Source organism: Eretmochelys imbricata, chromosome 20, assembly GCF_965152235.1.
Source record: "Eretmochelys imbricata isolate rEreImb1 chromosome 20, rEreImb1.hap1, whole genome shotgun sequence".
In the NCBI taxonomy this organism is placed as follows: domain Eukaryota; kingdom Metazoa; phylum Chordata; order Testudines; family Cheloniidae; genus Eretmochelys; species Eretmochelys imbricata.
In genome coordinates this window covers 4,837,200-4,908,973 of record NC_135591.1, presented here as the reverse complement: position 1 = coordinate 4,908,973, position 71,774 = coordinate 4,837,200, and the positions used below count along the sequence as shown (strand labels likewise).

The following is a 71,774-nucleotide window of genomic DNA, read 5'->3' as shown; positions in this document are numbered from 1 at the left end:
GTGTGACCTGCATGCCCAGGTCATAACCCACTTTGGAAGATTCAAAGCCAATCAGATCTCTGAATGGGAGAGCTTAGGGGTCAGACAGGGTCTGCATCAGATCTCTTGATTGGCTATACGTTCCAGTGGTTCTGCTTTAAAAGGCATGCTTCTGCAAACTGCAATCATAACAGACAGCTCCACTGGGGAGAAGCCCCTTCCATTCATTTTGAAATGTAAGGAGGATTTTTTTAATGGAAAATTGTCACTGACAACTTATGAATACATAAGCACTACATAATTCAAGTAATTCAAGTAATTAATCACATGAATTAACATAATTAATCACTCTCCTTACAGTGAGTATGATAACACCCATTTTTTCATGTTCTGTGTGTATATAAATCTCCTCACTCTATTTTCCACTGAATGCATCCGAAGAAGTGAGCTGTAGCTCATGAAAGCTTACGCTCAAATAAATTGGTTAGTCTCTAAGGTGCCACAAGTACTCCTTTTCTTTTTATAATTAATCAAGTAATTCAAATAATTAAAGGAGTCGGAGGCCAAGACAAGCGGTTCAGTTGGCCTCCTAGTACTTTAATGGAAACTAAAATGCCTTCTGTGTTGGCCCTTAATAGGGAAATGGACTTTGTTGGATGCAAGTATTAATCAATGGAAAAAAGGGGTCTGAATATTCCTCCTGGGGCAATTCTGCACTACTGCACACGTGCATAATTAATGAGCCCTGCATATTTTTATTTTTTTGCACAGTAAAAAGCTTCTGCTGAAATGCTGCTGCCGTTCCATCTCTTGCCCACCAAAGGGTGTTGTGGCAATAGAACAAAGCAGCAATGCCCTATCAGCGAAGGAAGAGAGAGAGCCTGTCTTCTTCACAGCAGGCCAGGTCAGGAGACAGGGGCTATGGGGAGACAGACAGTGTGGGATGCTGGGGTGGGGTCAGTCAGGGGCTCATAAGGGCTAGTGGGGGAGGACAGACTGGGGCAGGGGCTGAATGGGAGTGGAGGCACAGAGTTAGAGGAGGAGGGAGGTTCAGGGCCCCATAGTGATGGGGGAGGAGGTGCAGAGCTACATAAGGACAGGGGGTGGTTGGCTGGGGGCACAGAGACACATGGTGACAGGGGGAGGGGGTACAGGGACACATTGTTAGGATATAGATGTTCAGGCCTGTCTGTAAAGGCCTATCAGCTAAGAATTTAGGTGTATTCTTATCACTTGGCTAGTTCTCGAGGTATAAAAGAAAGAATGAAAATCACTGTCTGCCAGTGTAAGGTCCTTCTCTTACTGTGACAGTCTGAGGCCCTGTTCTTAGGCTAAGGCCTTTGGCTAAGCAGTAGAGCCAGCCATAAGCTGGGAAGCGACCAGTCACCTCTTCACATTCCCAACTAGTCACATTGAAATAAGGTGCTATTGGGCTGTTAGGAACACAGTCCTGTCCTGATAATGCCTATTGCCTCCAGAGAAAGGGAAGGGCCTAGAAGATGTAAAAGGAAACTTAGTTTGATTGCATCCTGTCTGGCAAGAACTCACTTATCACTAGCTGGGATGTGAAATCCTCATTTCTGGGTTTGTTCTATCACTGTAGTCCCCATTTCCCCATTGTTTGTCTGTATAATCTCTGTCTGGTTCTGTGATTGTTTCTCTCTGCTGTATAATTAATTTTGCTGGCTGTAAACTAATTAAGGTGGTGGGATATAATTGGTTACATAATCATGTTACAATATGCTAGGATTGGTTAGTTAAATTTCAGGAAAAGGATGGGTTAAGGTACAGCTAAGCAGAAGTCAAGTTTTACTATATAGTCTGCAGTCAATCAGGAAGTGAGGGGGTGGGTGTGTGGGTGGGGGAAATGGGAACAGGGAATGGGGGTGGGGAAATTGGAATCATGTTTGGCTAAGGGCAGGAATGGGAACAGGGACACAGCTGTAAGGCTCTGTGGTGTCAGAGCTGGGAAGGGGGACACTAAGGAAGGAAACTGAAATCATGCTTGCTGGAAGTTCACCCAATAAACATGGAATTGTTTGCACCTTTGGACTTCGGCTATTGTTGCTCTCTGTTCATGCGAGAAGGACCAGGGAAGTGAGTGTGTGAAGGAATAAGCCCCCTAACACACATGGGGATGGGGGGAGTGGGTTTCTGAGTGGGAGTGGAGGGACACATGTGGACGGGGGTGCAAGGACCCATGGGTGTGCAGGAACACATGGAGACAGGGGCAGATGTGCCTTACTGAATGGGAGAGGTTAGGGGTCAGACAGGGTCTGCATGGGGGGAGCTGCCTAACAATTCCTCCCTGCCCCTCCCAAAAAAACTCTTCCATACTTTTCCCACCCATACCCAGCAACGCTCCAAGTTCACACCCAGGCTCCTTCCCAGCAATTTACTTCCCTCCATTACCCCTGACTCTACCAAGCCTTTGCACTGCGCCTAAGGGGTGCAAGAAATATGGTTCTGTCTTGAGTTTAAATGAATTATTACTCAGAGTTCTGTATTAACATGCAGAGTAAGGAATTGGTTTGTCAAAAAACATTTCCTGAATCCTTTTTGTTGTCTGTATTCATACAGACATACTTGCTGACAGGTATTTTGAAATAAATAACCAAAAATCATTTTACCGGGTGTAATTATATTGTATTATTTTGACAAACAAAATATGCAGAATTTTGCAGAACTTCTAAAATATTGTACGCATCATTTTTATTTTTTTCTTGCAGAATTCCCCCAGTAGAAAATATATATAGATAAGGGTCCCTTCAGTGCTATAATCTCAATAATATGTCATCATAACAAAGGAGTGTTGGCTAGGATTTAGAGCAGGGAGTCAGTTCACTTGGGTTTTATTCACATTCTTTGACTAACTTGCTAAGTGGTGTTGAGCAAGTTACTTAATTCCCTGTGACACAAGTCATCCGTAAATGGGGATAATGCTTCCCATTCTCACAAGGGTGCTGTGAGTCTTAATTCATTCGTATTAGGGAAGTGCTTTGAGATTTTTGGACGAAGATGCTAAAGAAGGGCAAGTATTATTAGAAGAGATTACTGCTAGTCCGATGGTGTACTTTTACTGTCTACAGCCCATGTACTCCACTGTGTGTAAAAGGGCAATGCTCTCTTTATAGAGCATTATATCATGCTGACCTGTAAGAACAGCATTTTGCATCATGAGTTTACGCCTGAGGACAGAAGGGCGAATACGGATTCTCCTGATGGTGTGCCAGGCCAAGTTCTACACTGAATTACCCCCGTGCAGTCCCCTGTACCCCCATGAAGTCAGGCAGAATTTGGTGTGGACACCTGGAAAGCGGATGTAATTTCATGAAACTGCCCTACCTCATTCTTTTGCAGTTTCTCGAGCAGAACTGTCAGAACAATAGCCAACTTGGTCTCGGCTATAAAGGCAATCCTGAGGGCAATTTTGCCCTTATCTTGGTCATCTATATGTGCCAGGAGGGAAACAACCTCATTATAAACACCTGAAATTAAATAAAAGGATTCGGCTGGTTACCACTGATAGCAGAAATTGGTGCTGGCCTCTTTAATTCACTATCCAGTCAAGATTCTGCAGGAGCCCAAACACTGTGAGAAGTAGACCTGGGAATCCTGGAAATCCTCTTCCTTCCTCCTCATGACCAGGTTTGTTTGCTGAACTCCCCAGTGTGCTTGGGGGGAAATCATAACGAAGCAAATTTGCTCCTTTCAAGTAGGTCCCCACGTAAAATAATCTTCCTTTCCCTCTTTACTGTCAATTGATGAGTTTTGATAGCATACAGAATCATAATTTAACTCTAAGCCAAGAAACAGAGCTAAAGTTAAGCACATGCTGAAGAGTTTTGCTTAGTCAGGGCCTCATTTTCAAAAATCCTGAGCACCCAGATGTACCTATTAGCTATGCTGGGAACTTTTGGGGCTCGGTATCTCTTGAAAATCAGGCCACTGTTGGAGACCTCAGTATGAATTTAGAAGCTTAACTTTAGGCCCCTTGTTTTGAAGAAAGCCTTTCATCTTCTTTTATGGTCGTTTAAATACTTGCAGAGAAGACTCATGGAACGGAGTTCATCCAGTTCATAGAATATCAGGGTTGGAAGGGACCTCAGGAGGTCATCTAGTGCGACCCCCTGCTCAAAGCAGGACCAATCCCCAACTTTTGCCCCAGATCCCTAAATGGCCCCCTCAAGGATTGAACTCACAACCCTGGGTTTAGCAGGCCAATGCTCAAACCACTGAGCTATCCCTCCCCCCTGTACAGTTGCCTGTAGAGGTCATAAAGCAATTCCCCCGCCCCCCCCACCCCCACCCCCATGCACAATTGGCGAGGTGTATGCTGTGAGTGGGGTGGGGTGGGGTGGGGTAGGTCCCTCCAACCTTCATCTGAAGCATCAGGGATTGACCAGAGCAGGAGATGGGACACCTGGTAGGGTGGACCAGTGCTCTAAAATGGTTCAGAGAATCTGTTTCCTTAGCTGTCTTGCTCACATGCTCAGGGTCCAACTCATCTCCAGAGTTGTGGGTGGGAAGGAATTTCCCCCTGGTCGGATTGGCAGGGACCTTTGAGTGGCAGGATGGGGCACTGATCACCTGCTAGGATAATCTGAGTATATCTGACCTAATCAATTCTCGACCATTGCAAGGGCCTCAGGCATTGGTGGAACCTCAGTCTCTCCTGTCCTCTGCCGATGGCACACAACAGTTTTGTCTCCTACAGACTGAAATGTTTTTGTCCAAGACAAGTTTTGGGGTTCAGTACTGTAGGGTTGCTAGGTGAAATTTAGTGGCCTGTGAAATACAGGAAGTCAGACTAGATGATCTAATGGTCCCTTCTGGCCTTAAACTCTAGGAAACAATGAAATAGCTGATGTATGAAAAAAATCAGGATTTGATCTCCCATGTATCTCTTCGCTCTGGGCAGAAATTCTCCAGGAGATTTAATATTTCACAAGAAATCTGAAATGCCGTATTTATCTGTCTCCATTGTAACAACATTCCAAGCATGAAGGAGGAACTAACAAGATTTCCCCTTCCCAGGAAAGACTGCTTGAGGTTAGGTGATTGCCCATCCGTTATGCAAATTGCATCCTTCAGTTGTAACACCCAGATGCAAACGGAATCATAACTGTAACCTACTCTGCCCATCTGTGTGGGATGAGGAGCACTAGTGTTGCTAAGAAATGTGACCCCATGCTTTGTTCTCTTGCATTTAAGATAGTAGCAGAGTTTCATTTAGACAGCTAGAGGAGAAGTCCTTCTGCCTTTTTTGTTCTAATTTCCCCTATCGCTGATGGAGTTGGCTCCATGGATGCAGAAGACACAAAATGAGGACCCATAACAAACATAAAACAACTGGGAGAAAAGAAGGAAGACCTCCCCCATAACATTCCCTAGAAACTCAGATTCTCAGGAAAGTTTCCAGGTCCAGAGGCTGTAGGCCAACTCCTCAACTGGTGTAAATCAACACAGCTACAAGGAAGTCAACAGAGGGACACTGGTTTACAGCAGCTGAGGTTCTGCTCATACAAATGGAGAACATTACAGCTCATCTGTATGCCCATGCTTTCTAAATGTGTGTGTGAATACAGAATGGATATAGAGAATACAATGCTGACCCTTACCTCTGTCGGTTACCTCCTGCTCACTCACAAATTTATTCATGTTTTAATCTTTCCTCAACACTTCCTCCAGTCCTTTCTCCAAAGAGCTCCAGTACTGATAAGCAGCTGGCCTCTCAGGCTGTCCTGTCCAGGATAGCCAGTTAAGATTATGCAAGCACTATTATGACATCACTGTGACTGTGACATAGCACATAAACTGCTGCTGACCAGGTAGGTGCTGTGATGACATGGACAAGAGCCTCAAAGGTATTTAGGCTCCTAACTTGCACTGAAATCAATAGATGTGAGGAACCTAAATACATTTCAGTATCTGGGCCCATCCATGTACGCAGTCCAATAGGTGGCTAAATTTGCTCCAGTGTAGAATTTCTCATTCGCTCTAAATCATTTTGAATTTTGGTTCCGTCCCTCTCTCAGTTTGCCACACTTTCCAATATTGGTTTGATTGGAAAATCTGCTCCTGGTTGAATGGATAGAAAATAAAAGCACCGAAGAAAGAAAGAGAAGAAACTGCCTTGGAGAATGTACAGTGACACTTGAGTGTGGTTGGTTGGTTGGAATGCACAGTGACACTTGAGTGTGGGTGGTTGGTTTCTTTTGCTTTTTAATTCGGTTGATTAAAAAGCTTGATGAAATCTTATTGGACTGTATTACAAATATTGATTTTTATATTGTTTTACAATGAATTGAAATTTATTCTTCATTTCCATGTCCTGCCAAACAAATCAACTAAATTATTTTTTGTTGTGTTTAATACAGTGTGGTGTCATCTGTATGGCCATATGTAGAGCCCACACTTGATTTTGGAGATGATGTTGCCTTTAAAGCATTCAGAGTGATGACACTCTTTGCAGTAAACCATATGGAAAAAGAATTCCAATGACATGTGTCCTTTGCTATGTATAACTGATTTGGTGCCTTACCCTTTCTGATTTTGCCCTTACACGGACACACTATTCTTTTGTACTCCTCCTTAGTAATTCGTCCATGTTTCCCCATTTTGTAGGATTTCTTTTTGATTTTCAGGTCATTACAAAACTTCTGATGGAGCCATTGGCCTCTTACTATTCTTCCTCTCTTTCCTTTGCATTGGCAGTTGTGCCTTTAACATTGTCCCCTGGAGAAACTGCCAGCTTTCCTGAACTCCTTTATGCCTTAGACGTTTTCCCCATGGGTCGCTACCTACCAATTCTCTGAGGATGTTCAAGTCTGCTTTTGGCAGTCCTTCTCCTGTCATTCTCATTCCTTCCTTTCCTTAGAATCATGAAATCTATCCTTCATGATCCCTTTCACCCAAATCACCTTCCACCTTCACATTCACCACTAGCTCCCCCCTGCTGGTCAGAATCAAGTTTAAAATGGCTGTCCCCCCCACCCGGTTACTTCCTCCATTTTCTGAAACTGTCATTAATTAATTAACACATCTTAACAGCACAACAAACAGACAAGAGGATAATAAAGCAAGCAAAAAAGCCCCCTTTGACCAGGTACCAGCAGATAACTAATATAGAGCTACCTATTTCGGGAACTTTCTTCCTGATTCAGGGTCTGATGTGACTCAGCCCCTGTTCCATGCCATTGTGTAAACTGGGGACTCGTACATTTGCACAAGATGGAAAGTATCCAGTGGCACACCGTTGAGGCCTACTCCATTTTTAGTACATAAACAGCAGGCCGCTCTGCAAGAAGCTAAGGGCATGGTCAGCACAGAGAGTTTGCCTGTCTCTGTGCTGGTGTTCTGCACCCCTCACTGTCTACACCTGGCTCCATAAAGTCGGGCTTTTCAAAAATGCAACATCAGGTAGGAGCACAGGTGATTGTAAGAATGCTTGCTCATTGCAGCTGTTACCATCCGGGCAAGGCATCCACATATAAGTCCACTACGGGTGGACCAGTGATGGGAAGAGTGTTCATGCATGTGACAAGTAACACCATGAACTCTGTAATGCCACAGAATAAATTAAGATCAAGAACAGAACAAGAGTATGTGTGGCAAAGCCATGACAAACACTGTGCAGGCATCAAGGAGCTCATAAATTAGCACCTCATCACCCCAACACTGCCTCAGCTTGACTTAGAGCTTGGGCAACAGTAGACCCTCAAAAAGAGGAGGCCACAGCTTTACACCCGTGGTCACTATGATGTTAACTGGCTGCATTTGACAAGAGCTGGATCAGAGGTTGACTTTGAGTGTATTTACAGGGGGCAAGGTTTTCACAACACAAGCCTTGTGCACACACACAAATAGTGTTCTGCAGCAGTGCAAGTTGAGCTGCAGCAATGAGCAGCGGGATCCTGCTTGGGCTCGTAATTCATACACTTCTCTCACTAATGAGGATCAACAGATCAACCCATACTGAATGCAGCTTGACAATATACCATCACTTAAAACAGATTACAGTCAGAGAGGATGATAAATATTCCATTTATACACATTATGTACAAGGCCCAAAATGACTGAGGGTGTAAGAAAACAAAGCTGGTAAATACAGAAAATGCATTTGTCATAAATATAAAGGGAAGGGTAAACCCCTTTAAAATCCCTCCTGGCCAGAGGAAAAATCCTCTCACTCGTAAAGGGTTAAGAAGCTAAAGGTAACCTTGTTGGCACCTGAGCAAAATGACCAATGAGGAGACAAGATCCTTTCAAAAGCTGGGAGGAGGGAGAAAAAACAAAGGGTCTCTGCCTGCCTGCTGCTTGTGCTGGGGACAGAACAGAACAGGACTGGAGTCTTAGAACTTTTAGTAAGTAATCTAGCTAGGTATGTGTTAGATTATGATTTCTTTAAATGGCTGAGAAGAGTTGTGCTGAATAGAATGACTATTCTTGTCTGTGTGTCTTTTTTGTAACTTAAGGTTTTGCCTAGAGGGATTCTCTATGTTTTGAATCTAATTACCCTGTAAGGTATCTACCATCCTGATTTTACAGAGGTATTCCTTTCCTTCTATTAAAAGTCTTCTTGTAAGAAAACTGAATGCTTTTTCATTGTTCTAAGATCCAAGGGTATGGGTCTGTGGTCAGCTATGCAAATTGGTGAGGATTTTTACCAAACCTTCCCCAGGAAGTGGGGTGCAAGAGTTGGGAGGATTTGGGGGGGAAAGACGTGTCCAAACTACGTTTCCCAGTAAACCCAGTTAAAGTTTGGTGGTGGCAGTGGAAATTCCAAGGGCAAAGGGTCAAATTAATTTGTACCTTGGGGAAGTTTTAACCTAAGCTGGTAAAAGTAAGCTTAGGAGGTTTTCATGCAGGTCCCCACATCTATACCCTAGAGTTCAGAGTGGGGAAGGAACCTTGACAGCATTACTGAAAAAACAGCTGCAGATTGACTCCTGCTAGCAAGAAGCTTCTGTACAATGTACAGTAAGATATTGGGCTTAACCCAACGCAGGGCTAGGCTGAATTAAAGTCAGTCAAAGTTTTGTCTGAGTAGGGTATGAGGCCCAGCTCCTCAAAGGTCTTTAGACTCCTAACTTCCACTGAAATCAGTGGAAGCTAGAAGCCTAAATACCTACTGTAGAATTTGACCCAATAACAACAATAATAATAATAATAATTTGCATTTCTAGAGAGATTTTCTTCTTCAAAGCATTTTACACACATGTTTTCTCACTCTCTGCTTCAAATAAAAGCCATTATTGACAGACAATTATATTTTTCCGTCACAGCACAGACAAATAGGAGAGTGAAGAGAACACAGTTCATTAATGGGATTTTAAGCAGGTTCTCGTATGGAAAAAAAATTAAAGATCCAGCACTAAGAAGATGACTCTGCTTAGCTGTGTGCCTTGTGGCTTAAAGCAGAATTCCAAGAACATTACTTCGCTTTTTGAAATGGTTTCTCAGTTAATGACAACTCAAAATATCTGCTTCCACCTAGTGGTGTGGGTTTGCATAACATGTGTTGTTTGTATTCCCTGTTTTCGATATCTTTGCCTAAAAGATAAAATACATCCGAATCTACTGAGACAATTCACACTTCTGCACAAAGCCACAACAGCACTAAGAATGTATATCTTTGTTAGCAAATAGGATCATTAGGGAGAAGGAAAAGGATAATCTCAGAAAGAGGCTCTCTCTTTCTCCTTCACTTTATTCTATCTAGGTTTTTCTACTGTTCTCATCAATGAAGTATCTGAGCAGCTTCCTCTAGTACATTAATAATATGACTCACATCTGTCATGGTAATATCTTTTATTGGACTAACTTCTGTTGGTGAAAGGACTGCACAGAGTTCTCCTTCAGGTCCTTGAAAGGTTATTTCTTTCACCAACAGAAGTTGGTCCAACAGAAGATATTACCTCAGCTAGGGTGACCAGATGTCCTAAGTGTATAGGGACAGTCCAGATATTCGGGGTTTAGGCGCCTATCAATCCCACCCCACCCCCATCACAATTTTTCATACTTACTATCTGGTCACCCTATCCATCACCCACCTTGTCTCTCTAATAGCCTCGGAATGACATGGGAGTTTGTTCTCCTGTCACAGACTGTCCCCTGAGAAAGCTCTATCTACTGCACAGACAAGCCTCATCCTTAGAGTAGAAAACTTCATGGTGCCTGAGAAATAGGCCCTGTCAGCCACACCCCTAATCCCAGGGATTTACCTGATATTTTAGATATACTGGGCCCTGGCCACTGAGCCCCTGGAAGAGAAGGACTGCGACCTGGAACCTGACTTAATGTGTTCATGTTGCAGAAGTATGTACACAGCATCTGAAGGCAAGCAACAAACAACACTTCAATGGTCACTGAATGAGGGGCCTGTGGAAAAAAATAGTACAATTGTGCAATTAAAGACTGTGTCAAAATGCACGTGCACAGTACTCAGACTCCCTGAATCCTGGCATTTCCAAACTTTCCATTGCTCAGTTTTGCAAACTTACTAATTGTTATTTTAATGCAGATTTTTGTATATTTGTTGGGCGTCTAAAGATATAAAAATACAGACATGGATTCATATCATTGTCGTGCAAACATCCCCATTTCATTGTTTGTTTTTAAAGAAAAAAGTACAGGACTAGGTTCTGGCAATTTCTGTATTGAGCTGTAAAGAAAGGTATTTTTAAGGGTTTTGAACTGTCGAAACAGAGGCACAGAGATTGTCTCACACAGGGAGGAGTGGGTGATGCAGTGCACACTTTCCCAAGCCAGCAGAGTTGCTGGACCCCAAGAGATTCCCCCTCTATTCCTGAGCCAACCTTGGCCAGAAGCAAGCAGACAGAAGGACAAAAGTAGCTCTCCATTTTAATAAAGGCTCTTGTAACTTCCTGGGTAAACTGGTCCCTTCCATTCTTTAGCTGACTATTACTCAGGCTCTTTTCTTACTGGCGAACTTGAATTTTGATTTTTCTATGTCATGGCCAGTCTTTATCGTTTCTCTTGTAAACTTGAATATGCCAATCCCTGAGAGGACGTACTTTCTTGTTTTTTCCTGATTCGGCAATCATAGCTCTGAGGATTGAACTCCCAATTAAGGTACTTTTAATGATGACCCCCAGTCCTTTATTTCATCTATCAGGATGTTCAAAGAGAGCAGCTACCCTTCACTGAATGCCACTGCTCTGACTTTGGATTCCCTTGTAGAATGTGTGGGGCTGGGGTAGTTGTCTCAGCTGGATTCTTAATCCAGAGGAAAGACGCTCTCCCCTGTTCAATCAAGATCAGGAATGGCACATAGATTTGGGAGAAAAAGTACATTTTACTTTTACTCTGCTTTCTTATTTCTCAAAAGGAACAGTACAACAAAGATAAAAACTCCATTGTGAAGAATCAATATAGGTATTGATGTATCTTGTCTGAAATGGGACAGCTGCTCTTCTACTCTCGGGATGGATGCTATATCAATAGATAAGATAAAAAGACAGGCCTAACTGAGAGACTGAACCCATAGGAGGGCCAAATTCTGCTCCTCGGTTACATGAGTACGTTGCTCCCTGACTAGGGCCCAAATCTGTGTAAAGAAGAGTAAATCTGGTCCCGAGGGAGTATCGAACAACTTCCAAACTGTATAAGGAGGGTGGTTGAGTCTACACTATAAAGACAGTTCCAAATATGGACCGCAGTTCAGGAAAGCAGCCTTATTCATCCAAGCATATGAATGATGTAAGAAAATTCTGAAAATGTGGATCTTAGATCATGGTCATAATTTAAAAAGATTAATGGACACAGCGGACACCATTCACATTTGAAAGATAAAGTAGCTTAAAACTGTCCTAGCTTGAAGTGGTTTGAAACTGCTTCAGGAAATGTGGTCCTCTTACAAGTGTAGATGTGAGGTTGCACATATGGTAAAGCCATGTAGACAGAATACATGCTGATTTTAATCCTACAAATTTCCTAAACACTATACAGAATATCTAATTGCTTATTTTTTAATCCTAATCAGAGAAAAATTAAAATGATTTGTGCAAATAATTGAATTCTAAGGATTGTGTAACAACAAACACTCTTATTTTCTAGATCTACTGAGAGCTAGCTCTGAGAGAACAAAACAGTATTTTCAGTGTTTATGGTTCTTTACTGAAGCAGGTCTATTCTTTATCTAAGAACAGGAAAACAAAAGAATTCACAATATTGTTATCCCTTTTGACCTGAGCAATTAGTGAATATTTTGGGTCTTGTGAGTTGTTTCCATTAGGGGGAGAAATGGATGATGGAGTCAGGTATTTTTTTGACACAATCCTGCTTATTTACAAAGAACGTACACGAAGTTCTATTTCCCTAACGACAGCAGGAATAGTTTCTTGGCTCACAATTCCAAGCCTCTTTCTATCCAGCAGTCTACCATAAAGCGCGCACGCTCTCTCGCTCTCTCTCTCTCTCTCTCTCTCAACTTTTTCTGAGATCACACTACAAATATTTCCCTGGGGCTCCTTTGTGCTTCTGCGGTGTCACACTCCCTCTCTTCCTCCCCCCCCCAGCCCCGAACCCCGTCCCCCTGCATTTGCATTCAGACCCCAGTGAAAGCCCCTTCCACTGTATGGCTCAACTCCTATTCCAGCTTTACTTGATGGTGACTTCTATTAAGTCAGCCATCTATTCCACAAAAGAGCTTGATTGTTTTTACATTGATCCTGAATAAAGGACAACTGGTATGCCCAACAGCTTCAATAAGGCTTCCCCTTTCCCTGTTTTCCTGTTGTTTTTATAAATCTGTATCTTGTACATGTCCGCAAAACCCACAGCATTCTTTTATTTTTACTAACCTGAAACAGGATATTGAATGCATAATTTCAGTTACACCAATGTAAATCTGTGGTAATTCATTAGAATTATTCCATATTTATCCTGGTGACAAAATATGTTAGCACGTCACTAGAGAAAACATGACACTTTTTGATAATTGTTATTGTTGCCGGCACCCAGTGCCGAGAGGCTAAACAACAGCTGAGGTTGGTTCGCTACCCGGTGTGCTACACCCAATAATCACAACGGGGTGAAGAAGCAGAAAAGTTTATTTGCAGCTGCAAAAAGGTACAGGGAGAATAAAATCTCCAATCCTGCACCCAGAGCAGGAAGTTACACAGGCTTTTATACATCCTTTTTCCCAGCATACCTATCCAATAGCAAGCTGCCCTAAGCATCCATATAGCCAGCCAATCCAGTTCCCAGCTAGTTCCCTTGTTCTCTGTATCATTTGTTAAACCATACATAAAGCTGCTTTATTCAGCATTGTTCTTCCATATCTGCCCTGTTTGGCCTTGTTTAGTTTCAGGCAGTCTGACTCTGCAACATATTGTTGCAGATCCTCAGCATAACTGCTGCGAGTGCCTCCAGGAGGGGAGGCCAAGGACACTTGGGCCTAGTACACAGAGCTGCTGCGAGTGCTTCCAGGCCGGGGGGGGGGGGGGGCAAGGACACCTGGTCCTAGTGCGAGGGGGCTTCATCGACACTCGTGGTCTTCCATCCCCTCGAGATACCTAGTGGCCATGCCCCAGTGTCCCCACTGAACTTCCACATCTGAACTCCCAGCCAGAGCCCGTACGTGCTCCACCACTAGAGGCCCTGATGCAACAAGCCACCCCATACAGCAAAACAAAACTACTTCCCACATGGCATTAGGATAGCAAATGATAACAGAGAAAGATGAGAACTTGCTATAACAGGGGTTCTCAAACTTCATTGCACCACGACCCCCTTCTGACAACAAAAATTACTACGCGACCCCAGAAGGGAGAACCAAAGCCTGAGCCCGCCCAAGCCCTAGCTCCCCCGGGCCAGAAGGGGCCAAAGTCAAAACCCAAGGGCTTCAGGCCCAGGCAGGGGGTAGGGGGAGCTGTAACCTGATCCCAGGGCTGAAGCCCAAGTCTCAGCCCTGCTGCCCAGGGCTCAGGCTTGGGCTTCAGACCTGGGCCCAGGCAAGTCTAACTCCAGCCCTGGTGACCCTATTAAAAAGGGATCCCAACCCACAGGTTGAGAATCGCTGTGCAGTAACATGCACTGATTATTGGTGATACTTGGTTTCCTCACAAAGACATGCACAAGGTTACATGGAACTCATCAGATGGTTAAACCACAAACCAGACTGAGCACATGTCAGGAGACCGGGTTGTAGGTGGTCAGGCATAGTGGTCAGACTGGGAGTCATGCCTAGTGGTGAGTGTCCAAATGCCAAAAGCAGAGATTGAGACAGGGCCAAAACCAAGAAGCAGGTCCAAAGATTAGAACTAGAGTCAGAATCCAAATGGCAGAGCCAAGAATCAAGTAGGGTGACCAGACAGCAAATGTGAACAATTGGGATGGGGGTGGGGTAATAGGAACCTCTATAAGAAAAAGACCCCCAGATCAGGACTGTTCCTATCAAATCGGGATATCTGGTCACTCTAGAATCAAGAGAGAGTCGGAGTCAGGAATCAGAGCCAAGGGTCAGAACCGGATCCCCGGGGGCAGGGAAGAAGGGAGCAGGGCTGGTTCTGAGGCAGGAGCAAGGCTGGCTGTAGGACAGGATCTGGGCTGAAGCTGTGGAGGAACAGAGCAGAAGCAGGGCTTGGCAAGAGCTGAGCCCAGGGAGGCAGAGAATCACTGAGCACCCAGCGAGCGACTGCTGCTGCTGAGTTTAAGAACCAGGCAGCTAACTTCTTCAGCCAGTCTGGCAGGGTGGTCCAAGCAGGACAGTGTCGGAGGATGGTGCCGTGGGGAAGGCGAGCAGAGCTTCATCATCATGGGCTTGCTTCTGGACGGCGCCGTGCCTTGTGGGGCCGGAGGTCTATCTTGCCTGGTGGGAAACTGCGGTGCCATCATGGCAATCAAGTCCCTGGCCACCTCACACGTGTCCAGGATGGAAGGGAGCTCCTTCTCCTCCACCTGGCACTCTCTAGCAGGAGGGTCCAGTGGCACCAGACTTGACGGATCCCTCTGCGGGCCCAAAGTCGACAGTGCTGATCCCTGCTAATATTCTGTTCGCTTTTCTGACTGCTGCTGCACACTGAGCAGATGCTTTCAGAGAACTATCCACAGTGACCCCAGGATCTTTCTTGAGTAGTAACAGCTCATCATTGATATGATAAACCCCCCTCATTTTATATGTATTGTTGAGATCATGTTTTCCAATGAGCATTACTTTGCACTTACCAACATGGAATTTCTTATCTTATCGGAGCTCTCTGCTCCGACTGACTCCTAATCCTCCCCGAGGGTGAGACACCCCCAGGAGCACCCCTCCCAGGGCTCCCCAACTGGGCCCTGCCCCCCCAGACCCACACCCAACCAGACCCTGCCCCCGACCGGGCTCAGACCCCCCGGCTCCGCACTCACTCTTGACGGGGCCATCTCCGCCTCTTGCCACGTCCCCTCGAGCCCTGTGGGTAGAAGTAGGACTCAGCTGTGTGCGGGGTGGGGCTGGAGTCAGGACTCCTGGGTTCTGGCCCGGCTCTGCTCCTGACCTTGGGCACGCCCTGGCCTCTCCCTGCCGTGCTCTGGGGAGTGTCTGTGACGCTGGACGACGGCCCCTAGTGACGCTGAAATCAGTCACTGATGGACGGGCCCAGCCCCCGCCAGTGGCTGATTTCAGTATAAAGCAACTGGGGTGCTGGCGGGTCGATGTCTGCAAGGCTGAAGACGGCCGAACGCCGCAGCCCCCCACTTCTGGCCCTGCGAGGGCTGGGCCTGGGCACCAAGGGGCGGGCGCCCAGTGACAGGGCCACGCAGGTCCCCACTGAACCCCCACCTGGTCATGTGGGGCACAGAGGGAGGCGGGGGCCTCGGGCAGGGTTAAAGCGAGGACTGGGTTGGGGTAGTGGGGCCTCAGCCCACTCCAGTCAGGGCCCCCCACTGAGCTGCAAGTCCCCCCTCCAACCAGTGTCCCCCCCCCCCTCGCTCAGGCCCCTCGCCCACCTCCACCCAGCCCCCCTCAGCCAGGCCCCATGTTGTACCCAGGAACAGGAGCAGGTCGAATGGAGCGAACGGCCTCTGCCCGTCTCGCCCCGTCAGGAATGGCGTCCTTCAGCGCTGCCGGGGGCGGGGAGGGCTGGAGCCGTGCGCGCCCAGCGACTGGCATGGACTGTACCGCTGCTCAGCCAGTCCCGGCCCTTCCTGCATGGAGCAGCGGGAAAACATGGTACAGCCCCAGCCGGGGTGGAAACAGTCTGAGGTAAAATTGTCCTGGGAGCTGCCAATGGCGGGAAAAACCGGTTGGATCCAGTTATGACTGGGCCATGATCACCGTAAACAACAAGATGGCGGTCACAAGATGGGCGTTCAGACGCCATCTTGGATTGCTGCTCTGTCTTTACAAACCCCATATTGAATTTAATATACACATATTTTAACAGACTATAATCCTATAACACACACCCAACAGTATACAGAGCAGTATAAACAAGTCATTGTCTGTATGACATTTTAGTTTGTCCCGACTTCGCTAGTGCTTTTTGTGTAGCCTGTTGGTGTACCCCCTGGAAGACCTCTGCGTACCCCCAGGGGCACCCGTAACCCTGGTTGAGAACCACTGGGTTAGAGAAGTGTGTGTGAAGGTGTCACCTCCACTCCTCCCCTGAGCACACCGTGTCCCCGCTCCTCCGCCTACCTCCCAGTGCTTGCTGCCGCTAAACAGCTGTTTGGCGGCGTAGCAAGCTCCAGGAGGGAGGGGGGAGGAGCGGGAATGTGGCGCGCTCAGGGGAGGAGGCAAGAAAGAGGCGGGGCCGGGACGGGGATTTGGGGAAGGAGTCTGAATAGGGGCAGGGAAGGGGCGGAGACTTTGGGGAAGGAGTTGGAATTGGGGCGGGACTGGGGCAGAGTTGGGCCGGGGCAGAAGGGGATCGAGCACCCACCAGCGCGAGCAGAAGTCAGCACCTCTGTGTCAACTTACTGCGGTAGTGTACACATAGTCTAAGTCACGGGCAACTTCGAACTTCTCTGTTAGGCTTTATTCTAGCTATTAGGTCTCAATCGGATAGCTAGGGCTCACTCAGGTGACCGTAAAGCCTTACTTTGGTCTTATTATGGCAACTGCACTGTTGCTAACAGTCACAATTTTATCATGGGTCTTGCAATTTTTGGTGAATTTCTTAAAGCCGTAGCTCCCAGCCTCAAGAGACTGCATAGAATCTCAGCTTTCATTTCAAACAAAAAATAATTTTCTAGTCCTTATGGTTGTAGAGAAAAGCTTGAAAATGTAGAGTGCAGCCTAAAGGCTGAAACCAGGAGTCGAATAAGTAGAACTCCAAACTTATTATTCTTGAAAAATCTCATTAGTTTTAAGCCAATCTCATGATGCTTGGGGGGTCTGGCTCATTAATTTTGAGCATTTGAGGTTGGCAATATGGCAACTGGGCCTTGCTCTGGTGTTTGGGCCTCACTCCAGATGTGCGGACCCAGATCCTCAAAGGTACTTAAGCACATAACTCCCATCAATTTCAGTGAGAGTTAGGTGCCTAAATACTTCTGAAATTAAAATCTGGGCCTAAATCTCACTTTGATGACTAGAGTTCACGGCGCAACAAGGCCTTGTTCTGCTAACTGGGTCTTACTTCATCAACAAAGCAGGAGTGAAGTTCTGGAACAGCCTTCCAAGAGCAGTTGTAGGGGCAAAAACCTAACTTGTTTTAAGACTGAACTTGATACGTTTATGGAGGCAATGCTATGATGTGATTGCCTACAATGGCTTATGGCCCATCCGTGACTGAGAACAAAAGCAGGATTTGAAAAGGTTTGTGACACCATCATAGGACCTAATCACATTTGCCACGCCATCAGGGGCTCGTTCACCTGCACATCTACCAATGTGATCTATGCCATCATGTGCCAGCAATGCCCCTCTGCCATGTACATTGGCCAAACCGGACAGTCTCTATGCAAAAGAATAAATGGACACAAATCTGACATCAGGAATCATAACATTCAAAAACCAGTAGGAGAACACTTCAACCTCTCTGGCCACTCAGTAAAAGACTTAAGGGTGGCAATTTTGCAAGAGAAAAGCTTCAAAAACAGACTCCAATGAGAAACTGCTGAGCTTGAATTAATATGCAAACTAGATACCATTAACTTGGGTTTGAATAGAGCCTGTGAGTGGCTGAGTGATTACACATATTGAATCTATTTCCCCATGTTAAGTATTCTCTCACCTTCTTGTCAACTGTCTAAATGGGCCCTCTTGATTATCACTACAAAAGTTTTCTTCTTTTGTTCCTCCCCCCCCCACACCACTCCTGCTGATAATAGCTCATCTTAACTAATTAGTCTCTCACAGTTTGTATGGTAACTTCCAACTTATCTGTATATATATATATATGTTCCAGTCTATGCATCTGATGAAGTGAGCTGTAGCTCATGAAAGCTTATGCTCTTATAAATGTGTTAGTCTCTAAGGTGTCACAAGTCCTCCTGTTCTTTTTGCAGATACAGACTATCACGGCTGCTCCTCTGAAATCTATGGAAGATGAGAACATCCAGTTGTAATATACAGGAGAAAATAAAAATGTGGACCTGTGTAGAGGATCCAAGAGAGGTGAGGCCAAAACGAAATTAGCAAAAGAAACCAACATATCCCCTTTGAGAAGGCCTCATAACCAACCCCAGCCAGTGCAATTCCTAGTTCTCTTAGGCAATGCCTACACTTAAAACTAAAACTAAGGCTATGCCACTATGGTGCTTGAGTGTAGACATTCACTACAGCTACGGAAGGGGTTCTCCTGTCGCTGTAGTTAATCCACCTCCCCAAGAGAGGGTAGTTAGTTCAACGGAAGAATTCTTTCCATCAACCAAGCACTGTCTACACCGCCATAGCTATGTCTCTAAAGGGGCGTAGGTTTTTTGCATTATTGATGTCGCTGTACGTTTTCAGTGCACATTCAGCCCTTATTATTAAATGAAGTGCACTGACAGGCTCTCTCTTTTTCCCTTTGGCATCAGGTCGGGGTGGAGCCGCTGAGCCCAGATCATACAGCTCTTACCGCAGAGCCTTGAGTCAGAGCAACCAAACTTCTACTCTGAACAACAAAGGCATGAGGACCGAGGTCATGCTAGCGATCTGGGGGGTTGCACCCTATAGCAGCCAGCATGGCTCCAAGTTCCTCCTCCCTTGCTCAACTTCCTTCTTCCTGTTTATATAGCCCAGCCCCCAGGGCAGAGCGAGGGACTCCTTGATTGCCGTCCGGCTGTCTGGGCTATCCGCTCCAGACCACTGTTCCCTCTAAGCTGTGGACGTGTACGCGCTCACCCAGATCCTAAACCCCACGCACATGGTGAAACTCCACGCACACAACAATTTGCACAGAAGAAATTTTTTGCACACATGGCCTGTCAAAAGTTAGAGGGAACATTGTTCCAGACTGTACCTTTTAGAGGTAGTACACCCCATCACATGGTGATATAAGCCCTCATGCTTCAGGGCATAAACCAACCTCTAACTGAGGGGGTTAGGAAGAATCCACCCTGGAAGACACCTTAACTCAGGTTAGGGTTTCTTGCAACTTCCTCTGAAGCAGCTGCTACTGGCTACTGTCAGACATAGGATCCTATCACTGCTTTGATCCCAGACGGCAGTTCCCAGGAGCCAGGTCACCCACCCTCCCTTTCTGAGGATTACCTGCTGTTATAGCTAATGGTTGCATAACAAGGGTGAAACTGAGCTAATTAAACGCTGCCACTCAAGAGGCCAAGTGTCAAAAGCAGCCCGAGTCATCAGCAATTGATTCTGTTGGGGATCAGGTTTCAGAGTAGCAGCCATGTTAGTCTGTATCCACGAAAAGAAAAGGCTTTTCTTGTTAAGGATCAGAACATGATTCACCACAGAGCGTTTCCCTCCTAGATAAATGTTAATGGATAGAATGATGTTTATATGGCAATGACCCAGGTCAGTTGCTTTTCTAGGAATTCCTACAAGTATATAATATATTAGAACATAGAATATTTAGAGGATTGTAGTAACCAGATACCAGGCCCTGCTAAGTTATATAGCACATAGCTAAAGCCCCGGACATTTGTGGGACAACAGCAGGGAAAGCCAATGTGCCTCATTTTTCCACATCCCAGGAAGTGGGAGTTCGGGTGTGACTCACCATGCTAGTGCCTCCTGCTGGTCATCTTATGGACCAGCTCCACAGGTTGGTACGTCGGCTCCCGGTGGTGTCTCGCCCGCCGTCACTTCTGCTTCTGGACCTGTGTCGCCCCAAGGACCGAGGCGTCCGCTTCCGGGGGATAGTATTGCAGTCTGACAGGCCAGCTGCTTCCTCAGTGCTAGGGGGAGGGGACCCAGGCCAATCCACTGCTCCGGGTCCCAGCCCAGGGACCCTGTAGATGGCAGCCATGCGCTGTGTTCCTTCCAACCCCACAGTCTACTTCCCTGGGCCAATTCCCCGCAGCTCTAGCACCTTCTCTGCTCTTAACTCCGGGCCTTTCTATGCCAGTCTTAGCAGCCAGCCAGGAGTTCGCTCTCACTCCCCAATCCTGCCCAGCACTGGTCTGTCCAAGGTGCCATCTTTCCTCCTCCTGCAAAGAAGCCAGTTGTCCCTCCTCAAGCTCCAGGGAGCAACTGAAGCTGCTCTGCCCTGCAGCCCTTCTTATATGGGCCTGCCTGGCCCTGATTGGTTGCTCCTCACAGCCCGTCTCTAATTGGCTGCCTCCTGTGCAGGCTCCCTACGGCTCTATTAACCCCTTATGGGCCAGTGTGAGCAGATGCCCCATCACATAGGGGAAGAGGGTTAGGGGAAATCACAAAGTGTGGCCACACCATACAAGGGTTTCAGGTCCCTATAAACCTGATCCAATGACCATTTAGGTGCCTAATTCTCACTGAAAGCAACCACAGTTAGGAATCTAAATACCTGATTTGAGGATCTGGACCACAGTGGCTACAGGAGGCATTGGATCATGTCATGTGGCAGCAAAGAAAACCTTCCCGGAGCTTCAGTAGAGGATCACTTACTTCCCATACAAGAACTAACCCCTGAGTATAATTCATGCTTAAATCTACATGTTACGGGAATGTTAAGCACACTAGCATCACAGATTGGAGTGGTAAAGCCCATGCAGTCTCAGCATGGGGGTGGGGCAAGTGACAAACAGGGGGGAATCAAACCTGGTTAGGGCTCGTCGATGCTCCTGTTGTATTAACCACAATAAATCCAGATTTAACAGGTGGCATCCAGTTATTCGAATGGAATGTTCCCCTTCTCAACTCACTCAGCTTCTCTCAAATCCCCCAGGATCTGCCTTTCTTCTCAGGGCCTATTCCCAAGGACTGGTTCAGTTACTCAATGAATTATCGCTATTTGCATGTTGGTATTATTTCTCCTTAGCCAATGGCAATGCTGGTCATTCCATCCTGCTTTTACATGCCTTTTCTTCTTTAGTTTCAGCTGGATTCCATATTGTTCTCATTTTCTGTCATGCATTGCTGTGCTATTTAGACGGCTACTACCTTCCACCCCCAGAGGCAGCTGCATTTCAGAGGTTGGGGAAAGTGCCTTGCGGGTTTGGATCCTCTGAGATGAGGAGTGCTCTGTGCCTTTAAGGAATTCTTTTCAATTTGCCACTGGAACTCATTGGCCTAAGCCAGTGGCCCTCTACCTTTCCAGGCTCCTGTCCCCCTTTCAGGAGTCTGATTTGTCTTGTGTACCCCCAACTTTCACCTCACTTAAAAACGACATAAAAATACAAAAGTGTCACAGCGCACGAGTACTGAACAGTTGCTGATGTTCTTATTTTTGCCATCCAATTAGAAAATATTCCAATATTCATATTCTAATTCATTTCCTTCCATTTCAGTGTATAGTACATAGAGAAGTATAAACAAGTCACTGTTTGTATGAAATTTTAGTTTGCACTGATTTCACCAGTGCATTTTGTGTCGCTCGTTGTAAAACTAGGCAAATATCTAGATGCATTGATGTACCCCCTGGAAGATCTCTGTGTACCCCTAGGGATACATGTATCCCTGGTTGAGAACCACTGGCCTAAGATATTGTGAACTAAAGCACAGCAAAATTCGAAAAGGTTTGGAGAATTCTGGGGCAAATGATACCATCCGCCGTTATACTGAATACACGTAAATAAAAATGGAGAAGGGTATACAGAATCTGAGAAAGGGGAGGCAAAAAACAAATTAACAAAAAAAACCCATGTCCCCTTTAAGAAGGCCTGTGAACCAACCCCAGCTAGCAAAGTTCCTAGTTCTCTTAGCCCTAGTCTGGGGGAGGGTGGGGGGGAATTGATCTAAGTTATGCAACTTCAGCTATGTGAATAACGTAGCTGAAGTTGACATACTTAGATCGACTTACCATGGTGTTTTCACCGTGGTGTGTCCACTGCGGCTGCTCCGCCGTTGACTCCGCCTGCACCTCTTGGGGGTCAATTTATCACGTCTAGGCTAGATTTATCCCAGCTGGATCAATCGCTGCCCGCCGATCCGGGTATGTATACACTGCAATTAAAACCATGTGGCTGGTCTGTGCCAGCTGACAGGCTCACAGGGCTTGTGGTAAGGAGCTGTTTATTTGCAGTGTAGACATTCTAGCTGCAAGCCTGAGTTCTGGGACAATTCCACCTCGCAAGGTCCTACAGCCCAAACCTTTACCCTGCAATGAAAAAGCTCTTCCACCCAAGCCCCACGAGCCCAAGTCAGCTGGCACGGGCCAGCCACGGGCGTCTAATTACAGTGTAGCCGTACCTTTATGTTTAACAAACTGAACGGGCAGGTTTCTCCCTTTCCCTTCGGCATCACGCCGGGGAGGAGCCGCTGAACCCAGATCACATGGTCCTCACCACAGAGCCTTGAGTTGGAGCAACCAAACTTCTACTCTGAACAAAGTCACGAGGGCCCAGGTCAGGCTAGTGACCTGGGGGGGGGGGGGGTTTGCACCCTATAGCAGCCAGCATGGCTCCTACTCCCTCCTCCCTTGCTCAGCTTCCTTTCCCAGTTTATATAGCCCAGAGCCGGGGGCTCCTTGACTGCACCCCAGCTCTCTTGGCTGTCTGCTCCATACCATGCCTTCTTGAGGTAGTACACCCCTCAGTGCACAGTGATATAAGCCCTCATGCTTGAGGGTGTAAGCCAACCTTTAACTGAGGGGGAATCCAGTAAACAGGGTACCCCCTTAACTCACATTAGGATTTCTTGCACCTGCCTTTGAACCAGCTGATACTGGCCTCTGTCAGACAAAGGATCCTACCACTGCTTCAATCCCAGATGGCAGTTCCTTTGAGCCCAGGCACGCACCTTCCCTCACTGCGAATCATCGGCTCTTATACATTGCGTTTGGCACAACAAGGGTGAAGCCGAGCTAACTTAGCACTGCCGCGCAAGAAGCCGTGTGTGTCGAAAGCGGCCTGAGTCATCAGCAATTTACTCTGTTGAGGATCATAACAGGCTTCAGCACTGAGACTTCCTAATTATCCCTCTCATATATGGTAATGGATAGAATGATGTTTATATGGCAATGACCCAGGTCAGTTACCTTTCTAGGAATTCTGTCCCATGATAGGTTTCACATTTAATAACTGCAATACACACACACACACACACACACCCCTACACCTGTGATACTTAGACTGAGGCTTGTGAGCCGCAAGTGGCTGTTTAATGTCTCCTGCAGCTCCTTGCAGCACAGGAAATTAAAACACCGCGTGATTTAACGATTAACCAATCTAACAGGATGCTTTTACTATGTTATTAACCAATTGTAGTTGATAAAATAATAATTCTTAGTCATTTTGCTATGAGAATAAAATTTTATATATATATATGAGCTCAATTAGTTTATCCAAAAGAAGAGGCGACTTGGTTAGTGCATACATACCTTCAGGGCATAGGCCCTGACCCCAGCGCTGGAGCACCCACAGAAAAAAATTTGTGGGTGCTTGGCACCCACTGGCAGCCAGCTCCCCCCTCCCGCCTGCACCTCCCGCCCGCCTGCTGCCCCGCCGATCAGTGCCTCCCCCTCTCTCCCAGCGCCTACCGCCTGCGCGATCAGCTGTTTTGAGGCATGCAGGAGGCTCTGGGAGTGACGGGGAGGAGTGGGCATGGGGCATGCTTGGGAGGAAGGGGCGGAACTGGGCGGGAAGAGGTGGGGCAGGTGGGGGCGTGGGGGAAGGGGCAGGGCCTGGGGTTGAGCGAGGGGTTGAGCACCTCGTGGGCCCCGAGGAAGCTGGCGCCTATGCTTCAGGGGGAGAAAAATATCATCTGCTAAAGAGCTCTTTAATCTAGAAGAGAAAGGCAGAACAGAAACCAAAGGCTGGAAGTTAAAGCCAGACAAATTCAAATGAGAAATAAGGCCCTCTTTGTTTTAACACTGAGGGTGATACAGCCGTGGTGGATTCTCCATCTCTTGAAGTTTTTGAATCAAGCCTGGATGCCTTTCTGGAAAGAGATGTTTTAGTCAAACACAAGTTACTCAGCTCAATCCCGGAGTAAGCAGATGAAATCGTCTGGCCTGTTTTATACAGGAGGTCAGACTAGATGATCACAGTGGTCCCATATGGCCTTAGAATCTATGATCTAAAGGTTCTTTCTGGCCTTAAAAAAAAACCAAAACAACAACTAATCTACAAAGCCTGCTGTACATTATTCTGCCTCCACCAGAAAGAAAAACAAGGATCTTCCCAGTTTTGCAACAATTTATTAGCAATGTCCAGAGAAAATACAAAATTTTATTTACAACAAAAATCAAAGGAATGGAAGGAGGGAGGGAGGAGTGCACTGGTCACAGGTGGAGCTGGGATTTCGAGGCTCGAGAACAAGTGCAGAGCAAGAAGAGCTGTATGGATGGAGACAAACAATCCCGCATCACCCAAGCCCCCGTAGGGAAAACCCAGCCCTTGCCCTCTGATATGTCTCCCTTAGGGCCCCTATCCTGCGTCACTGAAACCAACAGAGACTTCATCCCTCTCGGTGCTAACATGTTCCTCATCCCTGTTGTATCTAAGCGCCAGGGACTTTTGCTGCTGGCTTCAACGGGGAACAGGATCAGGCCCTTGCTTGGAGAGCTGGATCGGCTGAAATCCACAGAGGAAGCTAAATAGCATCAGTGACAGCAGCAACCGGAACAGATGGGACATGCAAGGATGGGAGCCCCTGCAATTCCACCAAGAAACACAAAGGGGCAGCAAACTATTCTGGTTTAATTGTTTTCCCCTGGAGAGAGACGAGCAGGTGCCATGCAGGTGTTTTCCACTGCAGTAGCAGCAAGTCAGGCCTTGGTGGTGAAAGGTGAATCACTCCACACTGCAGAAGAGATTGGGCCAAGCGGCCACGTTGAGATCCAGATCGGGGCTTCTCCCAAAGTATACCTGGCATCTGGATCAAGCCGCTTGTAGAGAGAGGGGGCAAAGTTTGGACCAGGAGCCAGATCCAAATTTCTCCCGAAGTCCAGGAGGCATTTGGATTCAGGGTTCTGATACAACCCATTGTAGAGACAGGAGGCAGCTGCAAAGTTTGGACCTGGATTTGGACTTTTCCTTAAAGTATGTGACTGTCCACATCCGGGTCCTTCTCAGGCTGGAAGACTGCAACTCAGGAGGCTGCTAATGCCTCAAAAAATCAGCCCTGGCCTAGGTGCAGAGGGAAGCATTTGCCCTTCTCTGCAGTAGCTGTCTGGGGGTAGGTAATGAGGTAAACTGTGTTTTCAGTTTCTGCTAAGATCCTTGCAGAGAGGGTTCGACTAGGGGGTGAGGGGGATATCCAGACAATTTCTCCCCTGTAATCGCATCCCTCAAACCATCTGTCCCCTGTTTCCAAGTGCTCAATAATTTTCTTTGTCAGGGCACTTATTTCCTTTCCTCCACCCTCCTCTCTGTATTAAGGGTTGCAGCATCCTGTGCAAGATATTGCACTGACCCAGCTAATATATACGTGCACCACCACACTCTACAAGATAGAAACATAATTCATATGTGTGTCATAAGCCCTATACTGCCAGCATCTAATGGAGATTCTCCTGTCACCCAGTGGGTTGGGCTTTTGGACTAGAAAGATCCATGGTCTATCCCTACTGTCACTGTGAAGTTCTAAATGGCCACTGCGTGCAGTGCAGCAACATCTAGGAAGAGCCAATGTGATCATGGATTTGCTACAATATATAACAGCCTATTTGCAGCTTCCTTTGCAGGCCGTAGGGATTTCATAAATAAAGGAATCTGTGGATTAGGGGTTGTATTTTGTAAGAACTCATTCTCAAGGAGACAGGCAGGGCGAATATGTTAAGAAGCAAATTGTGCTGGGACCAGTATGAACCCAGCTCTCTCCTTTCACCTGGTAGCAATCAGGCCTGCTTCTCTGCTAAACCTGCACCATGTGTCATCATTTACACCTGCATTTTGTGCCCACTTGGCACTGGTGTAAATGAAGAGTCATGTCGCAGGGCCATGGTGAACTGGGTCCCGGCTTGGAAAGCTTCTGCAGCCAGCACTTTATCTCTTCTGCTCTTTTGATCTCCCCAGAATGTAAGGGAATCAAACTCTTAGCATTTTAACCTTCCATTAGCAATGGGGTCCTGATCTGTGAGCTCCAGGGGCTACGGCAACACAAAATAATAATAATAAAACTCACTGGCCACTGCTGATGATTTTGGCCTATATGTCTGTAAACAGCTCTGAAGACGGTAAGTGCGAATTATTACCAAGAAGTATAACTTGAGTAAACAGCTGCCACTTTCTGCCAGCAGATCTCTCAGGATGCTGACCCAGCCGGAGTCTATACTGTAATGGTGGCAGGTAGGCCTGCCCTCAACCACCGAGCACACCTAAAAACAGCAGTACGGGCTGTTCAAGCCCACCTGGAAGCCAGGGTACGTACTCACACTGCTAGCCCGTGCCGGGGTCCACCTGCCAGGGCTTCACTGCTATTTTTAACCCCGCTGGCTAGATTCAAGCCAGCAGAGGTATGCCTACCCGAGCTGCAATCACACCTCCAACTGACATGTCGACATACAACCCAGAGGGGCCAAATCCTGTGCTCTGTCCCCACTGCTGTAAATCCAGAACGACACCATCAATTGTCCCCCATTGTCGCTGTGAAGTTCAGAGGGGCTGCACTTTGCCGCATCTCTAAGTCCCTGCAGATGGAGCCTTCCACAGACGCCCATCCCCCTGGTAGAGTGCCCACACTGTGTCCTGAATGTGTACAAAAGTGATGTCCTTGGATCAGGCAATAAGGAACCGGGAGGGACAGGGGTGTGGGAAGAGCAGGATTATCTCTGAACATGAGGGATCAGCAGAGGCGCAGTAAAGGAACATGAGATTTACTTCCTACAACCCTGTGCACAGTAACTTTCCTCTGCTTCGCCCAGCGCGGGGCCGAGGCACGTGTGGAAGGCGTGTGCATGCCTGGGAAGCAGGACAGCAGCAGAGAAGGAATGTACAGTATGGAGATCTTGGCACAGGTTCCCCCTCCAGCGGGTTGGAATGGCTAGAAGCAACCTGCTGACGCACATGCCCTGGTCTTCCCAGGGAGATTTCAGATAAAGGGCCCTATCGGGGGAGAGATCGCCTTTTAAATAAGCATTAAATGCCTCTTATCTTATCTCAGCCTGGGGCCCTACCGTTAATTAGCCAGTTGATTTCCAAATGGGGGATATTAACAGGGCAAAGATGGAAAGATACTGGTGCACTCGGGGTTGTCCAAAGGGCCCAGCTTGGAGGGCAGGGGAGCTGAAAATGAGGGCCTGGATAGCTGAATAGCAAAGGGGCTGCTTTCACTACCTGGCATTTCAGTTAGTTCTGTGAGAGAGAGCCCCGCCTGGGTGGTTCTTGGGTCATCCTCAGTGATCCATCCAGATAGTGGGCATTTCTCAGGGTGCCACTCTGTGTCAGCAGCATGGGCATTCCCCCTTTTCTCCTCACACATCCAGGCTCAAGTCCAAACTTACCCTTTTTCCTAGTGTCCCCTCTACCTTTAAGGTCCATAACAACAATTAGAAACGTCTCACCGGAGCTTGCGCATGAGTTTTGCTATTTCTGCAACTGCTCCCTGAAGGGCCTCCTCTGTTCCTGACCCTAGTGCTTTCTCTGTCTCAGGGAGACACTCAAAAATTCCTTTTATATCCTGGGTTGAGGCTAATAGGATCCACCTGATCTAGCTGCCAGGATGAGTCAGCAGGACAGCTCTTTTTGTCCTCAGGGTCCTATAACCTGGCACAAGCACACTAAGACCTGGCACTCTATTCCAAGTGGTTTCTTGGAATGCCACCTCGGTAGCCCTCACTAAATGATGTGGGTATTTCCTGGGTACTCCTGGGTGTATCCCTCAGTTTCCTTCTTCAAAACTGCATTGGGTTCCCCTGAACGTGTAACAATGGGGCAGGATAACCCTAGATCAGCTCCTCTGCCACGTTATTCACGCTGGTAGAATGGACTTTTTTAAACGGGGATATTGGTATTTGGTCCAACTTCATTTGGTTCTGTCCCTGCAGAACTCATCAGACTCTCTCTCCTTAGCGACAGGCCGCACGTCAGCTATTGTTCCTTGAGTACTAAGTGCCTTCTGAGGAGAGGTGCTGAAACATCTGCTCACCAGCAAAGGGTAGTGCAAGAAACATCTAGCTCGTCATGCTTTGTGCCAGCTCACACGTAGCAGGCCTGGCAATTGCATGGAGATCCAGCTTTAGGGGACCTGCAGCTGGCACCCCGTTCTTGGGTGACTCACGTAACGTCAGTGTTTACAAGCTCCATAGTTTCAGCATCTCAGAAGTCGCCTCAGGAGAAGGAACCTTCTGCTGCCCTGCTGCGATGGAGGACGGAGGGGGTCAGGGAATCTTGTTCAAGAGCATTAATGCCACCCAACCCTGCTGGTGGATGTGATGCTCTCCAGTGGTTAGAAAGAAGACCTCTCCCGCACCTGCTGTCCAATCTGCAGTCTGGGGAGCTTGCATGGGGGCAACCATGCAGTACCACCAGGGTGTGATGCAGACACCTCTCTGCCCTTCCAAGCTGTGCATGCTCACCAAGCAATTCAACTGCATTCGTGGTGGTGGTGACCCCGGATGCACTGTACGATGGAGCATCTAGAGTTCAAAGCCATTATTGTAGGACACTAATGAGTCCATGAGTCCCTAGGGTCTTCGTCCAATCTCGCCATCTTCTCCAGGGACACAGGATTCCTGGCTTTGCATAGGCTGGTCCTTCACCTTTTCCATCCTAGGACCCCAGGACCTGGCTCCCATCTAGCCAGGATCTAACTGGGACCTACCTTCCCCCCCCATTTAGTGATATAGAAAGGGCAAGCTGGTATCATGACCCCTTGACACCTGTTTGCAATCCCGCCTGGGGCCCATCCCTCAGACAGCTCCAATCTACTCATCCCCTGAGGCAGCTGGCTGGGTAGGTGAGTCCCACATCAGTGATCAGCCTGGCCTGGGAGGCATTATGGGAGGAAAGGGGGTTCTCAGTTTTGTGGTCTGGTAGAAAGGAGACACAGGAAGGCCTGGAGGGTGCTGGGGATGTCTCTTAGGAGGCTGCCCCTGATGGAGAGCTGCTCTTCTCGCAGCAGGTGGATGACTGCTAGCGGGACTACCAAGAGGCGCCATTCACTTCTAGGCTGCGTCTCTACTGGAATCACATGACTCAGATTGCGCACAGAGGCGGGAAGGTGGATACCTTTGCAATCCTGGAACCCTAACCTACTCCCTTCTTTTGTTCAGCTGCTGGTTCTCCTGCCAGGACCCCAACAAATTCCCAGCCCCCATCTTTTCCCCTTTCACAGCCAGGCTCTGCATCTCAGCAGCACACAGCATACCTACATGCAATAATGTGCCGAAGCCAGAAGGGGAACCTTTGCAAATGGGAGAGCCCAGACTTCTGCCCTGCCGGCACTACCGACCCTGCTCTGGTTTGGTTTCAGGGGGTGGGAGGAAGCATAGCATTTCCACTCCAGTTTGCTTTCTGGGTCACAAAGGGTTAACAGCATATGTACAGGCTGCAGAAGGAACCAGGGGGGTTGCTCAGTAGATGGAATGGAGCTGGCAAAGGGACCAGAAAGGTTGGCTATAATTTTCCCCCTTTTTTTTTTTTTTTTTTAACATTTTTCTGTTTCGCCGGGCGAGGACAGACGCTTTCTCACTGCACTTACTCCCGGCTGGAGCCAAAGAGCTGGAGGAAGAAGGAGAAGATGTAGACGATGTCCAGGTAGATATTGAGGGCTCCGAAGATGTATTCCTCTGGGCTCAGTGAGTACCGGCGGTTCCCCATCAGCAGCTGTGTGTCGAATGCCAGGAACTGAGGGGAGAGAGAGGGAAAACAGACCCACAAAGACATCGCATGCTTGCCACAGGACCCTTTTGCCCCCAAGGAGCCCAATCAACAGCTACGAGAATTGCTTAATTATACCCACTATTAAAATGCAGCTGGTTCTTGGGTGGAACTCAGCTGCTGTTTACCACCCCATGACAACACTTCAAAACTTTATCATGGAGAGGCAGCATGGCCCAGCGGGCAAAGCAGCGAATGGGAACTCAGGAGACTTGGGTTCAAGTCCTTACTCTCCCACTGGCCTGCTGGGTGACTTGTGTAGGGGAGTGGATAGATATTGCTACACTCCAAAAGGAGATTTGGCCAGGCTACCACCCCATTATCCCGCAGTGCATTGGATTATTCCCAAGGTGGTCGAAGATGCAGGAGGAATTATGCGCTGTTTTGTTAAGGATGCAGCTCCCAGTATGGCTCATGGAAGCAGGTCACAACAGTGACCCAAACTGGTTTCACTCCAGCCCTGCCCATAGCGCTGGGCAATTCAATTCCAGCTGAGGATAAGGAGGGAGGGCTCTCTCCAGGTGGGAGTTGAGAACCCAATCTTAATTTCCAGGCTAAACAGCAGCCAGGCACTGGTCAGCTAAACCTCTTTGTCTGAGTGCCACCCTGGCATGCACCCACTTTGCTAGAGTCTGGTACCAGCAACAGATGAGGTGACATGCAGATGAAGGGGACTGGAGTGACTGAAAGCATCAGGGTCACTGTGTTCCAGGGGGACAAGGGTGAGGGGGGCCTAGAACCAGGGACCCTGCAGGCTCGCTACTGAAACTCATGACCTCCTAAGCTTTGCAATCCTTAAGCAACTGTTTCTATGAGTTTCAGGTTATTATTAAACTTTTGCCTGGCTCCACTCCACCTCCGCCATGGACTTCTCTGATAACCCCAGGGCAACTCACATGCCATCAGGCCAGTGCCTTTGCCTTTGCACCCAGCAGGGCTGCCCTCTCTCACCACAGTGACCTGGCCCCGAGCCACATCGCGTACAACCGAGGGCTCTGTCTTGTCTAGTTTGCAGGTTCTAACCCACGGAGCTTTGGCCACGTCCCCTGGGGTGACAACTCCGCAGCAGCACAGGTCTCATGGTCAAGCAACTTATGCTGATGCTACCTCCTTTCTTAGTTTCATTCCATTCCTCCCAGTTATACCCCACCCCCAGCAATTCCTTGGTGCTAACTACCTTCAGGGACTTCCATCGTCTCACCCCCGGAGCCCCCCGCCTTGGCTGCCGCTTGGCCAAGGAGCCTGATTCTTCCTTGCGAGTCCCTTCCCCCAGCCCCGGGATTGTTTCTGTTGCTGTTCTCTGCATTTCCTCCCACTTGAGCAATACCCGCCTGGTAACGTGCTGTCCCAAACCCAGCACAACATTCCAGGCACAGTCACGCTACAGCTATAAAGAATTATACCCTTCCCCTCCCCGCACGGTGACTGGGTGACTTTGCCAAACGGCGCAGAAAGGAGGCCCGGTCTAGGAGGTGGGGAATCGGGGACCTGAATGGCTCTGCTGCTAACCTGTGTGACCTTGGGCTGGCCTCTGAGCCTCCAATTCCCCCTACCACCTTACGTCTGTCTCATCTATCAACTTTCGCTGCGTCCCTGCGCCTTTTCTGGTTGCACTATGCTCTTTGGGGCAGCGTGTGTGAAGATGCAATGCCCAGCGCAATGGGGTCTGGGTCTCCTAAGGGCTTCTGTGACAGAAATAATAATTGGCCCGAGAGGCCCGGTCCATCGGCTTCAGCAGTTGAGGGTCTGATTGTATATGTTTACGAGCCAGTTATATCCCATTTAACCCTGGGCACATTTTACAGGGCGATCGTAAAACATCTGAGTTCTTCATAACTGACTTTATTAGCTATTAAAAGAATTGCTCAACTGCTATTGTATTTCCCCGCAGGCCCAGATGGCACAGCCTCGCCCCAAGGCAGCTGTCCTCCTGACCCCCCATTTGGGGTGGCACCTTCAGCGGGTGCTTCCTGCTTTCCGAACGGCAAACGTGGTTCTGCTAATGTACGCTCTGGAGAAACACTTGCTCGATAAGCTGCCTGGAAGCTCCCTCGTGTACGGGCCCAACGTTTGTTTTTGGTATAATAAAGCAAGTATTTTTGACCCAAAAGGGTAGGGGCCTCGGGAGTGGGGGCAGGGAGATCTGCATGAGACCCACAGCTCTGGCACCACGCCCACCCCTTCCGGGCTGCAATGGAGCACCCCTCTCCGCCTGCTATCTCAGTCCTAAATTCTACACATGGCTCTGCCAAGCGATGTCCATCCTGCCCCCGTGTCACACTCTGCTACTCTAGTCTCGGGCTGCCCGCACCCACAGCTCTGCTAGTGCCCCTTGTCAAGGGCCCCACCTTGGGGCAGGATGCAGGATTGCAGGGGGCCCTTCCCGTCAGCGCCCCCTTGTGACTGGGCTTCCTTGGCCCCACAGTGGCCCGTTTGGGTCTGGGTCACCCTCCAGGCAGGAATTTAGAAGTTCAATCCCCTTTCAAGGTAACGAAGGTCTAGCTGTAGCTCCCACTCCCAATCAATATCCAAACAAATCATTCTCTTGCCCCTCTTGGGCAACACTGAAGGTCTCTGCTTCTTGGAGCTCTGCAGAGTTCCTCCCAGCCTGCTCCGACACCAGCAGGTTTCCCCCTCGCTGCCTCCCTGCCCCAATCCTGACCGCTTCACCCCCAGAGACACACACCGCTTTGCCAAGGCCCCTCCATCCTGAGCTACTCTCCCAGCTGTGCTGATGAACCTCACTCCGTTCGCTATTCCATACCATGACTGGCCTTAAACCAGGGCCACCAGCCAGGCCAGACGCTGCCCTGATGTGGTGGGAAAGACATAGGCACACTAGGGACTAGGCCCAGATGATCCCATGGATTGTTATTTGTCATCCACCTTTGGACATGAAGGTCTCCTGAAGGGAAAGTCCGAAACACGTCCCTGCTGCTCTGCAGTACAAAGCCCACCACCTCCTTCAGTACAAACACCCCACCTCCTTCCCCCTGCTCGTCTTGCCTTGCAAGGGACAGGAGATTTGCTACCCGATTGATTGATTGATTTGGCCAAGTTCAATCTCCCATTCCTTGGGATTCGGCGTCACTTACCATAGTAAAGACAATTGCACCCAGCACGGCATAGATAGCATGGAGCCACGGCACCTAAAGGAAAGAGACAAATACACCAGTCAGTTTTAGGGAGAAACCCGACCAGCAAGAAGGGAGGGCTTGACTCACAACATGGAGGACACAGTTTTGGGAAAGAAGCATAGGCACAGAGACTGGCCCACAGTATCCCAGCAAGGCTGTGGCAGAGATGAGAGTAGAACCCAGGTCGCCTAAGCCAGCAAAGGAACCACCAGACCACACTGAGCACAGGAGCCAGTGACAGAAGGATCACAATGACCCGTAAGAAGTGGCATGATCTCCCACACACCTAGGCCTTACAGTTAGAAAAGGGACCACATGGATCAGGATTTTGGGTGCCCAACTTGATTCACCCAGGGCTTACTTTCAGAGGCAGGACCTCTCCCCCCACCCCTCAGGCCTGGTCGGAGTTCGCTCTTCCCTCATCCATCCCCACACACACACTGCCCCGGCAGGAGCTCACTCTCCCCCTGTGCCCCCCACCCCCAGGGCCGGAGGAGTTCTGTGCCCCTGACGATTATTGGGGGTGCCCCTGCTTCCCCCCACTTTGTGCACACCCCAGGCTGCCATTGACTTCAGCTGGCATGGCGAATGCTCTGCCATCCTTGGCATCTCACACTGAGACACCCCACATCAGACGCCCCTTTTGAAATCACTGGCCTTCGTAGCTACATGTCCTCAAGTCATGAGCTAAAGAACGTGGCCTTCAAGAAAGAACAGGTTCCATTCAGAGGCCAGTGCTGACAGTTGCTTAAAGTAGCTGCGATCAAAGATGAATGTAGCCGTCTCCAGCCTAGAGGAACGTGCCCAGCTGCTTGGGGAGCCCTGGGAAAGCTGCTAGAGCCCAGTCAGATACAAGTAAACAACTGCGGTACCCAAAGCGATTAATGGAGGCTGCCAGACTCTGGGCAACGTCCTCCTTTGTCAACATTTCCCAGCGTCTGTTGAGCGCTCAGCGCAGAAGAATTGCAAAATAAAAGCTCCTGGATCGAGAGCAAGACGTCAAAGGCTGGGATGCCAGCACCTCCTCCCCCGCATTGCAATCAATCACCGTCATTAGCCACCTGTAGCAGGATGTCGGTCGGGAACAACCAACACCTTTGTTGCAGGTGAACAGCGTCGGGTGCCAGAAGCATCCGCCGGAGTGGAAAGAGACAGAAAACATGGCGGCAAAGGGGTGATGGCAGGAGGGTGGCGAGGTAGGTGAGCGTGACAATAATCCCCCAAGAGCTGGCCGCACACATGTGGCCCTGGGATATTGCTGGTTTTATGCAAACACACTGATCAGTAGCCAGTGCTTTAGTGGCTAGAACAGGGGCCTAAGTATCAGGATTCCTGAGTTCTATTCCCTGCCTGGGGAGGGGAATACAGGGCAAGGGTCAGAGTCACTGACTGGGCCTCTGGACTCCTGGGTTCTGTTCCCAGAATGGGAAGAAGAGTGTGGTGCCGTGGTTAGACCAGCGGACTGGCCATCAGGACTCCAGGCTTTCATTCCCAGCTTTGAGAAGGGAAGATGGTTAAAGCATGTAACTGGGCGCAAGGAAATGTGGGTTCTACACCCAGTTTTGAGGGGGCAGCACGGTGCAGTGGTGAAAGCAGCTAACAGGAAACCCACTCCTGGGTTCTAAGCCAAGCTTTAAGAGTGGGGTGTGCTGGACTGGTTAGAGCAGCTGATTTATGAGCCAGGGCTCCTGGCTTCACTTCCCAGCTCGGGCAGGGGAATATGGTGTAGTCATTACAGCAGGAGAATGGGAGTCAGGACCCCCGGGTACCTTTCGCTTCGGTGACACCGGGGCAAAGGTCATCATTTTCAGCCAATCCAATCTCCCAGGAAGGAACAAATCCTTTAATTCAGTTGGAGCAGATCTCGTTATCGGTTACTCGAGTGTCAGCCTAGGCTCAGTGCCACTCCCAGGCAAGTCACAAAGGGCAGAGGTTGGGGCCGAATGAGGACGTCTGGCATTAATCCAAAAGGGACCGAAAACACATGAGCTGGGTTTCCAAAAATGCCCACACTGCAGTCGCAAGAGTGATTGCAACATACGCAGACGAACCCAAACGAACCTGACTCCAGCTAGCTCAGGGACCAGTGGAGCCACGGCTGCATGGGGTTCAGTGCAATCTGGGCCCGTGTGTACGTACTCAGCCCATCCACACTGAAGTCTGGACTGCTACAGCTTCACTGCAACTGCTTCGTGCACGAGCTAGATTAAAGTTAGCTCAGGTATGTCTATATATGCTGCAATCACACCTCCAACTGCAGTGTAGGCATACCCTAAGGGAGTTAGGCACTGAAATCCCATTGATATTCAAGGGATTTGGGTGCCTAACTTTTTTAGGGTACTTTGAAAATCCCAGTCTTGATGCCCTCCAATGTGGGGTTAGCTCTCGATGTGGACCTGAACCACAACCCCAGCTCTTTACTCACCACTTCTCAACATTGGACAGTCTGAAATGCGGTACTGGGGCCATTTCTAGTAAGTCCCCCATGTCCATCTTTGACGGCTGACATCCACCCACAAGGGAATGGAGCTTTATACGGCTTAGAGGATTTAGGGGTGTGGGGGGGAGACCTGAACCTCCAGGTATTCCGGGCTGCTACTCCCAAAAATCCCTAGGACATAATCTGGTTCAGTGCATAGGAAGGAAAATTAGCTAGATAGATGTGTATGGGACTAGATGAGAAAACTAGATGCATAATAATAAACTAGCTCTTCTCAACTGTAGATCTCAAAGCACTTTGCAAAGGAGGGCCGGATCATTAGCCCCATTTTGCAGATGGGGAAACTGAGGCACAGAGAGGGGCCCTGACTTGCCCAAGATCACCCAGCAGGAGGAATAGAACCCAGGTCTCTTGAGACCCAGTCTAGTATGCCCACCACTCGGGCACACTGCTGCCCCCTGGATGGGGCTAGATACAATGAATCACATTTGCCCACAGCAGCTGGCTTGTCTATCACCTCCTTCAGTTCCCAGCGTCAACCAGCTACAGGCAATTTCCTGAGTTTATCTGTTAGCTTTCTCTGAATACAATCGCTAAGCTGATATTCAGCTCCGAGATTTAAAAGGTCTGGTTGTTTATTCAACTCTGCAGTAGCAAAGCGGAGGTGAGGAGGGGATTTTTTTTCCCCAAAGCAGTTCAAGTCACTGCTACTCAGTGACACTGGTGTAAATCCAGAGTGACTCCATGGGGTTCAGGGGGAGTTACTCAGATGCTGTGGGGAGGAGAAAGGGGCGCTGCAGGACTGGATATCGGGGAGTTATTCGTTATTTTCATTACTGTTATATGCATTGAAGTCACAGACCAGGACCCCACAGGGCTAGGCACTGGACAACCGCAGAACAATAAAATAGTCCCTGCCCCACAGAGCTTCCAATCTTACACCCAGTCGATTTGAACCAATCAGCAACACCAACGGACAGTGGCTTGGAGCAATTCTTTCCCCGGCCCTTTTCTGAGTGGGGAGCTGGAATGCTTCACTCCCTGATAGGACACCCCGGGCGACTCCCCAGTCTTCCTTGCCTTTGCCTTCGCCCGCGCTTGGCAGCTGCTTCTGACCCATGGGAGGTTTGGCAGCTCAGCTGTTTGCACTTCCTGGTGGCCCGATTATTAACACGATTGATTGTGACGGCGCCCCCAATCTCCAAGCCTTTGTATCTGCTTCCGCCCAACCCATCCCCGCGGGAGCTCTCGTTCAGCAATTTATCCTCATTGGAAATTCTACAGCGGCTGGAAAATGCTGATAAAGGGGCAAATTACTGTGGGTTCTGGCTCACTCAGAGTCTTCGTTTATCACCCTGAGCCATCACTTCGTTTGTCTAGCCTCGCTGTGCCTAGATGCCCCACACTTCTCCTACTTATGGGCATCTATGGGGATGTATCCACTTATGGGTGGCTAAAGGTAGCAATAGTTACATACACACCCATGGGAGCCGACTTACTAAGATCCCGGGGTTGCTCCGCCTCTACCCCTTCCTCCAAGCCCCCACCTTGCCCCCCCTCCTCCTGCCCCCGCTCTGCCCCAGGCCCAACCCCCACTCCACCCCTTCCTCCAAGCTCCCATCTTGCCCGACCTCTTCCCACCCCCTCCCCCACCTCTTCCTGCCCGCCCTCCTCCCCTTCCCCCCAGCGCCTCCTGCAGGCCGCGGAACCGCTGATCACGGCGGGCGGGCGGCGCTGGAAGGGAGGGGGAGGAGCTGTTCGGCAGGAGCACCAGTGGGCAGGAGGAGCAGGGCGGGAGGGGGAGGTGCTGACCCATGGGGCTGCCAGTGGGTGCTGAGCGCCCAGAATTTTTTTCTGTGGGTGCTCCAGCCCCGGAGCGCGCCACGGAATCAGCACCTATGTACATACTGATGGGTAGCTAGAGGGACACACCCACTTACGGGCCGCTAGAGGGAAATATTCGCTCCTTCCAGAGGCAGTGCTGCTCAGATCACATACATACCCCCGGAGTCACTCTGATCTGGGTTACGTTGGTGTCAATCCAGTGTGACGCCATTGGGTAGACACAGCTGTAACTCAGATCAGAACCTGTTGACTCCAGCAGGAGACGCATCCAAATTACTCCAAGGGATGAGCTTAGCCCGGAGTTTGGAGAAGGACAAGGAAGCAGCCAAAGTGGGGGAGGGAGGTCCTTCCCCACCTTTAACCCCATGCCCAAATAAGAGAGGCTGTCCTTCCAAACTAGGAATCAGGCTGCATCGTGGTTTGCACCATGGGCCATCCTCATCTGACGCTGAGCAGCAAGCACCTCCTCCCTGCGGAGAAGGCACCATGGGAGCGGCCTAGGGTCCGCAGAGAGGAGAGGTCACTTACGTATTGGAAGGGGAGGAGAATGGCCAGGATGATCCCGCTGAAGAGCAGCACCATGAGCATGACGAAGAGGACACCTTGGCAGGAGGTGAAGTCAAACTGTGGAGGTAAAAAGGGGCCGTCGGTTTGATTGGCTCGGGGCGCTGGCAGTGGGCAAGGTGCAGGCTGATAGGGCAGGACTCAGCGACGAGGTGCTGGCTCCTTCATGCCCCCTGCCCAGCCACTCACCCAGCATCACACACATCGCCCTGTCAGTCACTAGCCCACTTATATCCCAAACCCCATACCCAGCACCCATCGACCCCACCTACACCCCAAACCTGGCACCCATCATACCCTGTCTATACCCTAAATCCCGTACCCAGCACCCATTGACCTCACCTAGACCCCAAACTCCATCCCCAGCACCCATCCCACCCCGCCCAGACTCCAAACTCCATACCCAGCACCCATCAGACCCTGTCTCAACCCCAAGCCCCCTATCCAGCACCCATCAGACCCCACCTATACACAGCACCCTTCATACCCACACCTATACCCCAAAACCTCTCTTATAGCCCAGCACTCATCCTACCGCAAATCCTGTACCCTTAACCTTATAGCCCAGGACTCAACATACCCCACCTACACCCCAAATCCTGTAGCCTAGCACCCATCACACTCTGGACCTTATAACTCCAAATCCTATAATTATTATACAGTTCCCCACCTATATCCAATCCTTATGCACCTCAGCATTGTCATCCCACTGCACCCAAAATCCAAGACCCCCCAGGACCCATACTACAACCCCCATCCCTGTCAGACATTCCCTCCTGTACACCCCCATGGCCTTTAGCCGCTTTCCCAGATCCATACTTCCTGGCCAAACCATTTGCTGCATGAATGTCAGCTCCTCTTTCCCTACCGAGATCTCCCTCCCCACTCTGAGATGCATCCCCTGCCCAACAGGCTGGGATAGGCTCACCTTGGTCTGGAAGCTGAAGATGGTGACGGAAAGACACACCAAGGCTGTGATCCCTAGGCACAAGAGAACTGACGTGGTGTTGTAATAGCTGCAAAAGGAACACAGAAACCCCATTTCTAATTAGATCCCACAAATGGATGGAAGGAGAGAGCTAATTAGGAGCTCCCGGGGGGCTTAGCAGAGGTGTGCAGATAAAGCAAGGGTGCTAGGGTCAGGCAAACAAGCACCAGGGGTTGAGATTACCCTGCTCTTCCCATAAACAGTGACTGGGTCATTACACATATTGACAGGTTTCAGAGTAGCAGCCATGTCAGTCTGTATTCGCAAAAAGAAAAGGAGTACTAGTGGCACCTTAGAGACTAACCAATTTATTTGAGCATGGATGTTAAGTGTCCTCACACCTTCTTGTCAACTATCTAAATGGGCCATCTTGAGTCTCACTACAAAAGTTTTTTTTCTCCTGCTGAAAATAGCTCAACTTAATTAATTAGCCTCTTACAGTTGGTATGGCTACTTCCACCTTTTCATGTTGTCTCTATGTATATATAAATATATATCTTCTTACTATATGTTCCACTCTATGCATCCGATGAAGTGGGCGGTCGCCCACGAAAGCTTATGCTCAAATAAATTGGTTAGTCTCTAAGGTGCCACAAGTCCTCCTGTTCTTTTTGCATAAACAGTGGGGGTTCCTGGCTAGATAGATATGGAAAAGACTGAGAAATGACTGATGTGTGGATTCTCCTTCTGCTATAGATGGAAGAAAACTGCTGGCATGGCCAGCCTTGAGCCTGCAATTTGCTTCCCTCGATCCCTCTTTGTTCTAGCAGGAGCCTGGATCTGTTAATAGTCCTTCTGTGCTTTGCACTAAGAGAGGTGGGACTGTCCCAGAGACACTTCTTCTGCTCCCTACACAGCGGCTGGGAGAGGATGGGAATGGCAGAGCCCTGAGCCAGCATTCCCACCCCTCTCCTGACAGCACCTCCTGCTTGGAGATGCCGCAACAGGAGTGGCAGTGGACTCCCCAAAAGCCAATGCCGCTGCAACGACGCGTGGTGGCAGGCGGGCTCTCTTTGGGGCTGGAGTTGATCTGAGCTTCCCCACAGCCAGCTGTTGCCAAAACATATGGAGTTCACACCGGCTTCCTCCGGAGGTCGCAGCTGGTGTCAAAGGAAGGGTCAGGTTTTGCTTGGCTATGTTAGCAGCTCAGAAAGGAACAAAGGGCCGGTGTCGCTCAGATCATTTTAACGTGGGAAGCCAAGGCAGAGGGCTGCAGGGAAGAGCTGGGACGTGGAGCCAAAATAAGGAAAAGAAATCTGATGCCTAACGGATTGACCTACCTGGAGAGCATTCCAGTGAGATAGGACATGGAGAGAGTCTAGGGATGGGGGGGAGAAAGAGAAACCGTTAGTACTAGGAGACGCACTTAGTTACTCCATGAATAATTACTCAGAGATGTCCCATAATTGTCCTTCATGGAGGCAGGGGGGTGAAGGCAGAATGGTGGTCTTGCAGAAGGCTTTCCAGTTCCCTTGGCCACTAAGGCTGTAGGCTTCGTCCAGGCCTATCCCAGTGGTGAGGCTACTTGTAGGTCGGCCGGTTGCCTGGTTTTCAACTGGAAAGTCAGGTTGAAAAGGGGACCTTACAGTGTCCGGTCAGATCTATTGACTGGACACCCACAGTCCGGTTACTGCACGTAGAAGAGGTGGAGAGACACCGGGTCACCACCCGCTCCAGCCCCTATTCATCCAGGGCTGCCTCCTGCCTTCGTTGGGTGGCTGCAGCTCCCAGCCCCGACTCTGCAGGCAAGTCCCTCCTGACCCGGGAAGGGGTGGGTGGGAAGGGAAAAGCAGCGAGTGACTGGGGGAAGGGGGAAGAGGAGTGGACGAGGGTGGGGCCTCAGGGGAAGAGCTGGGGCAAGGACAGGGCTTTGGGGGGGAAGAGGTGGGGCAGGGGTGGGGCCTCAGGAGGAAAAGGGGGGCAAGGGAGGTTCCGGCACTCCTGCTGGAGTGTCCAGTTTTTAAATATGACCGTGTCGGCAACCCTAGTTATGTGGACCACTTAGGAGTCACGGAGGGGCAGCAGAAGCTATTCCGACCCAGAAACCGGAGTTGGCAGCTGCGATGGGTCGGTGCTGCAATCCCACAGGCTGGGAACCAAGATGAAACTGGCATTCCTGAATCTGGCCCCATTTTGCTCCCCATCCGCCCCCTCAGCTACGGCGGCGCTGCAAGCTGCATTTGCTTACTACGGACAGATGCTCGGCTCCGTCCAGAGACAGGCACCCATTTATTGCAGACGTCTTTCAGTTCCTCCAGTCGTGGCAGCCAGCGTGGTCAAGAAGGCAGCGAAACCTCTTTAACAGGTGCCCTAATGGAGACTGTTTCTGGATGATGGATGCTAACCTTCTAAGCGGGGTTTAAGAGGGTACATCCCAATGCGTAGGGCTAAGAATGATGCTTTCATAGTTCCACATGGCTGCATGGGACCCAGATACCCCTCTGCCCCACTGGGCCAGCCTCCTCCTAAATTTTATTTATTTATTTTTTTTACAGAGCCCCCCCCCCCCCCCCCATCTCAATTTATCTAGTTCTACCAGCAGGGATTGAGTTTAAGGTAGCAATTACTGGGCCAATCTCTACAGCCTGTGTGAACAAGATGATCCTAATGGTCCCTTCTGGAGGCCTTAATCTCTGTGAAATTGACGACACTCCAAAAGGGCAGGTCAGTTACCGTGCAGGTACGCTACTTACAAAGATACTCAAGAGGATCAGGTTCCATGGAAAGTACCTCCTGCAAGTGAGGTGAAAAGAGCCAGTCAGCAACACTATCCAAAGAACAGAGTGGTTTAAAGGCATTGCATAAGGGGTTGCATAACACGAATTACATAATTAATTAGACGTGCAGCACATGCCGGTGAGGCAACGGGACGTTAATTCTGCTGGGTAACTATAGCGCTGCGCCCAGGGGACTGCTACGTTGCAACACAGATGGATCCGCTTTATTACAGCGAAGCAACCAGGAATCCCCAGCTCTGGGACAAGACGGCAGCGTTTTCACCGTATAATAATAAACAGCATCTATGGCGGTGCATCACCGAGATGCAACAGCATCACCTCTGCTATTACAGTCACAATCCAACTTTGACTTTTCCTCCCAAGTTGCAGCTCTGACCCAGCGACTTGCAACTGCCCCGTGTGTCAGCACACAACCACGCCATGCGCCAACGCACAACTGCTCCGTGCACCAGCTCACAGCTGCATCATGTCTGCTGGCTAGGAGCACGTGGCCCCCGTGAATCTCTGGCAAGGAGACATAACTGCATTACCCCTGCTATACCGCCGCACTCAGACATGCCTGCAACACCTCTGCTACAGACAGTGCAGAATCTGGGCTGCGTCTGCTCGGAGATACAACTTTGGCTTGTGCTGCAGCCCATGAGTCAGGAACATACGGGATTGGAGCCGTGATAGGAAAGCACCAGTACGTCAGTTCGTTGGGTTGTTTAAAGCAGAAGGAAGTATTTTACCTGGGTCCGGAGCAGCAAGCCAGGATCAAGTATGTCACAAAGAACACTGCACTGTGAGAAAGAAGAGAGACACACAGGATGGGTGACGGAGGAAGAACCTGATGTTGAATGCGGTTAACATGGGAGAGGGAGCGCTCTCGGGCTTGATTGTTCCTGCTGCGTTTTGCTGCTGACGCACCAGGGTGCTATACAGCCGAACTCCCTTAGAACACCCTGGGAAATGGCTTTACCATCCAGATCCAGATTGGAGAAAGGAGGAGGTTTAAGGCCTATTCTTAGGGTACGTCTACACTGCAGAAAGAGCGCCACGGCAGCACGTCTCAGAACCCAGGTCAGCTGACTCGACTTCTGCTACGGGGCTCAACAGAGCAGTGTGACCATCCCTGCTTGGGCTGGAGCCCAGGCTCTGAAACCCAGCAAGAGGGGTGGGGCTTAGAGTCCAGGCTCCAGCCTGAGCCTGAATGTCTATATTGCTATTTTAGTCCCGGAGGGCGAGCCTGAGTCAGTTGACTTAGGCTCTGAGACTCAGCACTGGCGGGGTTTTTTTTGCAGTGTAGACATACCCTACGGTATTTGTATGACATCCATTGCCCTAGTCTCCAAGTGCAACACTCCTCTGAGGCAGAACCGTGCTATAAACCCCCATTTCACAGAAGGGGAACTGGGACTCAGAGGGAGGAAGGCCCAAATCCTCAGAGGTATAGTTGGGCACCTAGTGTTAGGCACTTAAATACCTTTGAGGATCTAGGCCTATGTGACATGCTCAAGGTCACACAGGAAGTCTGTAGCAGGGCAAGAACTCAGCCCCAAGTCTCCTGAATCCCAAGTTAGTGCCCCAACCACCAGACTCTCCTTCCTTTACAATAATACATAAATAAGTAATAATAATAATAATAATAATAATAAATTCAACAAGAAAAGGAATCTGAGGGGAGAATACCGCACAGAGCCCAAAACCTTTTAAACTGGTCCACAAACCAAGCAGCCAAATTGCCAGAGAGTTGACCATCTCCAGAGCTGACCATCTCCAGAGAGTTGACCGTCTCCAGAGCTGATCACCTCCAGAGGTTGACCATCTCCAGAATTGACCACCTCCAGAGAGTTGACCCTCTCCCAGCAACAAAAGGATCCTCCATCCCTCCCCAGAGCATCACACGGCCCTGTGTTTTTCCACAGGGTCGACAGCTATCCTGTAACGATAAACCGATAACCCCTAGTGCCTCAGGCAACCCAGCGGTAGGTGAGAAGGCAGGTTCCAAAGGCATTGATGGTAATCAGAAAACTGGCCGCTCATGTGTCTAATAAATAAGGAACGTGAACGGGGAGGCAAACCTCACAGTCTTTGATAAATGCACCATTGATAGATCTGTGGTCTGGTCCTGCAGGAAGAAGCCACAGAAAGTGCTGGGGACTGGAATAATCATGGAAGAGTGGAAGGAGGCTTCCCACAGACAGAGGGGGAGGGGGAGAGAGAGAGAGAGAGGGCCTGATTCTCATTACCCTCAGGCCTCATTCTGCCTCTCTGGCAGTATGAACGGACCTTTAAGAGGGTGGACTTTACAATCACACCACCGTAAGGCCCCTTTCCACCGCCAGAGCGGTGTAACGGGATCTTAGTATATATGGGAATCAGACCCAGAGGGAATAAATAAAGCAACAGGATCAATAGAATGGATAGCGGAGAGACATGATGTGTGGGTGGATGGAAGGAAGGAAGGAAGAAAAGAAAGAATAGATAAGTAGAGTGGAGGAAAGGAAAGGAAAGGAAAGGAAAGGAAAGGAAAGGAAAGGAAAGGAAAGGAAAGACAGAAGTTCCATGATCCAGGATCCTTTCCCCAAAGTAGGGGTTGCAAAAGAACACTGACTGGCGTCAGGTATGTTCCCTGAATTGCGAGGGAAGAATATGGACAAATGAGGAGGCCAGGAGATGGAAAGGCAGCTGGAGAGATATCTGGGGAACCTGCCTTGATCAAAAGTATGGGTCCTAATTAGAAGCTCAGATCTGGAACAGGATCTGAATCCACACTTCTCAAAAGGGGCTCTCTCAGATCTACCAAACCTTGCTCCCAGTGCTAAGGAGAACATGTTATCCTTTAAGGGCATGAACACTGCATCATCACCAGCTTCCTCCTTCTGCTGCTATTTTGGGTCTTTCTCCAACTTTCTCTAAGCTAGTTTCTCACCTCTGGGTTTTGGGTGTGAACTAACAAGAAACAGGTTCAGCGTGGCCTGTTAATGGCCATTTGCATCTCACACTCCACCTGCTTAATTAACTGCCAGCATGCAGACACTAACCTTGCAGAGGACACAGGAAATGCTACATGGGCAAATATTTTTAACACCTCGGGGCTCAGCTAAAAAGATACATTCTCCATGATTATTCAGGCCGGATGACTGGTCAGCATGCGCCGTGGGTGGGATCTGAGCTTGAATCCAGTGCATTCCAATCCAGACTCATACGTACTTTTCCGTTCCTCCTTTATACTTGTTGCATTCTTTAATGGCTGACAGAAAGATAGACCTCAGCTGGTGTAAATCTGTGCATCTTTGACTTCCATTTACACCAACTGAGGATCTGGCCCCAATATGGCAACAGGCAAAGCACATGTAAGCGGCCAGGGATGTGATTTTGCAGCTAATGTAGACATACCCACACTAGCTTGACCTAACTGGCTCACTAAAAATAGCAGTGAGGACATGGGACTGCAGGGGAGGGGCCGGGGATGAACCTCCCCATCCAGGAGCTCAAAGGCTGGGCAGGACGGTCCCGCAGGCCGGATGTGGCCCGCGGGCCATAGTTTGCCCACCTCTGATCTAGTCTGACCTCCTGTTTGTGAAGGCACAGTGGAATTTTGCCACCTGGTCTTTCTCATCAATTTAAAAAGTGATAGATTATGAGTAAACTTGTCTATGGTGCCTAAGTGACTTAGGACCTCAAGTCAATGGGAGTCAGGCTTCTAAGCCACTTGGGCGCTTTTGAACATTTCACCCTGCAGCTTGGAAAATCCTCTCAGCTCTGGCTTCTACTGAATTCAGCAACACCGGTGATATTTCAAAACTGGCTGCCTGGTGGGACCTAACAATATTTTGTTTAAAGTGCCCTGCAGTACATTTGATAGCGTTAAGTGTTTTGTTTGCACTCATCTCAGCACAGCAGCAAATACTCCAGCTAAGGTTACTTTGAGGTTTCCTGTGTACACTTCTTGTTTTTCACAAGCTCATGTTTGTTCTCGTCTCAAAGGTGAATTTCCTCTCCTGCACGTGGGGTAGGTGTTCAGATGCAGCAGCAGGCTCTAAAAATGCCTCCAAATAAACTCAGCCATACACAATCGGCTCTACCATTTCTGAATGGGAAAAGGCATTAGATACTTACTAGGAAGCCCAGTACCAGGCTGGGTTTGACTGGACATAACCTTTGACTGGCTCACTGCAGGAGAAAGAGAAAGAAAAGTGTGGGGGGGTCATTCACGGGACACGGAACAGCAATCACTTCACAGTCAAGTTGCTGAACTTTTCCAAGTGACGGTGATCTAGTATGGGATCTAAATGTAATTTGATCTATGCGCACCCAAAACACTAAGTTATCCGAGCTACAGGGAGCCTGAGACCTGCTTACTTGAGTATAGATAAGCTACTCCCCAAGGGAAAGATACCCGCATATCTGGGGCTGACTTGACAATGCTCAAGGGAAAAATATCCAGGTATCAGAGTGACAGATAACGCTCAATAAAATGATACACGGGTATCAATGCCAGTTAATACCCATGGAAAAGATTTCCAGGTACCTGAGTGACGGACAGCACTCAAGGGAAAGTTATCCAGGTAGCCAAGTAACTGATAATGACCAAGTGAAAGCTACTCAAGGACCTGAGTGACCGATACCCAAGGAAAAGATACCGATGTGCACAAGTAAGACGTCAGAGCTGAGGATTGTTGCTAACTCAGAAACCTACCAGAAGGTGAAGAGAGCCACAATGCTGACTGTGACAGACAGCTGGAGCATAAGAATGGCATAGACCTGAAACGAGAAACCACAGCATCTTGTCAGTGCGGGTCAACAGTCACGCCTGGCTAGAGGCAGACTCCGCCCCCATGCTCCCCTATGGAAGGAGGCTGGAGCCTCCGCTGATGGAAATCCTCGGTCAGCTCCTCAGGTGATGTACGTGGCTCCATTGACATCAATTGGGCTGTGTGATTTACACCGACTGGCAATCTGGCCCATTGCTTTCAATGGAGCGACACCAATTTACACCAGCTGGGGATCTGGCCCCATTGACTTCACTGGAGCTCCACGGATTTACCCCAGTTGGGGGTCAGATCCATTGACTTCAATGGAGCTATGCTGATTGACGCCATCTGGCCCAGGAACCATTTTGCTGCCCTAATACTCCTGAAGAACATGTGTTCCAAACGCGTGATGGAGACGGCCCTGCGGTATGGATCCAACAGGACACCGTTAATTAACCATTCGGGGCTCACCCTCCACAGTGGGCAGAGGTGGGCCTGAGCCAGGCAGCTCAGACGCAGATCTGAACGTGCCCCGATTGACATTAGCATTAAGGCCCTGCAGCACGGCGCTCACTGGGTCTCACCAGCCTGAGCCATCCAAGCCCTGCACCAGGCTAGCGCATCATTGCGCTGGCAGGGACCGTGGAGCTGTGTCTTACTTCATTCTCCCCCGCCGCCTCCCCGCCTCCTCTTGGGGCCCATTAGCTTCAGCCAGGGTTTGGCGCATCCCTACATAAGCTTGGGAGGCTGTCCCAGGTGGTACCTTTCTGACGAACACTCTGCGCACATTTCTGTCATCCCAGTTGAAGGTCGTGAGTAGCTCCGTGTCCCCTGGGTACCCTCCACTGCCGTAGTTTGGGCTGGCACCTGGAAAGAGAAAGGCACATCAGATGACACCTCCCAGCTTTGCTCCTCACCCCAACTGTGCCCTGCCTCTTCCCCAGGGGGCACTGGGGTGTTGTCTGAAACCAGGGGTGGATTAAAGTTTATAGCAGGCCTGGATTACCCCCCACACACACACAAACCTCAAGGTTTCCTACACACATTGGACCGCCAGCCTAGGGAGATACTTCTGCTAGGCATCCCAGCTTAGACCCTGTCTTCCTGAGCCCTTGATCTTCCTACCCAGCCAACCATATCAAGGACATCTTCCTGTGGCTTTGACTCCGAATTATCCACTGCCTCCCAATCCTGCCTGAGCTCAGATCCTACCTCAGTCCATGTCTGGCCTGAGACACAAATCAAGACCGAAGGAAAGGGCAAGAGAAAAAAAGACTCTTCCCCAGGAGCTCCTAGCTGAGAGGCACAAGCGTTTTGCTGTCCACGCTCCAACAGTGTTAAGGGCCACTCTGCAGAGGAGGAGAACTAAAGGCGCAGATCTCCTGGGAGCTGCCCTGCCCTGGCCCGAAAGGATCGGAACAGTAGCATGCCCCCCTGCAACAACTGCATATGCTAGGGTGTGGGCGGGCAGGACTTAATGCAGAGCCACCGGTCGCCTTCCGGAGCTTGACTTCCCTCTCCCTTGTAACGCACCCCGAGGCAGAGAAATCAGGTGCCAACCAGGAGCTGTGGGACATGACCGGCCTGCCTGGCATCTTTCGTTCAGCAGAAGGAAAGAGTCCCTTCAACAGGACGTTGGACAAACTGGCTACTGGGAGACATTTCAGCTGCTGTGTGTTGTGGGGATGGGGATCTCAAAGCCGAGCGAGGCAACTCCTCATGCTCCCCAAGGATGAGCCCCAGGTCACCTTCTCTTGTACCACATTTGGGTGGGGGTCCCACAGAAGAAGAAATGGCCCCATACACCCTTGTGCCTCAGCCCACGGAGGGAGTCCTGGAGCAGAAATGCTTACGTCATACAGTGACCCACTCCGCAGATGGGAGCCCTGGAGAACACTGCCCACCCAATTATCTTTACCTGAACTCGGGCATGGCGAGAGGGCATTAGGCCACCATTGCACTCTGTATTCTGGGACTGTGCAGGGCTCTGCCCAGTCTCAGTATATATTAGAGCAGCCTTTGGGCTACCCTAACCTCTCATGGCTCCCTATAGGCTCTGAAAAAGAGATAATTGTCACAGCATAGTGTCCTCTGGCCAAGCTCCCTACCCACCTCCTAAGCTGGCGAAGCCCTCCACAAAAGCAGATTCTCAGGGGGTAGTTTAAACCCACTGTGAGTCCACTTTACATTGCCGGAGAGGCATAAAATGGCCTTTGATGAGCTGAGCACTGGGCCCTGTATTCTCCGTGGTCTGTAACTGTTAGAAAGGGAATACCTTTCTGGAAACCTTCCCCTTCCTCCCCTTTGAGCATGGAAAGTTTTAAGTCTGTTAAGTGAGCAGTTTGGGAGTTGCCGAATGTGACAACATAAACGGTCACAATCCACTGTAATAAAAAAAAAAAAAAAAAAAAAAAAAAAAAAAGCAGCTGTTGATTAACGAAGCCACAACTCAAAAATAGAAAAGAAAAAGTGTGTCCCCGTTCTGGTTCAACAAACTCAGCTGAAGAGCCGTTAACCTCGGAACACTGGCTGCAATGGCCACTGAGGCCAGACGAGTTCTGCCACGCCAGGAGATCAATGGTCCACTTGAAGGCTGCTCCAGGACCTGACCGTCGGGCTGTATCCTGCGGCTTGGGGGTAGACAACGGGGGACGGGGGGGACGAATGGATTGAAAAGTCGGGGGAGGAGCGGGGAAATGTGTCCGGGCGGACAGAAAACGAGCCTTTTTTGAAAAAGTTCGGCAAGTCGAAAAGTGAAAAGAAAAAATGTGTTTGTATCCAACAAACTGGTTTGTCTCGATCCAGTCAAAACATTTTTCGTGCTTTTGAACTGGTTTTTAATGAAATCAAAAGAAAGTTTCAAACGTGTCCGGGGCGGGGGGGGCAGCAGCTCTTGAACAGCAAACAAGAGGCGGAGCAGAATCCTGTTTCTGGGGTGAATTTATAGAAGTGGAATCCAGTTATCCAAACTGGAAGTGTGGCCAAGACACGGGGTGAACTATGTCATGGGATCTTTAATAGCTACCCTGAGGCCTCAGATTATACCCTTACTTTCCAGCCATGGCCGGAAGCCTCACCTTTCACTGAATGTTAAATACTCCCACATGGATGCATCTGCCCTGTCACCCACAGCACTCTGCTAAACTAGCTCTGGAATCCCCTGGCGCTGTCTAATGGCCTGAGATTAACAGGTGCCTCCCTCACTTCTTGTGACAGCCCATTTCCCTGGAGATAACTTCATCCCAGAGGCACAGACGGCTTTTTCAAGGAGGGCCTCTGCCCTGCCCCTGGTGTGAGTTACACACAGGGAGGCTGACTGACTCGCCCACAGTCATGGAGATCAGAGAGAACCCAGGTCCCTTACTGCCTTCTACACCTTTTCCGAAACCACCTGCGTGGAGAGCTCTTCATTAAGAGGCCCTTTTTGCCTATAAGGACACCCAAACAGGGAAGACTATTTCACTAGGAGGGGGGTGAAGCACTGGAATGGGTTACCGAGGGAGGTGGTGGAATCTCCATCCTTAGAGATTTTTAAGGCCCGGCTTGACAAAGCCCTGGCTGGGATGATTTAGTTGGGGATGGTCCTGCTTTGAGCAGGGGGTTGGACTAGATGACCTCCTGAGGTCTCTTCCAACCCTGATATTCTATGATTCTATGATTCTTCTATGATTCTAAAACCAAACCTGCCTCGTGGATCATCACTGAGGTTTAGTGCACATGAGCCAGGCCTGCAGCAAATGTCACCCCTGATGTATGGGAAGGTTAAGAGCAGGGAAATCCTCAGATACATGGGACTATCTGGATGACTGAGTTGACAGTAGGGGGCAGGAGGTGATGTAACAGTAGCCGTGGCAACCAGTGATGCTGTTGCAGAATAATAATCCTTAGCTCTTATCATCACTAGATCTCAAAGCACTTTGTAAAGGAGGTCAGTATCATTATCCCCATTTTACAGATGAGGAAACTGAGGGAGGGGAAGTGACTTGTTTGAGTCACCCAGCCGACCAGTGGCAGAGCCAGGAATAGACCCTGGGCATCCTGAGTCTCAGTCCAGTGTTCTAGCCACTAGGCAATGCCATCTAGTGAGAGAGGGTCAGGGATAACCGAAATGGGGAAACTGAGGCACAGAACAGGCCTACAAGTCAAGTTTAGAATTCAGTCATCTCTGGCTCCCAGCTCTGTGCTCAAACCATTAGTCCATCCTATACTGTACATCAGATCAGGTAGACAGAGTGAGAAATACCATAATTAGACAGATACATAGGCAGGCAGGCACATACAGAGACAATGATGATAGAGAAGTACCATGAATGCCAGAGGCTGATCAATCTCACATAATTCACTGAGATGTAAATACGATAAGTGAGTTGACTGGAAGCCGATGGCACTGTTGATAATAATCACGGTGTGGACAGATGACAAAAATCTTGTAGCTGGTGAGAGGGGCTGGTGCTGAGAAGGAAGTGTTTACCAAGAGATTAAGAGCATACTGCACCTCTCTAGCACCTCCCAGGGAAATGGAGAGAGTCGCTGGCACTGAGAAGGAAGTGTTTACCAAGAGATTACCAAGGCCATATTGCATCTCCCTAGCCCGGCCCACCCAAAGAAGCTTACAAGAAGTGGAAGGTTGGACATATGACCAGGGAAGAGTATAAAAATATTGCTCGGGCATGTAGGAATGAAATCAGGAGGGCCAAATCGCACCTGGAGCTGCAGCTAGCGAGAGATGTTAAGAGTAACAAGAAGGGTTTCTTCAGGTATGTTGGCAACAAGAAGAAAGCCAAGGAAAGTGTGGGCCCCTTACTGAATGAGGGAGGCAACCTAGTGACAGAGGATGTGGAAAAAGCTAATGTACTCAATGCTTTTTTTGCCTCTGTTTTCACTAACAAGGTCAGCTCCCAGACTGCTGCGCTGGGCATCACAAAATGGGGAAGAGATGGCCAGCCCTCTGTGGAGATAGAGGTGGTTAGGGACTATTTAGAAAAGCTGGACGTGCACAAGTCCATGGGGCCGGACGAGTTGCATCCGAGAGTGCTGAAGGAATTGGCGGCTGTGATTGCAGAGCCATTGGCCATTATCTTTGAAAACTCGTGGCGAACCGGGGAAGTCCCGGATGACTGGAAAAAGGCTAATGTAGTGCCAATCTTTAAAAAAGGGAAGAAGGAGGATCCTGGGAACTACAGGCCAGTCAGCCTCACCTCAGTCCCTGGAAAAATCATGGAGCAGGTCCTCAAAGTATCAATCCTGATGCACTTGCATGAGAGGAAAGTGATCAGGAACAGCCAGCATGGATTCACCAAGGGAAGGTCATGCCTGACTAATCTAATCGCCTTTTATGATGAGATTACTGGTTCTGTGGATGAAGGGAAAGCAGTGGATGTATTGTTTCTTGACTTTAGCAAAGCTTTTGACACGGTCTCCCACAGTATTCTTGTCAGCAAGTTAAGGAAGTATGGGCTGGATGAATGCACTATAAGGTGGGTAGAAAGCTGGCTAGATTGTCGGGCTCAACGGGTAGTGATCAATGGCTCCATGTCTAGTTGGCAGCCGGTATCAAGTGGAGTGCCCCAAGGGTCGGTCCTGGGGCCGGTTTTGTTCAATATCTTCATAAATGATCTGGAGGATGGTGTGGATTGCACTCTCAGCAAATTTGCGGATGATACTAAACTGGGAGGAGTGGTAGATACGCTGGAGGGGAGGGATAGGATACAGAAGGACCTAGACAAATTGGAGGATTGGGCCAAAAGAAATCTGATGAGGTTCAATAAGGATAAGTGCAGGGTCCTGCACTTAGGATGGAAGAATCCAATGCACCGCTACAGACTAGGGACCGAATGGCTAGCAGCAGTTCTGCGGAAAAGGACCTAGGGGTGACAGTGGACGAGAAGCTGGATATGAGTCAGCAGTGTGCCCTTGTTGCCAAGAAGGCCAATGGCATTTTGGGATGTATAAGTAGGGGCATAGCGAGCAGATCGAGGGACGTGATCGTTCCCCTCTATTCGACATTGGTGAGGCCTCATCTGGAGTACTGTGTCCAGTTTTGGGCCCCACACTACAAGAAGGATGTGGATAAATTGGAGAGAGTCCAGCGAAGGGCAACAAAAATGATTAGGGGTCTAGAACACATGACTTATGAGGAGAGGCTGAGGAAGCTGGGATTGTTTAGCCTGCAGAAGAGAAGAATGAGGGGGGATTTGATAGCTGCTTTCAACTACCTGAAAGGGGGTTCCAAAGAGGATGGCTCTAGACTGTTCTCAATGGTAGCAGATGACAGAACGAGGAGTAATGGTCTCAAGCTGCAGTGGGGGAGGTTTAGATTGGATATTAGGAAAAACTTTTTCACTAAGAGGGTGGTGAAACACTGGAATGCGTTACCTAGGGAGGTGGTAGAATCTCCTTCCTTAGAGGTTTTTAAGGTCAGGCTTGACAAAGCCCTGGCTGGGATGATTTAACTGGGAATTGGTCCTGCTTCGAGCAGGGGGTTGGACTAGATGACCTTCAGGGGTCCCTTCCAACCCTGATATTCTATGATTCTATGATTCTATGATTCAAAGCTCTCCATGATCTTTACAAGCAATTCCGAATTTAGCTCCACAGTCCCCTCGTGTTGCAGGCAGGTGTCAACATCTGGAGGTTACAAATGAGGACACTGAAGCACAGAGAGGGGCGTAGGTGCCTAAATATCTTGCTCAAAGTCACACGGGGAACATTTGGCATAGCCAGAAATAGAACCCAGGATCCTGAGTCCCTGTCTCCCAAATGCCTCAGCCTGCAGTCCTCGCTGCTGGAAGTCCAGTAACTCTTCTGTTCTCGGCCTCAGACCCAGGGTGTGGGTAAATTCAACTCAGCCCTCCATAATCCAACGTACCACGTCTTAGCACCAGCCTATGCTACACAATGCACCTCCAATGTCACTCACAGCAAGCTCAGGGATTGGATTTGCCAAACCCAGTCAACCATCTAGATTCATAGATATTAAGGTGAGAAGGGACCATTATGAATGTCTAGTCTGACCTCCTGCACAACACAAGCCACAGAATCTCACCCACCAACTCCTGCAATAAACCTCTCACCTATGTCTGAGCTATTGAAGTCCTCAAATCATGGTTTAAAGACCTCAAGGCGCAGAGAATCCTCCAGCCAGTGACCCGTGCCCCATGCTACAGAGGAAGGCTAAAAACCCCCAGGGCCTCTTCCAATCTGCTCTGGAGAAAAATTCCTTCCTGACCCCAAATATGGCGATCAGCTGAACCCTGAGCATGTGGGCAAGATTCACCAACCAGATACCCAGGAAAGAATTCTCTGTAGTAACTCAGATCCCACCCCCTCTAACATCCTATCACAGGCCATTGGGCCTATTTACCATGAATATTTAAAGATCAATTAATTGTCTAGTCTGTATCCCAGCTCCCACCAGTGGGCTTAGTGCCCATGGCATCATGGGAAGGTGAAAAACACCACTTTGCACGGAGCCTCTTGTGCAATGCCATGTGGTCCACAGGGAGCCCTCAAGAACAGCTGTTGTCATATGCTCTGCGGCCTGAAGTGCTGTTACCCTTGTAATTCTCTTATGTTGTGCACATGTTATGAATGGTCTATTATTTTAGAATCCCGGTCTCAAGGATACCCCCTGTGACAGTGAGTTCCAAAGGTTTAAACCCCCTTGTCAACGTGTGCCCTGCCCCCGGTTCCAGAGGCAGTGCTCGCCCACTGGGAGCCCTAAGCAGGAATATTCTCGAGGGAGGCCCCACACGCAAGACATAAAAAAGCAGATGGGGTCCCCCCTTGAGTTGCTCAGGGCCCTCAGCAATTGCTTAGTCTGCTTATGCCTAGCGCCGGCTCTGCCCGCCCACCCCCGCCTCCATGCCAGAGAGGACATGAGTCTGTTACAGCTGCCAGCTCAGGCTATACAGACTCACCTGGTTAGCCCTGTTCTGTCTCTGCTGGGTTGGCCACAGCCATCACACAAGAGTGTCAAGCACCACAGCTTCATATCTCCCCAAAGAGCTTCTCCTCTCCTCCTTCTTTCCCTCACTGCCACCTGCCCTGTCATCCAGGCTTGCAAGCTCACCTCCCAATGGTCCTCATACAGCTCCTCTTACCCTGCAATCTGAACTCCTCGTAGAATCATAGAAGATTAGGGTTGGAAGAGACCTCAAGAGGTCATCTAGTCCCAATCCCCTGCTCAAAGCAGGACCAACCCCAACTAAATCATCCCAGCCAGGGCTTTGTCAAGCCGGGCCTTAAAAACCTCTAAGGAAGGAGATTCTACCACCTCCCTAGGGAACCCATTCCAGTGCTTCACCACCCTCCTAGTGAAATAGTGTTTCCTGATATCCAACCTAGATCTCCCCCACTGCAACTTGAGACCATTGCTCCTTGTTCTGTCATCTGTCACCACTGAGAATAGCCGAGCTGCATCCTCTTTGGAACGCCCCTTCAGGTAGTTGAAGGCTGCTATCAAATCCCCTCTCGCCATCTATAATGCATTTATCTTCCCAACACCGCTCCAGAGGGTGCTATATGAGCTCCAATGTACAGATGGGAAACTGAGGCACGGACAGGCTCAGCGACTTGCTCAAGGTCACCCAGGAAGGCTGTTGCAGAGCAGGGACTTGACCCAGATCCTTAGCTCACACCCTAAACACTAGGCCAGGGGTAGGCAGACTGCGGGTCAAATCTGGACCACCAGACACTTTTGAACAGACCCGGAAAACTTTTTATTTACTTGTTATCATTATTGTTATTTTTTTTATTATTATTTTCTCTGGAGCCTGGACCTTGACTATACCCTGACCAAGAAATTTGGACCTCGACAAAAAAATAATTTACCACCCCTGCACGAGGCCATCCTGCCATTTAAGCCTGCTCACCATAGGCGCCAACTCCACGGGTGGTCCAGCACCCACTGGCAACCAGCTCACTCCCACCCCCGCAGCACCTCCCATCCACCAGCCGCCCCACAGATCAACTTCCCCCGCCTCCCTCCCAGCACCTCCTGCCTGCCGTGATCAGCTCTTCCGCAATGTGCAAGAGGTGCTGGGAGGGAGGGGGAGGAGCGGGGAGGGGGCTCTCTCGGGGGAGGGGGCAGGAAGAGGTGGAGAAGAGGTGGGCTGGGGCCAGGGTGGAGCGGGGGTGAGAAGAGGCAGGGCAGGGGTGGGGACCTGGAGGAAGGGGTGGAGTGGGGGCGGGACCTGGGGCGGAGTGGGTGTTGAGCACCCTCAGGGGAAAGTACAAGCCGGAGCCCGTGCTGTTCCCTCCTTGCTTCCCAGATGCTGCCACTTCTTTCCCTGCTTTGCCCATTAACTCACTGCTTACCAAGGCAAACACTCAAAGTCAATGAGAATTTAACCTGTGTGAGAGCCTCAGGATCTGGCCACTCTGCTAATAAGGGGAACCCAGTGCTCTTGCCTATTCAAGGGCAGGGCAGGTAATGTTTGGCCTGCCACGCCAAAATAAACCAAGCCTCATCTTTGTGCGCTGCTCAGTGCCTTTAGGTTTGCCTCTAGGTACTTCGTACGTCACACAGTACCTGTCAATGCAACACAATGCAATGTCACACACACACACAGCCCGGGGATAGGATCCCCCAGCTTGCAGCCAGGCTGGGGTCAGAGAGATCAGAGAAAGAGGAAAGGGACCTGGAATAATAGGAAAGTGGTGGCCAGCAAGGGAGCTGCCAGGGAGAGGCTATGTGGGGGGGACTCCATATGATGGCACATACAACCGGGCACACAGCTGCAGCGTGGGAATCCTGCCAGGCTCATAAACTGCATGGGTCTGGAGTCGATAGATCAAAGCAATCCCCCAGTGTATTTATAACCTTGTAACTCGCAATTACAGGTTATTTATCGCCTCTCTGTTACGGACATGTTCACCGAGGCAGAAGGGGATGAGGGAGAAAGATTCAGAGGCAGTCAAGGTGCAAGTGTCACCAGGGAGCTCCAGATAAACAGCCCAGCGACTTAGTAGCCCTGTGCTTCCCTGCAGCAGGAAGTCTCCATGGACGCACCTTTACTGTCATCGGAGCCCTACTGATGCAGTTACAGGATGTAACAGAAATAATCCCCATACACACACACACCCCTGGAAATTCAACCCAAACAAGCCAGGAGTCAGATGCAGCCACCAAAGACAAGACCCGAGATTCACTATAACACAACCAGCTATTCGCTTACTAAAGAAATCAGCCCTACCAGGGGCTGTACAGTCAGGACTCCAGTTCTGTCCCCCACTCTGAGAGGGGGTAGGGCAGGGGTGGCCAACCTGAGCTTGAGAAAGAGCCAGAATTGACCAATGTACATTGCCAAAGAGCCACAGTAACACGTCAGCAGCAGCCCCCACCCCCACTCCCAGCCGCCACCCGTAGCCCTGCCGATCCGCGCCTCCCCCTCCCTCCCCGCACCTCCCGATCAGCTGTTTTGTGGCGTGCAGGAGGCTCTGGGGAGGAGCGGGGAGGAGCGAGGGCACGGCCGGCTCAGGGGAGGGCGTGGGAAGGGGTGGAGTGGGGGCAGGGCCTGTGGCAGAGCCAGGGGTTGAGCGGTGAGCACCCCCCGGCACACTGGAAAGTTGACGCCTGTAGCTCCAGCCCCGGAGTCGGGGCCCAGACAAGGAGCCGGATATTAACCGCTGAAGAGCCGCATCTGGCTCCGGAGCCACTGGCTGGCTACCCCTGCAGTAGGGTCTAGTGGTTAGAGCAGGGGAGTGGCAATCAGGACTCTTAGTTTCTATCCCCTGCTCTGAGACGGAGTAGAGTCTACTGATTCGAGCAGAGGCCTGGGGTTCAGGACTCCCGGATTCTATTTCTGGCTCTGCCACTGACTTGCTCTGTGATCTTGGCCAAGTCTCTGCACCTCAGCTTCACTCATCAGTAAAACAGGGACAATAAACTGGCCGAGTGAATTTCACAGCAATGCAGGGCAAGCGAGTACTCACTGGGATCCACATAAGCCCAGCTGGGGTGGAGGGGCACAGACGGTGGAGGGGAGAATGCCTCCGTTTTCATCCTTTCCCCTGAAGTTGCTTCCTCGTACGTCGGGGGTGCCGAGGGGGCGGTTGCATTGTCCTTCTTTTCTCCCTGTCCCTGCTGTCCCTCGGAGTTAGGAGGCTTGTTATTCACAGAGAGCTGTGTGGCAAAGAGAAATCAGGATTAAAATAGCCACAACAGAATGACAGGGAATAAGAACAACCTCACAGCTGGAACCATCAGCTGACACATCACAGATGGCAACTCATCTGTGGTTTGGGCCTAATCCAAAGCTCATCAACGTCATTGGAAATACACCCATCGGCTTCAATGGGTTTTGGATCTTGCCTTTGGGTGAATTCAGTCCGGTACACTCAGTAACATTCAGGGTTGGAAAGTGGAGGGTGAACAGAACCTCACGCCAGGCCCCATCCCAAGAGAAGGTGGAAGGAGGTCAAAATGGAGGAGGAGAGAGAGCCAATGAGGGACAGATATGGAGTGGGAGAGGCCAAAATGGAGGAGAAGAGAGGGCCAACGAGGGACATATAAGGAGAGAAGAGGGGAGCGGGAGAAGAGAAATGGAGGGAAGAAAGGGCAAACCAGGGATAGAAAGAGAGGAAAGGAGGAGAGGAAAAAAACATAAATCAGTTGGGGAGGAGACAGAGGATAATAAATTATAAGCAACGGAGCGTGAGAGGAGGCACAGCCAGTGGAAATGACTGAGGGAAAGTCTTCTGTCCATCAGAACCCTTAGAGCAGTGATAATCAGGCCTCAGGGGTTCAGGAGCCAAATTAGCAATCAACATTACCCAAAAGAGCCATAGTCGTGTGAATTCATTGCTTCGTATACAATATATATTTATTATTCTCACAGCTAAATGACTGACCACGTATTATTATTTTATCAACTACAATTGGTTAATAACATAGTAAAAGCATCCTGATTGGTTAATAACTTAGATTGGTTAATAATTAAATCACACAGTATTTTAATATCATGTGCTGGAAAGAGCCGCAGGAGACACATTAAAGAGCCACTTGTGGCTCCCAAGCCTCAGTCTGAGTCTCACTGCCTTAGGGCACCTAAAATCACTAGGCACTAGTGCTGGATGCCAAATGTGAATTAATGACCACGGGACATTTTTTTTAATTGATTTTTTTCCCTGCATTTCCTACAAAAAAGTTCACTTTTTCGACAAAGAAAAAGAAACCACCATTCCCATCACCACCACCCCCTTTTTATTTTTTACTAAAACCCAAACATTTTACCCATGAAAAATTTCATTTGGGCAAAAAAAAAAAATATCCTCCCTCCCCTCCACAAGGAAAAGGTTTAGACAAGAAAAAATCAACCAGCTCTACTTGACAGTTTTGAAAATTGTAGCCTCCATACTTTACACTGAGTAAAATTTTCAGAAACATCTCAGTAATTTAGGAACCTACGTCCTATTGAAAGTCACCTAGGGCCAGACTTGACAAAGGCATTTAGACACCTAAAGATGCAGATAGCTACCTTGTGGGATTTTCAAAAGTGACTTTCAATGGGAGTTAGGCACCTTAAATATATTTGTAGATCAGCCCTTAGGTGTTTTTTGTCCACTGTCATCAGTCTCTAAGCCAGCACTCCAGGAACTTTCTGTTTCTGTTCCCAAATGGGGCCCATACAATTGGACATGAAGCAGATCCACTTTCATCAGCAGTTTCTTTGAAACTACCATTTAAATAATAGATTTGAAGGCCAGAGAGAACCATTATGTTCATCCGTTCTGACCTCCCGCATTGCCTGGGCTAGAGAATTGCACCTAGTAATTCCTGCATCAAGCCTATAACTTCTGTGCTGGGTCAGGATTAAATATTCCTGCACCACCCCTGACGTGGCCCAGCATAGGAAGCATTCTAGCCTAGCAGACAGAGCACTGGGCTGGAACCCAGGAGAAGGCAGGTCTATTTTTAGCTCTGACCTGCTGGGTGACCTTGGGCAAGTCACATCCCCTCTGTGTGCTTGAGTTTCCCCATCTGTAAACAGGGATAATGGTACTCACCGAGTTCACAAAGCCTTCTGAAATCTGGGATTGAAAAGTGCTATATAAGTAGGTATTATTATGAGTATGATTGCTATTATTTTTAAAAGAAATCTTTCGCCATCCTAGTTGCTGAAATAATATCCTTGAATATGATAATTGAAATCAACGATAGCTTGTCATTGACTTTAAGGGAAGAAGGCTTGGGCTCATAAACAATCCCAAAATTATTAAAGAGCCAAAAATGTACCCACATAGAGAGGATATGTACCTGTATAGAGAGAGACAATGAGCACAATACAGGGCAAAGCAGCTACAGATGGTACCAGCCCATTACATGCCAGCCCCACAGTTTGCTTTGTATCCACAAACACCACTCAAAGACTACGCCAGCTCACTACGCACCAATCGCAGGCTAAGCTTGCTCCATATGCACCAGCCAACAACTAGATAAACCCAATATCAACCAATCACTGGTTGTGTCATCTCAACGTGCACCAGTCACTGGCAATCTCAACTCAGACCGCACCAATGACAGGACAGGTGAACTCAACCAATGCCAATCATTGGCTAGAAAAAGCCACTATAAATCCGTCACAGCACAACAAGAACCAATCGCCAGCCGGCAAAACCAGTATAAACCGATCAGAGATGACAACTGTCCCTCATCAACCAATGGCAGACATTGCATCAACGCCACATGAGCCAGGATGAGATGACCTCATTCAAATGGGGGAAAAGCCCACGGAAGGTGAGGAAGAGGAACAGAGTCCTTGCAAAATGGTCTTTTCATGCAATGATTTCTTGTCTAAGGAGCTGGTACCCACCCCAGCATCTACCCTCTCCTGTATTCAGACTCCCACTGCATCCCATCAGAGAGAGCATGTGGTACCGACCACATGCAGAATACTGGCTCTGACTCTCCCCCTGCCAATCAAGGAGCATCCTTGCCATAGTGACCCAGAAAGAAAACATATCTCGCTGTCCCAGGACAGACCTCTTGCTGGTTATGTAACCTCTGGATACATATCGGCCGGGGGTTATGTAACCAGCTCATATGGGGCTGCAGCACAGACAGCGGGGTAGCTGGCCACCATCTACATCTAGGCAGCCACTGATCTGGTACATACAGTGACAGCACATCATGTCCGTGTGGGCTCAGAACTAAAACTCAGCCAGAGAGAATCCTGCAGCCCAGAAGTATCCAAGATTATATATATATGTGGTAACCAGAGGATGCTGCATTGCCATGGCAACTGATTTCTCGACGGAGGGGTGGGTGGGTGGGAAAGCACAACCCCCTTCCCCCCACCCCCATTCCATTAATTACATGCCAGGGGACGAGGAGTTATACCTTCTCCTTTTTAGCCAACCTGCTGGTGGTACAGAAAAAATAACCTTCACAAAGCGCCAGGATGGATCTCAACTCGGCACGGGCAGGATACCATGGGGCTATGCACAAATACAGACTGTATCGGGACACTCACCCTATAACCTCCCGGTGATATAACCCTCCACTCCATTTCCCTGCCGGATCCCTTCTGTTATAGGCCCCCGACTCATGCACGATGCAGCAGGGCAGTGCAAGGACGCCCAGGTCTCGGCTCCATCTCAACGCTACGATCTTTATTCCGTGGGCCGAAAGAGTCCCATTCCCCCTTTGCAAAGTTTGGGGGTAGAAAGGTTAGCCTGGTGTTTGGGTCCCGACCTACCTTCCCTTGGGTCATCGTGCCTCACGGATGACGCTCTCCTGCTTGGGACACCGACAGCTGGGCACCAACCCTTGTGCAGAGCTCTAGGAGCAGCAGAGAGAGAACGCCTCTTGCCTCTCTTGTGCCCGCCTGGTGATAGGTTTGCTCGCTGCAGTCAAGCCAGCCTGTGCTGATGCTCTTACGTTCCAGCAACATCCACCGAGCTACCAGTCTGCTGGAGAAAGGACTGTACCATTTCCACTCCACAGGACGGGGGAAGGAAGCCAGGCAAAAAGGGGGGAGGATGCAATCACGTGCCAGGACAAAATCCACCCAGCAAGTGCCAGGATGGAGCTGGGGGGGGGGGGGAGTGGAAGGATGCAGAAGGGATGCTCTTCCTGCAGCATCTCTTTCTCTGCTACATCACATCAGAGCCAATCGCAGCCCGGGGAGGAGGAGGGGGGGAGTAATTCCCCAAGGCACTGCAACACCGTCGCTAGGGTGACCAGCCCTCCAGGATTGTCCTGGCGTCTCTAGGCATTAAAGATTAATCTTTAATGAAGGATTATGTCATGTGATGAAACCTCCCCAGGAATACGTCCAGCCAAAACCAGCGGCCCTGCCAGTCGCACATGCCGTCTCCACCTGCCCTGTTGGCAGAGGGACGGACGGCTTTGGAGTGAAAGGCTCTGCTTTGCCCCTGAGCTGCTCTGGGCTCAAAGGAAGGCCAGAGACAAGCTCTATAATGTGAGACTGAGGAGTGAAATGCGCCCTGGTGCGGCTCACTTCCAGTGTCACCCCAGCCCCAGCTCTGTGACGCAGGGAGGGGATCATGAATCTCATGGCCCCCACTCACGCACCCAGTTCAAACCCGGGTCTATGGCATAGGGAGGGGATCAGGAACTTCACCGCAACGGGGTGCAACCCCCACACAGACCCCCCAACTCAGACCCAGCTCTGTGACACAGGCAGGGGGTCATGGACCCCACAGCTCAAGGGATGGAGCCCCCACTCCCAGACCCGACTCAGCCCCACCTCTGTAACGCAAGGAGGGATTCAGCTAGGACTTCACAAGCCAGGGTCGGAGCCCCCCATTCAGGGGCCCCAGCTCTGTGGCCTGCTGTGTTAGGAGCGATTGTTATTAACATGATCGATCATCTGGAGGGAAATTAGAAACAACAGAGTTTGAATGAAGACAGATGAATTCAGCTACACAGATGAATTCAACTGGACAGCTGGAATGTTCGGGGTGAGACCAAAGCTTCACCCATCACACTCCACCCCAACAAGACCTCAGTGCTGAAGGCTGTACAGCAGGGGCAGCATAACATAAGATAAGAACAGCCAGACCGGGTCAGACCAAAGGTCCATCTAGCCCAGTATCCTGTCTGCCGACAGTGGCCGATGCCAAGTGCCCCAGAGGGAATGAACAGAAGAGGTAAGCATCACGTGATCAGCATACGGTGGTCTACAGTGGCCCGATGCTATGTCGCTGCCCTGGGGTAACTCCAACCCTTTCATCGAATAACCCAAACACCCAAATTACCATTCTGAGCCGACACCATCCCAAAAATCAGTTGCCAGCTGAAATCTTTGGCTTTCATTTTCCTAACAAAAATATCTGACGTGTTCAAGAAAAGCAGACATTTTCCCTGAAAATTACACTGAGCTGAAAACCCAATTTTCTGTCAACAAGTTTCACAAGTTTCAAGAAAAGAATGCTGACTAGCTGTAGGGTTAACCCTTTCCACTCTGCAGCACTTTCACCCTTGTCACGGGAACTTTAAGATAAACTGTAACCAGAAAATGTAAGGGTGGGATTTTACTCCCTTAGGCATCTTTGCAAATTTCATCCTATAAGCAGTGGAAACAAAGGAAGAGGCACTACTGGGAGTGTTACTTAATTATCTTAATGAGCCTTCTCTTCCCTAGCTGTACACCTTGTGTGGTCATTTGTGCAACATGGGTCTGAAAAAGCTTCCCTTCTGATCTGGGGGCATTTCAGTACACTGCCCTAGGGTGAGCGGCTTTGCAGGGTGCAAGCTGGTGAGGAAATGAGGGCCAACATGTTGCTTCACAGGACAGTTCAAGTATATCCCTATGATCAATACTATGCATCTTCTGGGTGTCTCCAAGGACTGGGCTGTGGTGGGGATTGGCATATTACTGGCAGTAATGGAATAGTGTTCGTATTTATTTGTATTGCAAGAGCACTGTAGTGTAACCCACACACCGCTTGGGTGTGGTGTTCTGTCCCGTCTAGTGGCACCAAAACCACTGAGAGATTAATGAGTCTGTCCTATGCCTGCAGCTAAGGGCCATGTGGCTTTCAGTGCATGCAGTAGAGGCTCACGCATTTAGCTCCGGAGACCCCGGATTCAATCCTGCCGGCCAACGACTGGGGTCTGTCGGTGTTACAGCAACAGCTCTAGTTGTAGATCAGGACCCCATGGTGCTAGATCCTGTACAAACACAGAACAAAGAAACAGTGCTTGCCTCGAACAGCTTAAGTCTACGACCAATTTTGTAGATTCTCCCCTCACGTCCACGGGTGTAAATCTGGTGGAAGTTCATTGCCATGAGTGCAGGGGACTGGACGAGACGACCTCTCGAGGTCCCTTCCAGTTCTGTGATTCTGTGAAGTCCTTGCAGTCACTCTGCAGCAAAACCAACGTGAAAGAAACATCACACCCTGCATTGGGCCCAGAGGGCAGGTGTTCGACCCTTCCCCAGCACAAGAGATCTTCTACAAGGAGAGCATGGCTGGTCTGCTGGAGCTGAGAGTGGCAAGGGCGTTCTTACAAGTCTGGGCTCCTTCTGAAACCAGGCACAATTGGCAGGAGACTTGTGCTAGGGTCTGAATTTGCTCCCAGATGTCCCAGGACAGGGGCCAGCACAGGGACAAAAGTGTCCCTATAGATCAAATCAAGCCATCCTATAACCACACAATCTATTGCCATAACCTAAGTTCCCTCTAAGCTGTGCGACCGCACGGCTGGCTATCAAGGGCCACGCAGGCGGGGAGAGGTGCCCCTCCCCCGGCCTAGCCCAGCCCCACCAGAGCGAGGCGCCTCTCCACCGGCCCCAAGCTGCTGCAGCAAGAGAAGACGGGGGAGTCCTCTCTCCCCGCCACAGCCCCAGGGCAGCCTGCACCCCAAACCCCTCATCCCCAGCCCCACTCCAGAGCCCGCACCACCAGCCAGAGCCCTCACCACCCCCCACAACCCAACCCTCTGCCTGAGCCCTCTCCCGCACCCCTCATCCCTGGCCCCACCCCAGATCCCGCACCCCCAGCCAGAGCCCTCATCCCCTGCACTCCAACCCTGAGCCCCCTTCCACACCCAAACCCCTCGGCCCCACCCCCGCCACACATCACTTCCATATTGGTGCACATAACAAAATTCATTCCACACATGGATGTAAAAAATTAGAGGGAACACTGGCATAACCCTTGTCCTTTCTCAATTCTTCCCACCCACCCAGCTATTGTTGGTCGCATTACCTTCTTTCATCGTGTTTAAAATTAGATCACAAACTTTTCTGGGCAGGCATGAAGTCATGTCTGTTCTGTTTGCACCGAAAAAAGTCCGGCGCATTTCAGGCTCCATCTAAATAATGTGAATGATGGTCATGATAACAACAGGCTGTCGGCATAGAGGGGGAAAAGCCTGCATCGGTTACAATCACTGCAAAGGGGTGGCTTAATGAAAGGGCCACACACAAAAGAGACACCGTCAGCTGGTAAGGGAAGAATGCAGCTGAGCCGTATACAGCTGGCATCTGTACAGATGTGTCCTGCACCATTCAACTGGAAAGAGACTGAGTTATCACAAGTGCTGTGACAGCCTGTCAGGGTCACTCAGCATCAATGAAAAGACCATAACTGCAAGTTCCTCAAGGACTTTCTCCCAGGAGCTGGGGCAGTTCGGATTCTCTCTCCAGCCCCAGCTGAACGGGAATAAATCAGATGATGCTTTCGGATGCTTACCTTGGGATCGGTTCTGTTCTGACCAGGGGGAGGAGCCAGCACAATCCAGCATTTCAGAGAGAAATGCAGGGTATGTCTACACTGCCATTAAAAACCCGCGGCAGGCCCGTGCCAGCTGACTCGGGTTCGCAGGGTTTGGGCGAAGGGGCTGTTTAATTGCAATGGGACTGGCTTTTGTTTGATTGTTTTCCTTCAGTTCCTACCTGTACTTTATCAACGTCTATCCTCTCTTCTTTCCTAGGATCCAGAGCAGGGGTTCTCAAACTGGGGGTCAGGACCCCTCAGGGAGTCATGAGCTGTCAATCTCCACCCCAAATCTCACTTTGCATTTATAATGGTGTTAAATATATAAAAAAGTGTTTTTAATTTACAAGAGGGGGTCGCACTCAGAGGCTTGCTATGTGAAAGGGGTCACCAGTAAAAAAGTTTAAGAGCCACTGATCTAGAGCATCCCCTTTAATAAATCCTCCCCTGAGGGATGGGTCTACACAGACTGTGTGCTCCTCCGCACCTGTGGGCTGTCCTCCGCCTCTCTGACTTTTTTAATTTTCCATGCCAGCCGTCTGGTTCCATTTTGGTTTAGGTGGAGCCCGTCTTTCCTGCATAGGCTTCTCCTTTCCCAATAGATTCCCCAGTTCCTAAGAAAACGAAATCTCTCCTCCCAACACCGTCGTCTCATCCATGCTTTTGAGACCCTGCTTGTCTAGCTGGCCCTGCATGTGAAACTAGAAGCATTTCAGAAAATGCTACCATGGAGGTCCTGGACTTTAATCGCTTACCTGTCAGCCTAAATTGGTATCCAGGATCTCCTGCCTCCCTTTCCCTATGTCACTGGTATGTACGTGTACCACAACCACCGCTCCTCCCCAGCATGGCACCTAAGTCTGTCTAGCTGTCTCAAGAGGGGGCAGGAAATTCGCCATGAGGTTCTCCCAGTCATCACAAACCCAACTATTTATATTTCTAATAATCAAATCCCCCAGGACTATGACCTGTCTCTTCCGCATAACAGGGGTCCCTTCCCCGGGAGAGGTAACCTCAGTACGAGAGGATACCGTGACATCATCTGGAAGGATACCATACCATCAGCTATGGGATCACCTCCCTCTGCTCCCGCTGGATGTTCTCCTTCCCCAACACTTTCATTCTCCTTGCTGTCAGACTGGGAGTAGGACCCCTCTGCTGTGTCCAGGAAAGTCTCATCTATAAACCCCTCCACTTCCCTTAGCTCCTCCAGGTCAGCCACTCTGATCTCGAGACCCCCAAACACTGTCTCTGAGGTCCATGAAGTGCTTGCACTGAAGTCATACATACGCCACCTGCCCACAGGGCAGGGACTCATCATACATGCTGCTTTCAGTGCAATAAACTGGACAGTTTATGCCTCCACTCTGCTGCTGGACTTCTGCCTGTATTATTTTTACTCTTGATGGGGTCTGTTTGTTTGCTTGTTCCTGTGTGTGGTTTGTGGGGGGATTGGAGAGTGGGCAGGGGGTAGATCTGGCTCTCACATGCTCTCTCTTAATCTCCCCTGATCGCTAGCTTCTCTGGTCACTTACAAACTGGCTTTTTAAATCCCTGTCCTCTCTGAAGGAGCCCCACCTGCTTGTCAAGGGATTTTAAAGGGATTAGGCTCAACAGGTGGCAGACCTCAGCCAGCCTTAGGTTCGGAAGCAAAACAAACCAAAAACAAAGCATCCCCTCCCCCAGGTAAGTCTCTGAAATGGCAAAAGGAGTTTCAGGCACCGTCAGGTGTTTGTAAGACGTTTGCCTGTTGCTGAGGTCCATTACAAATGGCCAGCAAGAGGCAACCAGCCACTGCCCCAGAAAGAGGAAGGATGAGGCAGTAGTTAGCATGCTAGCCTGGGACTTGGGCACCGCAGGTTGAATTCCCTGAGCTGTTGCAGATTTCCCGCATGCCCTCTGCCCGGTCACTGTGCGCCTCCGTTTCCCATCTGTAAAATGAGGCTAAAAGCACTGCCCCATCTTAAAGGGGTGTGGTGAGAATGAACACATTAAAGACTGTGAGGTGCTCAGCTACAGTGGTTGTGGGGTCGTGTTAGTACCCCGGCTTAGTCTACACAGCAAGTAGACACTCATGGCCAGCCTGTGCCAGCTGCCTTAGGCAGCAGGGATGTTTGACTGCTGGGTAGACACCTGGGCTCAGACTGCAACGTGGGAGGGTCCTAGAGCTTGGGCTCCAGCCAGAGCCCGGAAGTGTACATTGCCATGAAACAGCTCTGCAGCCCAAGCCCCGCGCCCCCGAGCCAGCTGGCATAGGCGAGATGCAGCTTTTTCTTTGCTGTGTAGACAGGCCCTAAGACAGAAGAGCTTTCATTCCAGACAGGGAGCAAGAAGGATCATTATTATACCTAATTTATAGAGAAGGAGCTGAAAGATCACATGACTGGCCCACGGTGACTGGCCCACTGCAACTTGAGACCATTACTCCTCGTTCTGTCATCTGCTAACACTGAGAACAGTCTAGATCCATCCTCTTTGGAACCCCCTTTCAGGTAGTTGAAAGCAGCTATCAAATCCCCCCTCATTCTTCTCTTCCACAGACTAAACAATCCCAGTTCCCTCAGCCTCTTCTCATAAGTCATGTGCTCCAGCCCCCTAATCATTTTTGTTGCCCTCCACTGGACTCTTTCCAATTTTTCCACATCCTTCTTGTAGTGTGGGGCCCAAAACTGGACACAGTACTCCAGATGAGGCCTCACCAATGCCAAATAGAGGGGAATGGTTTGTTCCTGTAACCTCAATAAGGATTCTTTACAGCCAGCTCTCCTGGACTCCTTTCCCGATCATGTTATTCTCCCAGGGGATCCTGCCCATCAGTTCCCTGAGGGAGTCAAAGTCTGCTTTTCTGAAGTCCAGGGTCCCTATTCTGCTGCTCTCCTTTCTTCCTTGGGATCCTGAACTCGACCATCTCATGGTCACTGCCTCCCAGGTTCCCATCCACTTTTGCTTCCCTTCTCTGTTGCCTTTTCCAATTCTAACATATCTTTTTTGAGATGGGGTTACCGGAACTGCACACACTATTCAATCTGTGGGCATAGGCATTGTTCTGGATTTACACCAGATTAACTGAGAGCAGAATTTGGTTCGATGTACTGAAATGTAGCCATTGATAATTATAGTCAATATTTTTATTTGTGACCATCTGAAGCACACAAATCCCATATTTTGTCACCTAGATAAGCGGCCTTGTTTTCAGAGGTGATGCACGCTGGCAGTTCTCGTTGATTTCAGCTGGAGTTCTGGGTGCTCAGCATATCCAAAAAGCAGACCTAGCTATAGGCATCTGAGGCTGGGCCTGTCAAAAGCACTTATGTGTTTACAAAGTGCCTAAGGCCTAAGGGTATGCCTACACCGGGATAAAAAACCCTCCAAACCCAGGTCGGCTGACTCATGTTCACAGGGGTCAGGCTATGCAGCTAAAAAGAGCAATGTAGACATTCAGGCTCCAGCTCTGAGACCCTCCCCCCAGTGGGGTCACAGAGCCTCTGCTCCAGCCCGACCCTTGCGAGCTTATCAGCTGGCTTTGCCACAGGTCTTTTACAGCCGTGGAGACATACTCTAAGCATAGGCAGTGCTGCCTAGTGAATGGAGCACAACTGTGCAACTCAGAAACCCGCTTTCCATTCCAAGTTCTGCCACGGGCCCGCTGCATGAGGGTTGGCAAGTCATTTTACCGCCCCATGCCTCAGTTTCCCCATCTGTTAAATGGGAATAATGTGCCTGATCTACTTTGTCCAGCACATTGAGAGCTGCTGCTGAAAAGCTCTGTATAAGAGCTAGGGTTTGTTATCAGTGATATAGGCGCTCACGTCCCTTTGAAAGTCAATTAGACGTTGACTCCTAAGATATTTAGTCTAAATAAGCATTTTCCCCTAAATACGGATTTAGGTGGGTGACTTTAGATGACCACCTTGGAAAATCTATTCCAAAATTTCTTTTTTTGTTTAAAACAATACTTTACAAATGACATTAGATGCCAGCACATTCTGTAAACCACATGGCTACTGCAGTGTCTCAAATAACATTTGGAGGTTTTTACACTACGTTATAACCCCTAGCAATAAGGGGCCAGCTACCCTCATCGAAGCTGAGGAGTAATTCATTCACCTCATGTAGACCTATATACTTCAGTGGAAATACTCCAACACTAACCAATCGTTGAGACTGTCCTATGTGGGACAATGCAGATCCCGAAGCCCAGAACAAAGCATGCAAGAGCGGAAGACAAACCATTGTGCACCAAGAAAGATCAAGCTGTTGAATGAGCTTCCAGAGGAGAGTGGGTGAAGGCAGAGCTTGACTGTCTTTAGGAAATCCTGCAGACACCTTCCTCTGAAAAGCCTTTCCACCATACCAAGAACAGCAAGGACACCCCCACCTATCCAGACACCCCAACCCTAAAAACTGTAACAAAAAATCAACCAAAAGAACCAGACAAATAAACAGATATATCCCAAGTAGAGATTTTATCCCTCAGAAATGGAGAAGGGCCAGAGATTCCATGAAGTCCATGAGGGAGTTTGCTGTTGCTACTGGTTTTGCATGCCTACAGTATATGGTAGGAATGGCAACAATATAAACCCTGAAATTTGATTGATAGATAGATAGATAGATAGATAGATAGATAGATAGATAGATAGATAGATAGATAGATAGATAGAAAGTTCTACTTAATGCAAGTAGAGGGGGACAGAGTTTCCTCTGGAGCTAGTAGAAATTCTTCTTTAAACAATCAATGAAAAACAACAAACACTTTGCTAATTTTTCGCTGTTTTTTTTATCGACTTGCCCTGTGTAACCATTACACTCCAAACACAATTTAAGGTTCTGCTGCTCCTTCCTGGAAAATGCAGACATCGTCATATCATATCGACTGCTGACGTGGGCTAGGAATGAGACGTCTGCAGATCCCCACATGATGGAAGGGAAACTGCTGACCCAGCTGAACTATGCTAACCTTTAGCCTGTGCCGTCAAGATCTTCTCTTGTGCAATTGTCTCCTAGTCTCAAACCTCCCTTGAGGTGGAAAGATGACAGTGATGGAGCTGGCTAGTTAGCTCCGGGCTATCCCTGCATGGACAGGACAATGTCTATGAAATACTATCTGGTTTTAGCTGATGGGGCAGAGAAGAGGTTAGCTTATATGTCAGATGATCTTCCTTGAGTGATGGATGCCAGACAAGCTGTCCATGCTGGCAATAGGCTGCATTTTGGTACACCTCGTGATGCTGACAGGTGTGTATTAGGATGGCAGGACTTGCTCAGTTCCTTTGCTTCTGGGGAGGTTGCAATTGGCAGTGCTAAATCATTTCTCGTTGGCCCTTTGGGTCTGCCATTATGGAACCCTGTAACGACGAGCGTTATCACCATTGTTATTTAGTGCCCACAGCAAATCCAAGCCCCCAGAGACCTGATATTGCACTGCACAGCTTAAGATGCCTCCAGCATGCTGGTGATATCCCAGATCTATATTCATCAGATCATGGCCACGCCATCTCAGTGCAGACATGCTGTCTGGCCGGACAGCAGAAGGCATGCAAGTCTTAAGGTCAAACCCCAGCCTGGATAAGATGGAAACAATATTGCATGCCGGGGAGGGGGGTGGGGAATGGGAGTGTCCTATTTACAGTATTGCCAACCCCACATGTTCAAAAATCATGAGTCAGGCTTACTAAAAATCGTGCGATTGGCTTTAAAATCATGAGATTGTGTAAAAATCCTAGATTTGTTGCTCTGTTTATTTGCCTTCTGCTTTTTTTTTTTTTAAAGCCTTTAGGGTGCACTGGGGTCACATTTGGAAGCTTTCTCCACAGCCAAGAGGGCTAGGAACTTACTTTTGCTTGAAGAACAAAGGCTGAAATCATCCCCTATCCAGTTGCCTCCAGGAGCTGGGCCTTTAAGGGAAACAATAATGACCATGAGACTCATGACCAAACCATCAGAGTTGGTATATTCAGCAGTAGCCATGTTCATCGATCTTTGCTGCAAGCAAGTTGACAAGAAGTTGACAAGCTGTACTAGTGCGGCATGGGGGGGCAGGTTGCACTGAGGGGAAGGAGTTTTCTTTTCCTCTCTGGATTAGTTCTCTCCTGGGCCGGAGGCAGTTTCACTCTGGCATAGTCAGAAGCCAGGGCCGTTCCACCTGGACTCAACGAAATGCAGCCTGGTGGCCTCTAAACTGCCAAAGCACCTCCGCGTAGGTCTATGCTGCATCTGGGAGCGAGCCAGACTTCGCAGCATCTGTCTGCCCAGGCTGGGATACCCATGCCCAGCTGCAGTGTAGACGTCCCCGAATGACTCAGATACTTGAGTCCCACTGACTTTCAAAGTATGCCACAGTAGAGCCAGTGGGTG

At 49.4% G+C, this 71,774-nt stretch overlaps 1 protein-coding gene across 1 annotated transcript; it reads right to left on the bottom strand.

The window, feature by feature from the left end:
* Positions 1–30,096: 30,096 nt before the first annotated feature.
* FAIM2 (Fas apoptotic inhibitory molecule 2) lies at positions 30,097–61,444 on the bottom strand. The gene is made up of 12 exons (XM_077838703.1): positions 61,430–61,444; positions 57,666–57,855; positions 47,494–47,597; positions 46,676–46,740; positions 46,096–46,149; positions 42,723–42,773; positions 41,947–41,986; positions 40,534–40,571; positions 39,194–39,281; positions 38,230–38,325; positions 33,375–33,428; positions 30,097–30,246 (listed from the first exon to the last, which is right to left on the bottom strand). Exons 1-12 carry the CDS (start codon positions 61,442–61,444, stop codon positions 30,097–30,099), a joined length of 945 nt encoding a protein of 314 aa, XP_077694829.1.
* Between the last annotated feature and the right edge of the window lie 10,330 nt (positions 61,445–71,774).

Excerpts from the sequence above, each read along its gene's own strand:
- FAIM2 (XM_077838703.1), bottom strand. Across the intron at positions 46,150-46,675 it reads GTGGCTCTCTTCACCTTCTG|TGAGCCAGTCAAAGGTTATG; the intron begins GTAGGTTTCTGA and ends TTTCTCCTGCAG. Across the intron at positions 38,326-39,193 it reads TCTTCAGCTTCCAGACCAAG|TTTGACTTCACCTCCTGCCA; the intron begins GTGAGCCTATCC and ends TTACCTCCACAG.